Source organism: Drosophila serrata, unplaced genomic scaffold, assembly GCF_035046125.1.
Source record: "Drosophila serrata isolate PLE 108 unplaced genomic scaffold, ASM3504612v1 contig_63, whole genome shotgun sequence".
NCBI lineage: Eukaryota > Metazoa > Arthropoda > Insecta > Diptera > Drosophilidae > Drosophila > Drosophila serrata.
This window is the reverse complement of record NW_028256961.1, coordinates 64,149-136,237: the sequence shown is the minus strand read 5'-3', so window position 1 is coordinate 136,237 and position 72,089 is coordinate 64,149. Positions and strand designations below refer to the sequence as shown.

The 72,089-nt window shown below is 42.4% G+C and overlaps 4 protein-coding genes and 1 long non-coding RNA gene across 5 annotated transcripts; 3 read left to right on the top strand and 2 right to left on the bottom strand.

The window, feature by feature from the left end:
- Positions 1-13,583: 13,583 nt before the first annotated feature.
- LOC147644930 (uncharacterized) lies at positions 13,584-16,743 on the top strand. The gene is made up of 2 exons (XM_086837060.1): positions 13,584-14,057; positions 14,823-16,743. Exons 1-2 carry the CDS (start codon positions 13,584-13,586, stop codon positions 16,548-16,550), a joined length of 2,202 nt encoding a protein of 733 aa, XP_086693186.1. The 3' UTR covers positions 16,551-16,743.
- Positions 16,744-27,434: 10,691 nt separating this feature from the next.
- LOC147644929 (uncharacterized) lies at positions 27,435-27,935 on the bottom strand. Its single transcript, XM_086837055.1, has one exon. The coding sequence runs from the start codon at positions 27,933-27,935 to the stop codon at positions 27,435-27,437; it is 501 nt and encodes a 166-aa protein (XP_086693181.1).
- Positions 27,936-28,194: 259 nt separating this feature from the next.
- On the bottom strand, positions 28,195-30,249 carry LOC147644928 (uncharacterized). Its single transcript, XM_086837050.1, has one exon. It carries the CDS (start codon positions 30,247-30,249, stop codon positions 28,195-28,197), a length of 2,055 nt encoding a protein of 684 aa, XP_086693176.1.
- A 10,940-nt stretch (positions 30,250-41,189) lies between these two features.
- Positions 41,190-41,879, top strand: LOC147644927 (uncharacterized). The gene is made up of 2 exons (XR_015272633.1): positions 41,190-41,390; positions 41,652-41,879. It is a non-coding gene; the product is annotated as an uncharacterized LOC147644927 (long non-coding RNA).
- A 1,947-nt stretch (positions 41,880-43,826) lies between these two features.
- Positions 43,827-66,592, top strand: Alg-2 (Apoptosis-linked gene-2). The gene is made up of 4 exons (XM_020953083.2): positions 43,827-43,958; positions 44,015-44,202; positions 44,265-44,640; positions 66,439-66,592. Exons 2-4 carry the CDS (start codon positions 44,144-44,146, stop codon positions 66,538-66,540), a joined length of 537 nt encoding a protein of 178 aa, XP_020808742.1. The 5' UTR covers positions 43,827-43,958; positions 44,015-44,143; the 3' UTR covers positions 66,541-66,592.
- Positions 66,593-72,089: the final 5,497 nt, after the last annotated feature.

The following is a 72,089-nucleotide window of genomic DNA, read 5'->3' as shown; positions in this document are numbered from 1 at the left end:
TGGACCCAAAACTTGACTTTATTGATCATATTTCGTGTATGGCGAATAGAGCCAGGGGTGTGCTTGGATTTATTAAACGGTGGTCGAAGGAATTCAATGACCCCTATGTTACTAAATCCTTATATACTTCCTTAGTTCGTCCTATCCTAGAATATGGATGCTGCGTTTGGAGCCCTCAGTACGGCGTCCATAGTAAACGCATTGAGTCGGTTCAAAAGAACTTTTTACTTTTCGCTCTACGCGGTTTAAATTGGGATGCAAACCAAAGATTACCTTCCTACTCTAGTAGACTCCTATTAATAAACTTGCCGTCCTTAGCCAATCGTAGAACGATGCTAGGGATAACCTTTATTTTTAACCTTATCCATGGTGATGTGGAAAGTGCTGACTTGTTGAGTCAGCTTAATTTCCATGTATCATGTAGAACCACTAGATCCTATATCCCATTAGTGTTGCGCCACTGTAGGACCTCCTTTGAACTGCATGAACCTCTTAGAGTGTTATGTGCAAATTATAATGATTTGTACACACTTATCTCTAACGTAGATTCCCTTCCCAAATTAAAATCTCTAATACTAACACACTTAGTAAGCATGCAAATTGACAATCTGGCAGCACGCCGGTAGTCAATTTCCTCGTATTCTGTCCTATATTTTCCATCGCGCCTACTAACACCTAACCCAAACAGCCACGTGCCTGGTGTCATACGGGCCACTTGAATGTACTGACCTTAGTGCATCAACGTCGAAGTATTAGAATGTCTTTTGGGCTATAGAATGCTCCTGCTACCTTTCAAAGAGTAATGGCCAGCATTTTAGGCGATCTGGTGGGAAGAGTAAAGAGTATCTCCCAACGTTAAGAATTACAAATTTTAAAATCCAATTCACAAAATTTAACTTTCTTAGGAAAGATCCCGAATTTTTAGGTCTTACAGTGATCCAAGAGCCCAACCCTAACAAAATATCCGCCATAAAAAACTTCCCTTGCCCCACAAGCAAAAAAACAATTAAGTCCTACCTTGGCCTGCTCGGCTACTATAGGAAATTCATCAGAGATTTTGCCCGAATCACCCAACCTATGACTAGACAACTAAAGCGCAACAAAGTAATCATAATCGATGATGAATTTCTAAAAACTTTTGAATTTTGCAATATCCAGATTTTTCCTAACCCTTCACACTAACCACCGACGCAAGTAATTTCGCCTTAGGAGCTATGTTGTCGCAGGGGTCTGCTGCAAACGATAGACCAGTCTGTTTTGCCAGCAGAACCTTATCCAACGCAGAAATTAACTACTCTACTATTGAAAAAGAGATGTTGGCCATAGTATGGGAAATCCAATACTTCAGACCATATCCCTTCGGTAATAAATTCACAATAATTACAGATCATAAACCATTGACTTGGCTTATGAACTTTAAACAACCCAATTAAAAAATCATCCGCGACTTTGTTGTTCATAAAAAAGGCTCACAGAACGTAATTGCTGACGCCCTCAGTCGCTGGGTACACTACATTAACCCCATTTAAAAATAAGCTAAGAAAAGAATACCGTAGGCCTTTGTTCAAGTTCAATGATGTTGCAAACATACTCAAGCAATCATTAAAACAAAAAAAGACATACACAATTTTTGCCCCCGATCACATTTTCGAACTAATAGAAAAAGTTTATGAAACTTACTTTTCAAATAACAACACATTCCATTTAGTGAGATGCTTGTTTTTCCTCCCTGAAATTATTGACAAAGCAGAAAAGGAAAAAGTCATAACCGACTATCACATTAATAATAATCACAAAGGCATCGACGAAACACTTTTGCATATTAAACGCCAACATTTCCTTCCATACATGAAAGACAAAATTTCCCAAATAATCAAGAACTGCGAAACCTGACTAAAATTAAAATACGACTGACAACCGCAAAAAATTGCATTCCAAATTCCTAAAATACCCACAAAACCTTTGGATATAATACATATTGACATCTACACTATCAATGGTAATTATAATCTAACTATCATTGACAAGTTTTTGAAATTTGCTGATGCTTATCCTATTACCAATATAAACTCCATTAATGTCACCAAATCTCTAAAACACTTCTTCAGTATATTCGGTACACCTAAAAAATTTGTCTACGATAAGGGGGCAGAATTTCTAAGCAATACGTTCAACCAATTTTGTCTATAATTCAACATCGAATTACACACAACCTCATTTCAGCAATCTTCGAGCAATTCTCATGTAGAAAGACTTCTTTCCACTCTAACGGAAATCTACAGTATAATACTTGACACTCGACAGCAACATAAGTTGAATAGTGAACATGACGAACTAATGACGTAGACACTAATTACTTACAATACAACAATTACGCAATACACTCCGCAACAAAATTAACTCCTTTCGAATTATTTAGTGGTAGAACCCACATATTCGACCAAACTGTTAAATTCAATAATGAACCCTATTATTTAATCCAGCTAAACCAATTTCGGGAAATATATCCTAAAGTAAAAGATCAATTAGAAAACGACATAACTAAAAGGACTGTAAAGCTAAATGATACAAGAACATAACCGATAATGCTAAAGTATAACAATTCAATCCTAAATAGATGAAATAAATGAACACCCAGATTTTCCGTACACTGAGTTTTAAAAGATAGAGATACAACTCTCATTACAACTAGGATTCAAAAGTTGCATAAATTAAAAATAAGGAAAGCAATTCTTAAAAGAGAATAGATGAGGGTTATTCAATGGAATTGGCAGTCTCGTAAAATCAATGAACTTAAAATATATCTTAATATTGTCGCTAATGTATAAGACGTACAGGAGCTAAATAAAATTAAATCAATATCGTAAACAAACAGATTAAAATAAAACAAACAAAAATAAATAACCTGGAAAATTGTATTTTGAAGATTCTAAATATTATGTTACTACCATTATCACTTTTGTTCAAATCAATTATAAATATTATTTAAGCATTGCCTTGTTGCATAACCAATAACGAGAATTGTCAGTGTTCATCACAAGATCACTTGTACTTTGATGTTCCTGAATATTATGTTAGTACCATTATTACTATTGTTTAAATCAACTTACATAGAGCACCCTATCCTGCCTCTGTACCCCCGTCGCTACCTGCCACTGGACAAATATATGAAGTGTATGTTTCGTCCGAAAGCTCGCTCCGGCCAAATTGCTGACACAGCGTCTGGCCTGAAGCCCGTGCATAGCCCGTGCAAGCACTACCCATTGGAGTGGCCGCTATGAGTCCCTTTTTATGTTAGCTTTAAGTTCAGTTTAATTTTGATATTCATCGAATAAAGAGCACAAGCTCATTCAATATAACTCCGGCAACCGCCGTTAACCATCTTATTATTTCTATACTGTCTGAGTCTCTAGGCCAGCAGGTTAAGAAGGGCAGTCACCCTTCCATCCTAATCTTCGTAATTCACCATCGGAGAGAAATCACTAACTGGACTCCTGTACCGACACAGCGGCAAGGGAATCTCCACTGTGAACTTAAATACTTAGAGGGAAATAACTAACCGGACTTCTGCACGAAGACAGCAGCGAGGGAACCTCTACAGTAAAATTATCTAATTGGCGCCCACGTTAAATTACCCATCTAAGTCGGGGAAATCATGTAAGTGAGCACTTCTGTTCCAAAATTTTCCGGCATCTGCATTGGTAAAATATTTAAATACGCTATATTTTCTGCAGCTCTGTATTAGAGTTTCGTGTTAACATTTTTTTAAATAAACATACTCACTACTTGTTTGACAATTTGATTGGTGTAATCACAAGTGATATTATTTATGTTTTTCATTGTTTGCATTTAAAAAAAAAAAAAAGAAAATTCTTTCAATAAATATCTTGGTGCCGAATATTATCGCCAATATAACTACCAAGCTACATATTTAATACCCAGCCTAGACGCAAAGGCGCCGCCGGGAAATAAATTTATTAATTGTGCATTTATTGATATATTTTTATTGGCGACGGACACTGTCTCATTTAAATTTGTGCATTTAATTTACCCCTTATATGTACTCGTCTTTTTGCTTACACCTAAATTCTTTGTGTTAGCTTCATAACAATCTTGGGTTTGTTTTTGTTTTCATCGCTTACCTACTCCACTACGACACTCGAACTCGACACCGCGACGTTTGTATTCCGATTTTGCTTAGCTTCGCTTCATTGTCTTTCAAAACGGCAGCTTAGCCACCACGGATCTTTACTGTGTCAATTTTTGTTGTTTATATTTTTGTTTGCCATAGCGGAGACCCGGTCCCCGCGATCCCCTTCCCAAGCGACTCTGAATCCGAGACCGAAGGGCCGGCAAGAACTTCTACACCGAAGAGTGTAAACCCAGATCAAATAAAGGCGGTAGTAGGGGCTGCCGTCAACCATGCCCTACAGAAAGCGGCCATTGACAGCCAGCGCAGGAAGAATGAGTTGCGCCAGACTATTCAACAACTGGCCAACCAAGTGGCGGCGATACAGGTCGTACCCGCCCCAACAGTAACTCCTCAGATTAAAGTTTATACACCCATAGACTTTGATAACACCGTCATTTGTAATGAACCACTAGACGCTGTCAAATGCCTGCCCGAGTTTTCGGGTGCCCAAGAAACATACGTCTCTTGGCGGCAGGCGGCAGTAGGCGCATACCATATTTTTAAGGGTTTCGTGGGAAGTTCACGCCATTATCAGGCAGTTATTATATTTAGGAGCAAAATAAGGGGCCCGGCCATGCAGTGCTGTCCTCATTCGGCACAGTGCTTAATTTCGACGCGATTATAAATCGACTCGACTTATAGTGATAAGCATACAATGCATGTCATAGAGCAGGAGATGGGCACCCTTAGACAAGGGAATCTCTCACTTCTACAATATTATGATGAAGTTGAAAGGAAGCTCACCCTCCTCACCAACAAGGTGACCATGTCAAACGAAGCCTCGGCTGCACAGGTTTTATGCGAAAAATTCCGGGATGATGCCCTTCGCGTATTTATTTCTGGATTAAAACGCAACCTCACTGACGTCCTCTTCGCGGCGAAGCCCAAGGACATGCCATCAGCACTTGCCTTGGCTCAAGAGGTGGAGGCGAACCATGATAGGTATACCTTTGCATCATCATTTGCAAAAAGCCAGGAAGATAGGGAGAAGAAACAATTTCCTAAGGCGCAAGAGCGTCAGCAGGCCGCCCCTCATGCTAACTCCCAATATAGTGGCGGAAAAAATCCGCATTACGTAAAGCAGCACAAAGCCCAGTTGCATCCTGCACCGCGGAATGATGCCCAAGAACCAATGGAGATCGATCCATCTCTTTCTAAATTTAGACAACCGACCCAAAACGGGAGGCCAGCTGCATCCGGCCGCTCAGGCCCCGTTAAAAGACAAAGGGTTAACCACGTCACGCAGAGCGCAGACGAAACCGAAGAAAAATACACAACCACAGCCTCGAGCGCGGTTCAGGAAATCAATGACGACGCGATTCATGAATATGATTCGGACGTTATTAATTTTTTAGGGGAAAATCCCTGCTACCCGTCATCAGACGAAGAGTAGCGGGGATGAATATGAGGCTTTTAATAGATACGGGCGCGTCAAAAAATTTCATCCGTCCATACGAAGGATTGAAAGGCGTCCGCCCAGTAGAATCGCCATTTACGATACATTCTATCCATGGCGTCACCACCATCACCAAGAAGAGCTTCATTTCCCTTTTCAAATTGAAGGCCACGTTCTTCATTTTACCAGACTTGTCCTCCTTTGATGCCATCATCTGTCTCGACCTGTTAAAAGAGGCCGGGGTATCACTTTGTTTAGCTTCCGGCCACCTCAAATGGGGCTCCGAAGAAGAAAAACTAGAGTTCCAATCGTGCCCCGAAGTCAATTTTACTGACATTGACTGCTCGGACGCATCGCCTTTGGTTAGGAACGCCTTCATAAAAATGCTTGGCGAAAGGAAAAAAGCCTTCGCAAGCCCAAATGAGGCCCTCCCTTACAATACGTCGGTGGTGGCTACCATCAGAACGACTAGCGAGGAGCAAATTTATGCCAAGCTTTACCCATACCCAATGGGAGCAGCAGATTTTGTGAACAATGAAATCCAAGAGCTGCTAAAAAATGGCATAATCCAGAAGTCTAAGTCCCCCTACAATAACCTAATATGGGTAGTAGATAAGAAGGGCACTGACGAAGCGGGCAACCGCAAGATGCGACTAGTATTGGACTTTCGCAAGTTGAACGAGAGGACAATACCTGATCGCTATCCCATGCCAAATATCTCTATGATACTAGGGAATTGGGGTAAAGCCAAGTACTTCACAACGCTCGATTTGAAGTCTGGCTACCACCAGATCATACTGGCAGAGCGTGATCATGAAAAAACTTCCTTTTCCGTTAATGGAGGAAAGTACGAGTTTCGCAGACTGCCATTCGGATTGAAGAATGTTGCCAGCATCTTTCAAAGAACCATCGACGACATACTGCGAGAGCAGATTGGCAAATTTTGCTATGTCTATGTCGATGATGTAATTGTTTTCTCGGAAGACGAAAATGCCCACATACGGCACGTTGATTGGGTCCTTAAGAGCCTACTCGACGCCAACATGAGGGTATCAGCACAAAAATCGCGATTTTTCAAAAAAAGCGTTAGCTTTTTGGGCTTTATTGTCACCAACAACGGTGCAACCACCGACCCAGAAACAATTAAGGCCATTCAAGAATTCCCAGAACCCAAAAATGTTTTTGAGGTTAGATCATTCCTTGGCCTGGCCAGCTATTACCGATGCTTCATTAAGGATTTTGCGTCAATAGCTAGGCCCATCTCCGACATTCTTAAAGGGGAACATGGAAATGTCAGTAGGCACAGGTCCAAAAATATCCAGGTGCAATTTAGTGAACAGCAACAACTTGCTTTCCAAAAATTGCGTAACATTCTAGCTTCAGAGGATGTCATCCTCAGATACCCCGATTATAAAAAGGCATTCGATCTAACGACGGATGCCTCGGCATTTGGCATTGGCGCAGTCCTATCCCAAGAAGGGAGACCCATAACAATGATCTCTTGAACCTTAAAGGACAGGGAAGTTAACTACGCTACCAATGAAAGGGAGCTGTTAGCTATAGTTTGGGCACTGGCCAAATAACGCCACTATTTATATGCAGTCAAAGATATAAATATCTTTACTGACCACCAACCGTTGACCTTCGCAGTGTCGGAATCCAATCCGAATGCGAAAATCAAGAGGTGGAAAGCCCGCATCGACGAGTCCGGCGCTAAAATGTTTTACAAGCCCGGCAAAGATAACCTCGTTGCGGATGCCCTCTCAAGACGGCAACTTAACGTTGTGGAAGAGGAAGAAGTTTTTTCTAGCGCGGCCACAATTCACAGTGAGCTGTCACTAACCTATACCATTGAAACCACGGACAAGCCTTTGAATTGCTTCCAGAACCAGATAACTCTGGAGGCGGCACGCTTTCCGTTAAAACGCAGCTTCGTCCTCTTTGGAAACAAGAGGCGGCATGTGATTAAATTCTCCTGCAAAGAGTCATTACTTGATGAGCTTGCAGGCATAATCGTTCCTAAAGGAGTAAACGCCATTCATTGTGACTTGCACACGCTGGCAATGATACAGGACGAATTGGTTCGGCAGTTTCCAGCCACCAAATTTTGGCATTGCAAAAACCGTGTAACGGATATTTTTGCAGTTCCTGAGAGACGGGAAATCCTCACCGTCGAGCACAACAGGGCTCACAGATCGGCCCAAGAAAATGTTAAGGAGATACTCTCCGAGTACTACTTTCCAAAGATGGCCAAGCTAGCCACCGAGATTGTAGCAAACTGCAAAACATGTGCGAAAGCCAAGTACGATAGGCACCCAAAGAAGCATGAGCTAGGCGAGACTCCGATCCCCTCTCATGTGAGAGAACTGCTACATATCGACATCTTTTCCACAGACAAGAAATACTTCCTCACTTGCATCGACAAGTTTTCGAAGTTTGCAGTTGTGCAACATGTCCACTCTAGGACAATCGAGGATCTTAAACCGGCCATACTCCAAATAATGAACTTTTTCCCTAGGGCTCGAGTAGTCTATTGCGATAATGAACCTTCGTTAAACTCGCACATTATCTCAGCCATGCTTGACAACTGTTTTGGTGTTAGCATTGCAAATGCCCCACCACTTCATAGCGTCTAAAACGGGCAAGTAGAGCGCTTTCACAGCACCCTCTTGGAGCTTGCTCGTTGCCTAAAAATCGACAAGGGGATAACCGATACTGTGGAAATTATTTTATTGACAACCGCCAAATATAATAAATCAAAATGCAAAAGCACCCAGATGACCCACAGACGGACGTCCAGAATAAGATCGTTAGGGCACAAAACACGCTCAGGGCCAGGGAAAATGCCTCCCGACAATGCGGAACGTTCGAAGTCGGCGAGAAAGTCTTGGTTAAGTCAAACCGAAGGCTTGGCAATAAACTCACACCATTGTGTGAGGAAAAAGCTGTTGAAGCGGACCTGGGGACCACGGTCCTCATTAAGGGTGAGGGTGGTCCACAAGGACAACATTAGATAATAATTCATTTTTTCTAATGTTTACACCTAGCCACTTGGCGTAAGTTTTCTTTTCCACATTTTTTCATCCCTAGCCACTTGGCATAAGTTTTTTTTCCATATTTTCTCACCCCTATTCACTTGGTATAAGTTTTTGTTGTAATTGTGCTTTTTTCTTTATGCATTGGTAGTGGGCTAGAATATTTTAAACAAACACTACAATACATCCAATATTACAGGTTCGCATTCGTATCCCTGTTAGTCCTGCTTACCGTAACATCGGGGCACGTCACGGACTACTCGCAGGCCAAATATATTCCCATCATTGATGGTAGAATTTTAGTTTGGGAAGAATTCGCGTCCGTTACACACTCGGCGAATCTCTCAGAATATAGGCGCGTGGTGGAAGAAACGGATGGCATGACCAGCATGTTTCCCCAGTCACACATGCAGAAACTTTTGAGTGTCGATGTCGCTCATCTGCGTGAGCTGCTCGACTCGTTGAGCATCCACCACAGAGTAGCTAGGAGTTTGGATTTCCTAGGAGCGGCGTTAAAGTTAGTGGCGGGAACGCCAGATGCAGAGGATTTCGAGAAAATTAAACTTAATGAATTTCAGTTAATAAATGCAAACAATAGGCAGATAAACATCAATAGTAAAGTACAAGACCAAATTAATAATATTACTACCACCGTCAACCAACTTCTGAGGTCGGCCAAGGGAACCCAAGTTGAATAGAATGATTAGTATGGAGCTGCAAAACTTATTACTAGCGATAGCTCTAGCTAAGGCCAACATTGTGAGCCCTAGTATACTAGATCATGCAGATCTAGAAGATATATGGATAGAAGAGCCCACTGATACCCCCATCAAAGACTTATTGTCCGTTGCTTTCGTTAAAATATTACAGTCCGCTAACCTCTTGTATTTTGGCATAAAATTTCCAATAATCAAATCGTCGTGTATTAAAATCACTGTTTTCCCCATCATGACACGATGCTCAGGCTAGAGGACAAAATAATAGCTGATTGCAATGGAGCAATTCACACGGTCAACAATTGCTCCACAACATCTGGAGCCACATTTTGACAGCTGGCGTTAAGAAGGTCGTGCGCGCAAGAGCTCCACGCTGGAGGCATAGCGCACTGTGACATCCAGCACAGCGATCTACATCCAATTTGTTGGCTGAATTCACAATGTTTGAAGTCTAGTGTAGTTAGTTTAGGGCGAAGGCGAGAGCGCAATAAAGCTCTCTCGCGCTCTTCGCGAATTCGCCTCGCCTTCGCCAACCTTAGATAAGCTAGGCTAAGCATATGAAATATATGATTCGTATTTTAAACTCGAAGCGACGCACCACTCTTTTTCGTTCGCCAAAAGTCTGCCACCACAACTCGGTTTTTCGTAATTTAATTTTTTAATTTTTCTAATAAACTAATTAGAAAATTCATGGCGCCCCCGGGTGGACAAGACAACAAAAGGCAACATAATTAAATAATTAATAATAGTGACAGTGACACAATATATATATATATACATATAAATACATACATATATATATAAAATTCATGGTATAAAAATACATAAGTGTGTTGAACATGCCAGTGGTTAGTGCTTGTATAAATTGTTGCCCGCGACGCGCTGTGTGAAATAAATTTAATTTAAATAATTTAAATAAATTAACCGTGTCGGTCGGAAAAGAAAAAACTCTGCTGCGCCAACTACTGCCATCAACGAGGGAGCAAGAAGCACAGGAAAGTGGCAGCTGGAATATATTTTATATATATTTATCACCAAGCAGAGGTATTTGTGCAAAAAATTGAAAGCTGGAGTAAAATAAATTTATTGTTTATTGTCTTGTGCTGAAATATTGCACCTCGCTTTCAATTCTTGGCACATACGTAGTTATAGTAGAGCAACATTGCATGTATTTATTCAATTATATGTATATATTGTCTAAAATTAACATATACATACATACATAAAATTGAACCGCACTTGGACGCAACATTTATTTATGTTATTTATTGTATTATATTGCAATCACTGTCGCCCCCCCCTCTCTCGTTAGAACTCGCTTTAATAGTTGGGAAGTTAATGCAAGCTCGCGCACCAATACATAAAGCCTTATATACTAGCAGCTGCAGCGGTGAACTTTTTCGTTTTCGCTTTCGCTTGTGTGCCGGTGTAGTCGTTGTTGTTGTTGGGCTCTTTTAGTTTGGCGCGCTTAGATTAGCGGACCGCCAAGTGACGCGCTACCCTGTTTTTGTCGGGTATACACTTTTTCGAACATTTGATTGGCAGACCGCCAAGTGACGCGCTACCCTGTTTTTGTCGAGAATACTCTTTTTCGGTCATTTGATTGGCGGACCGCCAAGTGACGCGCTACCCTGTTTTTGTCGGGTATACTCTTTTTCGGTCATTTGATTGGCGGACCGCCAAGTGACGCTCTACCCTGTTTTTGTCGGGTATACACTTTTCGGCGTCACTTGCACCCACTATTATTATTGATACTGCGTGACTCGTTTCAATTAAATAAATTATTGTCATCAGAAAAAATATTTAATAGTCTTTTCGAACAAAATAAAAATATTAATTTGTAATATTAATTAATTATTTATTAATATTAAATATTTATTAAATTAAAAAGAATATTTATATATATATATATTTTTATTATTTTTAATTGAGTGTTTATTTGATATTATTTATATTAGATTCGAAAGCTATAATTAATACTTTCGTCGTCTTTCTGCTTTAAACAATAATTTTCGGCCATTATTATCATTCTTGGGAAAATTAATTTAATTAATTCGTAAGATGAGCCAGGATACAAAGAATAAATCTCTTCTGGAGGAGTTAAAAAGCAAGCTCCAAAATAGGGTCAGAACCATTCGCCGATTAAACGAGCGGCTGGAACAGGGTTCGATTCCGATTTTAGAAGAAGAATTTAAATTTCGACTCGAAAACTTAAATGCTTCAATTAGCAAGGCAAATCAAATCCAAGAACAGATAGAAGAAATAGATAGTGACGATGAATATGGCGACGAGTTGGAAGAACTTAGCATCGTAACCAAGGCAAAATTGATGTCATTATTATCTGCCATTAAGACAGCAGCCAGCAGCGAAACTCCGGGATCAGCTGCGGCAGCACCAACTCGTGTGCGACTTCCGAATTTGGCATTGCCAAAATTTAGTGGAAATTATTCGGAATTTAAAAATTTTATTAGCCTCTTCGAAACTTTGGTTCATAAAGATGCCAGCATTCCAGTTATCGAAAAATTTAACCACTTAATTTCATGTCTCTCTGGTGAAGCTTTAGGAACAATTAAAGCTTACCAAGTCACCGAGAGTAATTACGAAAAGGCGATGGCCAGTTTAAAAAAGGTTTACGATAACGAATGCCTCATCTTTATGAATAATATTTCAACATTGTTTAGTCTTCCAAAAATATCGCATCAATCCGCATCCTCCTTGAGAAATCTTATTGACACTGTTTCGTCGATTTACGGTTCTCTGCTATCGATAGGAGATGATACAAAAATTTCAAACGCAATGTTGATATATTTGGTATTAAATAGAGTCGACCCAGTGACCAAACACAAATGGGAGGAACAGCTCGATTATGAAACATTGCCACTTTGGTCCGATTGTGAGAAAATGTTAAATCGCCGATACCAGCATTTATCGGCTGAAGAATCAACAAAACCAAAGCTGGAAAAATTATCTTCAAGCAAACCACATAATCGAAGCTCATTTTCGTGTTCCTCCTCCAACAGCAAGCCTCAGCAAACTTGTAGCTATTGCAATGCAGAAGATCATTCACTACAGAATTGCAGCCCGTTTGGGCGTCTCTCTGTAATGCAAAGGTTCGAGTTTGTTAAGTCAGCCTCCTTATGCATCAATTGTCTGCGAAAAGGCCATACTGTGTCAAAATGCAAGGGAAAAAAGTGTAGAGCTTGTGACCGCTCACATCACATTCTGCTCCACAGATACACAGTGCCTGATAAAAGTTTAGCGTTGCCACCCCTTCAAGAGAATATTTCTCCTCCTTTTAACCAAGAGCAGCCTTCCACGTCACATGTTATGCATGCTACGTCATTGGACAGGGTAATCTTGGCTACGTCAATCGTAAGCGTGCGCACCAAAAGCGGCGAATACGTTTTAGCCCGAGCACTTCTGGACTCTGGGTCTCAAACGAATTTCATAACAGAAAAATTAGCGAACCGCTTACAGATTCGTAGAGAGGAGTCGTGTATCAACTTACTTGGTATTGGCGAATCCAATTCTCAAGTCAAGAAAAAGATACACACCGTGGTGAAGTCACGAATCAATGGGAGTGAGTTCTCGTTCGATTTCTGGATTTTAAAATCGATCACCGGTTATCATCCCGATCAATCGGTGAACGTCGGCGATTGGAAGATCCCAAAGAACCTCCCATTAGCAGACCCCTACTTTTACAAGTCTAAAAAAATTGATATGCTAATCGGAGCCGAATCATTTTTCGAATTGCTAGCTGTTGGTCAAATTAAACAAGGTCCTGACTATCCAACTCTTCAAAAGACCCTTCTTGGTTGGGTTGTCTCGGGGAGATATAAATCTGCAGCCCCGAAGCAAGTTGTGAATAGTTTCAGTTGTAGTGAAGAATCGTTAGTGTCGATCCACACGCTACAGAAATTTTGGTCACTGGAAGGAATGCCAAATCCAAAGAAAATTCTGTCGCCTGAGCACAAATTATGTGAAGAGTACTACAGGAAGACTACTCAGGTATTGCCATCAGGTCGGTTTGAAGTAAGGCTGCCGTTTAAATCTGACCCTAAGGGGTTAGGCAATTCTTTTGATGTTGCAAAACGGCGGTTTTTGTCGCTTGAGAGAAGGTTGTCTCGAGATCCTGACTTAAAGACCATGTATTTGGAATTTATGGAAGAATATCTCGCCTTAGGTCATATGTCGCCTACAGACAACAAAATTCCTTCCACTCCACATTATGTCATTCCCCATCAATGTGTGTTGAGGCCCCAGAGTACGTCAACAAAGTTGGCGTTGTTTTCGATGCATCGTGCAAAACATGGACTCAGGTGGCCTTAAATGACATCTTGATGGTGGGACCGACAATCCAAGAAGAGTTGTACTCCACTCTACTCCGCTTCCGGCTGCACAGGTATGCCCTGACTGCCGATGTAAAAAAGATGTATCGCCAAGTGATGGTTAACGAAGCGGATAGGCAGTTTCAACTCATAGTGTGGAGAAGAGACCCCTCTGAATCCTTGAGATTATACAAGCTCAACACCGTTACATATGGTACTGGACCAGCCCCTTTTCTTGCTATTCGGTGTTTAAAAAGGTTGAGTGAATCTGCGAAACTTTCATTCCCTAGAGCTGCCGACGTAATTGGATCCGATTTTTACGTCGATGACATGCTAACTGGTGCTGCATGCGTAGAGGAGCTACGGACAATCAAGTCTGAAGTGTCTCAGGTTCTTCAAACAGCAGGTTTTGAATTGACAAAGTGGTTTTCAAACTCACCTGAGGTCACTGCATCTGAGAGCACAGTTAAGTCGATACCTATCTCGGACTCAGAGTCAACTAAGGCGTTAGGAATATCTTGGTTGCCTAGCGAAGATGCCTTCAAATTTAAAATTGACGATTCTGTCATGGGTCTCCGAGCGACAAAACGGAACATTTTATCGGTGACATCCAAGCTGTTTGACCCCCTCGGCTTATTAAGTCCCATTGTAATAAAAGGAAAGATCCTACTGCAGGAACTGTGGCTTAAGAAGTTAGACTGGGATGAGTCAATTACGCTGAATTTAGAAACTACATGGAATATGCTAAAAAACACCTTGTCGCAATTGGATAAGATAGCTATTCCTCGGTTTGTGCATACTGATCCGATGTCACCGGTGCAATTACATGCCTTTGCCGACGCATCCATGAGAGCTTATGGAGCTTGCGTCTACGTTCGTAGCAAATCTGCTGAAGGTTACAAAATATCGTTGTTGACTTCAAAGTCGAAAGTAGCGCCGCTCAAGACAAAAACGCTCCCAAGGCTTGAGTTATGTGCCGCTCACCTTCTCGCAGATCTCTGTCAGAGAATCAAACCGCTAATAAATGTCCCTATCGAGCGAATCGTTTACTGGTCGGATTCGGAAGTCACTCTCCATTGGATCCGATCTCATCCATCGTCGTTGCCGACATTCGTTTCGAACAGGGTTTCAGGGTTTCAAGAATTGTAAGGACAGGCTACATGGCGGCATGTTCCAACGAAGCAGAACCCAGCAGATATAGTGTCTAGAGGTTGTGACGTCGACGAAATTGGACAGTCGATCTGGTTCACGGGGCCTCAATTTCTGAAGGACGAGGAGGAGAACTGGCCCAAAAATGTTCATTTCGAACCGGATGAGGAAGTCTTGCGGCAGGAATCAAGAAAGACTGTGGTCGGACTGACCGCTGCGGTGCAAACTTCCGATTTGCTGGACGTCATCGAGGGATTCTCGTCACACCTGAAACTGCTGAGAGTGTTCGCTTATATGTTCCGCTTTATAAGAAAATGTAAAGACAAGAGTATAGTTTTCGAAAAAACTCTGTCACAGACTGAATATACTGAAGCATTTAATAAGATCGTCAAAATAATTCAGAATCACGAGTATCAAGTAGAAATAGTAAAAATTCGTAAAGGTTCCAAGGTCGGCCCAAGTCTTCAGCGATTGAACCCATTCATCCATGAAGACACCGGCACTTGGTGCAATTTTTCGTTGTTGCGAGTTGGGGGGCGACTAGCAAACGCTCCTATATCCTACGATGCCAAGTTTCCCTTGCTGTTGACGAAACGCTCCCAATTTGTGCAGAGCTACGTCCGGCATCTGCACCACACAAATTTTCATGTCGGTCCTCGAGCACTTGTGAGCATCCTACGACAGCGTATTTGGACCATAAACGCTCAGGAACTCTGCAGTCAGACAGTTCGATCGTGTGTGCGCTGTTTTAAATACAAGCCCCGACTGATGACTCAAATTATGGGAAATCTTCCCGCAGAAAGACTCCGTGCTCTCCACCCATTTGCAATATGTGGCGTTGATTTTTGTGGCCCTGTTTATACGACATTGAAAATACGAGGAAGGCCCCCATATAAGTCCTACATTGCCTTATTTGTTTGTTTTGCGTCCAAGGCGGTTCATTTAGAAATTGTTTCAGACCTAAGTACTGACTCTTTTTTATTGGCTTTTCAAAGGTTTATTGGTCGCCGAGGATGTCCCCAGACCGTGCATTGCGACAACGCGACGAACTTCGTCGGAGCGAGTCGCCACTTCCAGGCTCTTCGCGAGAGGCTCGAGGAGCAGGCGGACGCGATTCGCGAATTCGCATCAAAAAGCGGATGCGAATTTGCGTTCACACCCCCTCGGGCTCCGCACATGGGCGGACTATGGGAGGCAGGTGTGAAAACTGCCAAGCACCTACTCCTACGAGCGGTGGGCGGCGCACTCCTCAACGCAGAAGAGCTGGGGACAGTCCTCGTCGGAATCGAGGCCATAATGAACTCGCGGCCCCTCGGAGCTCTCAGCCAGGACCCAAGCGACGGAGAGGCACTCACTCCAGGACACCTGCTGACAGGCGGGCCCCTCGTCGCAGCACCAGCACTGCGGACCCCGGACCAGGCGGGTCTCAGCTGCTTGCGGCGATGGCGGCTTGTCTCGTCAGCCAAGCAAATGTTTTGGCGGCGATGGTCCCGGGAGTATGTGCTGGGCCTTCAAATACGAGGCAAGTGGCACCACGACCAAGAAAACGTCAAGGAGGGACAGCTCGTCATCGTGGCAGAGGACAACCTGCCGCCTCAACAGTGGCTCCTCGGACGGATCGTCGCGACGCACGCAGGGGAGGACGGCATGGTCAGGGTCGTCGACCTTAGACGGAGCGATGGAGCCATCTTCCGAAGGGCGATCCACAAGCTGGCGCCGCTTCCAGAATGTTGAAGCCGTGGAGGCGTTCAACGGGGCCGGTGTTGGCTGAATTCACAATGTTTGAAGTCTAGTGTAGTTAGTTTAGGGCGAAGGCGAGAGCGCAATAAAGCTCTCTCGCGCTCTTCGCGAATTCGCCTCGCCTTCGCCAACCTTAGATAAGCTAGGCTAAGCATATGAAATATATGATTCGCATTTTAAACTCGAAGCGACGCACCACTCTTTTTCGTTCGCCAAAAGTCTGCCACCACAACTCGGTTTTTCGTAATTTAATTTTTTAATTTTTCTAATAAACTAATTAGAAAATTCACAATTACTCACGTAGATGAAGGCATCATACTTGTAAACGATCGTCCGGCACGTGTGAGTGTGGATAATGGCACTTACATTCATATACGAGGCACGCATCTTATTACCTTTACTGAGAGTGCCATGGTTAATGAAACCCAATAACAGGGCCCAGAAAAGGGTCCCAGGAGTAGCCAGCACGCCCTCCCTGAATATTACTATGGAGCACAACATCCTCAGTCTTCTATACCTTCACCGCTTGAGTGAACGTAACCTGGAACACATCAAGGAGTCGGGGAGAATATCAACGACTATCATTCACATCAGATAGTACTGGTGGCAGGAGCAATATGCTGCGCGTTGATCCGCGTCGGCTTCACCTATCGGCGAGTCATCCAGGCCAGGAGAACTACGGTCCAGATAGCAGATATGATCGCCCAAATAGGGTCGACCGAGGGCGGCCTTAATCCTGAGGGGGGAGTAGTTAACAAAGTTAACCGGGCGACGGCAATGACCGATCGTCCGAAAGCTCGCTCCGGCCAAATTGCTGACACAGCGTCTGGCCGGAAGCCCGTGCATAGCCCGTGCAAGCACTACCCATTGGAGTGGCCGCTATGAGTCCCTTTTTATGTTAGCTTTAAGTTCAGTTTAATTTTGATATTCATCGAATAAAGAGCACAAGCTCATCTTATTATTTCTATACTGACTGAGTCTCTAGGCCAGCAGGTTAAGAAGGGCAGTCACCCTTCCATCCTAATCTTCGTAATTCACCATCGGAGAGAAATCACTAACTGGACTCCTGTACCGACACAGCGGCAAGGGAATCTCCACTGTGAACTTAAATACTTAGAGGGAAATAACTAACCGGACTTCTGCACGAAGACAGCAGCGAGGGAACCTCTACAGTAAAATTATCTAATTTGTACAAGGATCATGCATCGCTTGGGGCCATGCTCTCGGATTCTCACTCTTTCGCTCTCAGCAACGGGATCCTAAGCACAATATGGAACGCACTCTAGCCCTCAGTAACGGGACCAAAAGCGCAACTCTTAGTTTTCGTGAAGCACATATAATTCTAGGGAATAAAGCTTTTGCACTTTTCGTCATACCACCAATTTGGAGATACGCATTTTCATGCTCTTGCTGAAACGCAGGGACACAGAGGAAAACCTTGAAGCAACTGAGGATTCGTTACTCCCACTCCTTTCAGGTAATTTATTTATAATACTAACTAGCTGTACCCTGCCACGTTTCTCTGTGGCATATTGTGGTTGCACGCATAAGAAATAAGTCAAACAAAAAAGAATAATTTTCAAATTCATTTAATTCTGTAATACTTGTTGGTATAGAATATTCTTCGATTCTCCATTCTCCGCAATTTCACTTTCCCGGAAGCGCAACACAATCCTTTTGGATCGTTTTTGAATTTGAGAGCCTGACAGTATGTGCACACCTGATGCATCCGGCCAATAACGTCATTGCGATTCGAGCTATATACACAACAGTTGGATTATATTGGAATGCAAGACGATTGTATTCCAGGTTTTGATCTGCCGCAGCTACCCTTGCCCTGTCGCGTTCATTATTTTGAGAGTGAATCAAATCGATAGCTGCAGAACGCGACTGCCTAACTCTCAATCGTTTTCTCTCAAGCCTATCTGCTCGTATTTCTGCTGATTCCGTGTTGTGCATCTGCATTGCTCTCAGCTGCTCAGTCTCTCGGATGGAGGACCGTTCTTCGTCAGTCATATTCGTAATCTTACGTCTTTTTGCTTCTGTATTGCGAGTACGACGACCCAAACTCGACTTCTTGGGTGGCATGACTTCGTTTCTTACTGAACCTGAACAAAAAAATAAAATTTGTATCTCCAATTCCTTATTTCAATATGTTTTGAATGTTTGACAGGAAATGCTTTGATTCAGCTGGCTGCCTGTAGAGGGCGGTAGATGTAAGGTAGTTTTTTTATTTTTTTTTTTAACACCTTGGATTACGTTATCGTAATTTTAGTAAGGATACCTATTTTTTTTGAAAATGAAATATAGCCTATGTCACTCAGGAATGATGTAGCTTTCCAACAGTGAAAGAATTTTTCAAATCTGCCAAGTACTTTCGGAGCCTATTCTATTCATACAAACAAAAAATCAAACCTTTCCTCTTTATATAATAGTATAAATATAGATTAAAACCTCCCTATGATGGTTATAATCTATACTTTATAGACTTCAGAAATTAGATATACTTTTGCATTTCTCAAATTGTTTGTACTTAGCTGTCCATTTAACGTAAACGCAATGACAGCAAAACGTGGCCTGTCGCTACTTGCAGAAAACTTAACATTCCAGATTTGATGTGATCCCTGTACCAATGTTTGATTAATATAACAATCCCAACTCCGGAATGCGAGTGGGAGAGTAGCTCCACTTTTCATTACATTAAACATTTTAATTTTAGCACTGTCACACGGAACGATGTGAGGGATCTTCCAACATATGTTATTATTGTGTGTTTTTCCATCAACTGTTTTAACATACATATCATCAGTGTTATTTGTAAGCAAGAGAACGTGCTCATGTTTACAATTTAACACTACTTTCTTGTAGTCTTCAGCAAATCCCATCAACATTTTTAAAGGTACAGAAAAGCTGAAATATCCTCTCGAAGGAATATTGTCTCCACCACTCCACCCACCATTACAACAAAGAACTCCTTCCTGTTGACCGACTGAGAGAAAGTTGCAATTCCAGTAAGCCGTGTCCTATACAATTCATACCCGTTCAACTCATATCTTATTTCATCAAGAAAATAGCCCATTTTTTAGCATCCCGGTAAGTCCATTTGTCGAAGTCGTTCCTGAATTTGTTTCAATAATTTTGCTAAGTGTTCCTTCAAAGTGGAGAAAACTTTCACATGGAAGGACATACAAATCTTGGTTCTGTATTGTGATGCGAACGTCATCATTTGGCTTGAAGTCTTGTTGATATGGATAATGAGAATGAAGTCCCAATAATTTTAAAATCAGTTTATTTTTTAATGTGAGAGTTGGACGTTGATTTGAAGAACCTCGGGTTGACGATGATGATTTTGAAGATGAATATGATGCTTTCACTTCAACTGTAGGTTTAATAATGTTATCAAAGGAGCTATGTAATGTCTTTTTATTATAAATAATCATTCTGTTGATCGTAAGTGAAGACGAATTGATACAGTTTCTCCACGCAAATTAATTAATTCTCCGTTTTGATCAGTTATCCGAATTTCGAGTGTTCCTATTTCTCTGGTGTTGACAGGTAAATAAATCAAGTTTCGTGGTGTAATGTTCATTTCATATCCAGGCGGAACATTGATTCCAAATTCATGAAGCACATGCTTTGGTTTATTCCCCACATATGATCCACTAACAATGTTACACTCCAATCTAACAGAATTTATTTTAAAAATATTTACAGGGTTAGATGTAAATTTCATTTTCATTTGGTCTTAATTTACGCTTATTAAATCCAAATAATCGTCCAATTGATCGTTCATGATTAAAATATACTGTATCTTCTTATGTAACAACTTGAACTTGTAAAGTATTGCTATTACATTCAATTGTTACACTATTGTGAAGTTCATATTCCGTGAGCTTCTTAAAAATATATTTTATTATATCCTTAAACTCATATGAGCCTATAGGTATTTCTATGACTTTGTTTCTAATATGAAATTGATTATTCCCCTTATCTACATTCGGCAAAGAATTAAATGTATAAAAGTCGATTAGAGCACATTCAAAAATAAGCTTTAACTCAATTTGAGGAAAAAAATGTTCGCTTAGTACAAATGTGTTTCCATTTAAAGCAATTGTTAGCGATGTACTCATTATGAAGCTTAATCGTGAACTGTATGTTTTTTTATTAACCTCATTATACTTATATTATTATTTATTCGAGAATAATAAACTGATCGAATCCTTTTCTGTATCGTCCAGTTTTCATATCATCATCCTTAGAGATTAGAAGAAATCCAAATTTATCTTCCCAACACCTTCTTGATATATTCATGAATGAATTCTAATCCATATCGCTGTTAACATGATTTCGATATATACGACGCATGTTTAAGGCATTCTGTTTAAGCATTATAATAAAAGTCGCGTTGTCTTGAATTAAATGTTTCGGAATATGTGTATACGTTTAAGATAAATAGAATGAATCAATTTTCCTATGTCGTCCCATACAAAAATAATCACGAATATTATCTTGGTTTTCGGATGCGACATCATCAAATGTCATAATGGAATTGTTTTTTGCTTCTTCTGGTGACAAAACACTTTCATTAGACGAAAATGTGTAATATCCCATTCCTCAAATTGGTTTCACAAGATTTTCCAAATACTCATATTTTGGTTGATATAAACTCTTTGAAAATACATAAATATTTTTAAATTTTAAGCCATTTGGACTTTCGATAAGACTTATCATCACATTGGTTTTTCCACAATTGGATGGTCCAACAATTAAATCTCTAGTTGTGTATGGCAACAATGAACTGTGTCGTGGATGAGTAATTTCACCATGTTCACCACCTTCAATGTTTCTTACTGTGATACTTTTATTTTGTCTTAATAAATGCATGTTTTAAAGATAAGTACTTCATTCGAGGACAATCATTCGTTAATTGAGGTTGATATAAAATGAGGAAACATTTTTATAATATAATCAGTCATAAATCAAATGTGAAACAGGGAACTGGTATCATAAATAATTTAACAAACACTTTACCCTTTGAGGCTCATATACCTGGTTACAATTACTGTGGACCTGGCACAAACGTTGATAAACGATTACTTCGTGGTGACCGAGGGATCAATGGTTTAGATGAGGCTTGTCGGGAACACGACATAGCATATTCAAATAGCAAGGACTTGAGTGAACGACATAAAGCTGATTCCATCTTAATCGATGGACTCCAGACTCCATCTTGGGATCGTGTAAAAGCATTGAATAGCAGTATTAGTGAAGGAGCTGCAGCATATTTTGTGACCAACGTGATGAAGCTAAAGAAAAAATTTGGGATGGGAACAAAGCAGCAGAAAAAGAAAGTTGTAAAAAAACTCTTGCCTCAATCATCAGAAAGGCAACAATCGAACTGCGAAAGAATAAACCTCTTGACTTATTGAGTGAAGTAAAAGTAAAAGGCTCGCTCTGAAGTACCTAACTCTATGGGGTATAGGAAAAATGTTGTAATTCCACGGGTTATAGCAGTCCCTAAAATTGGTAGTTTTTTACCATGTGTACCTTATTTTAACAGCCCTTAGCGCTGTGGGTAGTTTAACATCAGGTATCGCTGCAATTGTAAAGTCTATTAACAATGCAAAGATAGCAAAGACACAACTTGAGGAAAACCAGATAGCGTTAGGCGAGTGATTGTATTTACAACCATACAAGAAAGGTTACGGTATATCATTTACAAAAAATAATAAGAACAAAAAACAAAAACGCAATCAAAAAAACTAATAAATGAGCTACCTAGCAGAGCGTTATCGAATTTTGATATATTGAAGTTTGCCTTTATAAATATTCCTCATTTTTGAGGAGTTTATATGAAAGATGAGATACCGAAATTACCTCATCATATTGAATGTGGAATAATAAATTTAGCAGACTCGACATCAGAAGGAACGCATTTGTTTTACTTCGATAGTTTTGGGAATTTACAACCTCCATTAGAAGTAATAAGATATTTGCGTAAAAATATAAAATATAATTACCAACGTTTCCAAAAATTTGGTACATTTAACAGTGGGTATTTATGTATAAAATTTGTACTAGAGTGCAATTCAAGGCATATCCTTCCTAACCTTCACTTTACATGAAGTGCACAATATGACTCGATGGACGGTTCTTAGAATCCCCTCCCATTCCACACATGCTGTGTAGTCGGAGGAGGAGAAATGTTCTCCTCGGTGGGTATACAATCAGTTACCTCGTCTAGGAAAAATATCATTCAGCGAAGAACAACCGCTACGACCAACCACCAGCCACCAGTCACCACTAATAAACATCACCATCAACAGGAATATGTTTGCCAGCTCCACCGGCACCAACTCCACCGCCTCCACCGCCACCAACACCAACTCCGCCGCCTCCACCAACTACACCGCCTCCCCCCACCACACCAAATGCTACACCCTTATCAAAAGGGAGGAGGCAATGTTGATTAGCTTATAATAAAAAATAAATAAAAATAAAAATTTTAAACTAAAAAAATTAATTTTTATTATTGGAAAATAGGAATTGGGGATCTTTTTCAGAATATTTTTTCAGATTGCTTAAAATTAAAAAGTCAATAAAAATAACAAGTTTTAAGCAAAAAAACAAAATTTTATTTTTGGGAAATGCAAATTGGGTTTTTCAACATTTTATTTTTCAGATTGTTTAAAATTAAAAAATAAATTATTATAATAAATTAAATAAAAATAATAAAAAAAATATATTATTGGGAAATGTTAATTGTGGATATATTTAACCATTTTATTTTAAGCGTTGTTTATCCGATCAGATATGTTTATCAGATCAAATCAGATTATCAAATCAGCTCTCACAACCAGGTTTGTTTATCAGATCACATCAGATCTTACAATCAGGTCTGTTTATCAGATCAGGTCTCACAACCAGGTCTGTTTATCAGACCTGTTAATACCAGGTCTGTTTATCAGACCTGTTAATCCAGGTCTATTTATCAGATCAGGTCTTACAACCAGGTCTGTTTATCAGATTAGATCAGGTCTTACAACCAGGTCTGTTTATCAGGTCAAGTCTCACAACCTGCTCTGTTTGTCAGACCTGTTAATACAAGATCTGTTTATCAGACCTGATAATACCACATATATATGCATCCGATTAATAAATTATTTCTCAGTGCATTCACAACACCAAGACTGAAATCACCACTCCTAGTCTTCGAATTTAAATATTTTCAAATTCCATCACAATAAACCAAATTATTTTATCACAATTAAATAAAAAGGAAAGGAACGAGAGAATTAAAATATTCTCAAATTATCAAACCACTTTAAGCTAATTTACTCGTCACCAAGTCTACACCCAAACTCGATAAAGAAAACGTAACCGGGTCTGGTATCATGACACTTGAGAGGAATAAACCTAATGATGAATACTGGAACGATCCAAATGAGTTAGTGAAATGACTTCAACTTTTAACAGCTTCGGAAACAACTACACTAGTAATTTAAAATGATATGAGAAAACTGTGACGGGACTCTACCTAGATACTGATGAAAATTGTAATATACAAAAAAAAATGGTGGCTTCCAAACAGAGTACGCAGACATCGTCATCAATATGTATGAATATGTTGATAAAGCTATTCATGAGTTGAGAGTATCCATCACATCATTGATTACAAAATTTCAAGAAGAAATTGGACAAAGTTTTGATGGCTAATTTTAATATTAAACGTGTAAATAATTCTTGGACGTTGATGCACTAAGGTCAGTACATTCAAGTGGCCCGTATGACACCAGGCACGTGCCTTTTTGGGTTAGGTGTTAGTAGGCGCGATGGAAAATATAGGACAGAATACGAGGAAAATTGATTACCGGCGTGCTGCCAGATTCTTAGCTTGCATGCTTACTAAGTGTGTTAGTATTAAAGATTTTAATTTGGGAAGGGTATCTACGTTAGAGATTAGTGTGTACAAATCATTATAATTTGCACATAGCATTCTAAAAGGTTCATGCAGTTCAAAGGAGGTTCTACAGTGGCGCAACACTAATGGGATATAGGATCTAGTGGCTCTACATGGTACATGGAAATTAAGCTGACTCAACAAGTCAGCATTTTCCACATCACCATGTATAAGGTTAAAAATAAAGGTTATCCCTAGCATCGTTCTACGATTGGCTAAGGACGGCAAGTTTATTAATAGGAGTCTACTATAGTAGGAAGGTAATCTTTGGTTTGCATCCCAATTTAAACCGCGTAGAGCGAAAAGTAAAAAGTTCTTTTGAACCGACTCAATGCGTTTACTATGGACGCCGTACTGAGGGCTCCAAACGCAGCATCCATATCCTAGGATAGGACGAACTAAGGATGTATATAAGGATTTAGTAACATAGGGGTCATTGAATTCCTTCGACCACCGTTTAATAAATCCAAGCACACCCCTGGCTCTATTCACCATAGGCGAAATATGAACAATAAAGTCAAGTTTTGGGTCCAAGCGGACGCCCAAATCGTCAACTGTATTAATTCTTTCCAAAGAGCAGCAGTTCAGCGTGTAAGTAGCAAGCTTAGAAGCGACACGAGAGAATGTCATTACCTTGCATTTCGAGCCATTTAAGTTTAATAAGTTTACACGGCACCAAGTTTGAAAATTATTAAGATCTGTTTGTAAATCCGACTGGCAGGCAACGTCATTGTATTGCACGCAAAGCTTGACGTCATCCGCGTACATAAGTACTCTGGAGTTAGTCAAGACTTTGGGCAGGTCATTTATAAATAATGTAAACAATAAGGGTCCCAAATGGCTTCCTTGCGGGACGCCAGATGTAACCCGTAGAACATTGGATAAATTTTTCTTAAAGAGGACCTTTTGCGTCCTGCCATTCAAATAACTTGATATCCAATTAAGAAGATCACTTGGAAAACCCATTGAATCGAGTTTTCTAACGAGGAGAGAATGGTTAACAGAGTCAAATGCTTTACTGAAATCAGTATAGATTACATCTGTCTTACAATTATTATGGAAGCCCTTTATAATATAGGAAGAGAGCTCCAAAAGATTTGTTGTTGTTGATCTTCGGTATTCCTAAAGAAGCTATAGATATAGCCAACAAGGAATATGTCGACAAGTCTGTAAAGAGGCTGAAGGATTCGATAATTTCACTTCAACAAGATTTAATTGTTAGTATTCCTGATGAGAAAACTGCAGATATTGAAGATCGATTAGAGAGACTTAAGGTTGTTGTCTCATTTATTATTGAAAAAATAAGATTTTCGAAATAATTTGATAGTCTTTTATCTGATAATGTGTAGGTTTCTTACAACAGGACTATACACAGGACTATAAAAATGGCTCCTATCGATGTGAACGCTGAGAATGAGAAAGACATCTTGGGAACGGTATACAATAATATAAAATTGTATACAGGTAGCAAACTGAAAATTGGTGACAATGTTTGAATTTCAAAATAGAAGGGAGAATTTGAGAAATCGTACACTCCTAATTGGAATGTTGAAATTTTTAGGATATACAAAGTTCAAAATACATATCCAAGCACATATCTCTTAGAAGATTTAAATGGAAATCATATAATGGGTGGCTTCTATAAAGAAGAGTTGAAAAAAAAACTAGATTTCCCAATACCTACATAGTTCAGAAGGTACTTAAAAGACAAGGATAAAGATGTCTTGTACGTTGGTAGGATTTCTTGAAAACCGACGATAGCTGGATAAATGACTCTGAAATTTTATAATGAAATAAAGACACAAGCAGTTTTATGTTTTCCTTTGGATATTTATTTAAATATATATATATTTTTTTTATATTGATTCAATTTTAATCTCATCTTAATATTATATAAAAATTATATTTAATTTATTTGTAGTCTTAAAGTAAGTATTTTTAAATAAATTATTATACTAGAAATACAAAATAAAAAAAATTATGTTTTTATTTAAATACAATTTTTGGATCTCTCATTTTATCCATCGAAATATAAAGCCAAATTAAATTTTCTTCGAATTCGTCGAGCGCACTTTCAGTATCTTCTTATTTTCTTTTAAGAGTTCCTCTCTCACCCTCACCCTCCCAGAGCAGACATTCGGCTAAGCCAAACTCTTGAATCTGCTTCTAGAGCTGCAATACAACCTTCAATTTCCCTACGAACTATTTAATTATGACCTATTGATAGAGTGGATATTTCATCATCACCTATAACTCTTTTGTCATCCTATTATCTAAAGTAATTTTTGTAATTTTTAATGTACTAATTTCATGCCCTCTCGACCTAAACATGTACATGCTATCACTTTCTTGTTGTACTGTGAACAAACAATTTTTATAATTATTAAAAGTAATCTTCTCCAAACAACTTCGTTTCACTCCCTTATTTTTTTTAACACATGTTTCAGGCTCGCTACCTACACCCGCTGCTGTGTAGGCATACATTTTTGAGCGAAGACCCACAAACTCTGTCATTGACCTACCCTGCAGTTCGCCTTTGAAGAACCCTAAGCGCTTTTTATTACACTGCTGGAAATTATATAGCCTAGCCAATTGATCGGAATATTTAGATGTATTAAATTTGTAAAGCAACATCTTCACGAATGTCACCACCTATTAAGCGAATTGATTTAGCGAGGGGTTTGTTTTGTGTTGGCGTAAAATTAGTTATGTTTTAATTTGTGTGTGCTTGTGTGTGGTTTGGTTACAAAGTTTTTGTGTGTTTTTAGTTTCAACGTAAGTGAGCGAAATGAAACGAGAGAATAGATAAACCAAACAGAAGAGCTGCGGCGGAAGAGCTTTCATGCCGGCTTATGAGGTGGAAAGCTTCTGCCGCAGCTGATCGCTTGTTTACAAATAATGATTTAAAACATTTAATATTAAATCTGCTGCTTCTGCTCCCGACATGCTCCCCCCGCTGGATGCGGCACGCTGCCAGATGAGGTGGTTTCCAGGGGTAGAACAGCTATTTTGCCAACAGCCCTTTTTATTAGGCCAGTGGCTGTCCGAATGACAGCGACACGGGCCACACCGTCAGCTCCATGGATAATGCTCTCCACTCTGCCAAGACGCCATTGAAGCGGAGGGATGTTGTCCTCCTTGAGCACCACAATGCTATGCGGTAGGATGTTGGGCCTTGATGCACGCCATTTCCCACGCTCTTGTAAAAGCGAGAGGTAGCTGGTACTCCACTTCCGCCAGATGATTTGCTGAATTTGGCAAACTCGTTGCCAGCGGCTCAGCCGATCGATGCTGAGGTGCGTGATGTCGGGCTCCTCGATTGTGGCGAAAGAAGACCCAATCAAAAAGTGACCAGGTGTAAGGACATCCAAATCGTTAGGGTTTTCTGAAATTGGACAGAGCGGTCGAGAGTTAAGCATCGCTGAAATTTCATAAACTAAAGTGCGAAGCTCATTGAATGAGAGAATAGTGTTGCCAACGACCCGATGAAAATGATATTTTGCAGATTTGACGGCAGCCTCCCATAGGCCGCCGAAATGAGGCGAACGAGGGGGAATAAATTGCCATTTGATCCCGATGGAAACGAAAGCCTGCTGAAGATCGCTGTTTTGAGGGTCGGCGAGAAACAGTTGCCTCAGTTCCAGCAGCTCGTTTTTGGCTCCAACGAAGTTTGTAGCGTTATCGGACCATATTGTGCTTGCCCCTTAGGCTTATGAAGCGCTTGAGGGCAGCGATGAATGAAGCCGCAGACAAATCCTCCACCAGCTCCAAATGGCAGGCTTTAGTGGCGAAGCAAACAAATATTGCGATATAGCATTTGACGGGTGGCCGGTTTCTGACTTCAGACTTGGAGTAGAAAGGACCACAGAAATCGATTCCCACTGTGACAAATGGTCGACTTGGCTGAACGCGGTTGGATGGCAAGGGGGCCATGATGTGCTCAGCTAATTTGGGCTTTAATCGAAAGCAGCGAATGCATTTGTTGATAGTGGCGGCGACTATTTTTCGACCACCAATTGGCCAAAACCTTTGCCGTAAGGCCGCCAATAAGCTCTGCGGGCCTGAGTGAAGAAATTTCAAATGATAGTGAGCTATGATTGCTGACGTGACTGGATGATCCTTGGGAAGCAAAATTGGGTGTTTTGCATCATAATCCAATAATGAATTCTGCAGCCGACCGCCAACTCGAATAAGTCCCGATTCATCGCAGATTGGATGCAGCGAGTACAGCTTGCTTTTTGAGGAAATCTGCCTTTCGGATTGCAGGGCCTTATACTCCTCAGCAAAGTTGATGAGCTGGATTCCCTTGATGAGCAGATGCGTGCCTCCCTTGATGTCGTCTACTGTAAGAGGTCCTCGCCGTCGTGGCTCATCCTTGGCTTTTAGCATTAGGAACCGATGTATGTAGCCAAAGACTCGCTGCAGCTTTCCAAAACAATTTTGAAACTTACAGCCATACGAAATATCCTGGCTTTGCGTCAGCACCAGCGCGAGGCGGCGGCGTTCAGGCACATCTACTAGAGTAGGCGTATGAGGCGGCCAGCAAGCTTCGTCTGTCCGCAGGAATGGTGGGCCCTCACGCCACAGCGTCGAATCCAAAAGTTCGAGCGGAGTACATCCTCTGGATAATATGTCAGCCGGGTTGTAGTGGGTCGATATATGATGCCAAGCCATATCCTTGGTCCTTTCTTGAATCTGCGCGATTCTGTTGGAGACAAAAATGTTAAAGTCTGATGGGGCCTGGCGAATCCAAGAGAGCACAATTGTTGAGTCAGACCAACAATGATATGTGCAAGGCTGAGAAATGGCATTAGCGATGTTGTGGATGAGTTCGGATAGCAATAGAGCTGCGCATAATTCAAGTTTGGGTATGGTTATTGTTTTAAGCGGCGAGACTCTAGACTTGGAGCAAAGCAAATATGATGAGTAGGTGCCCCCTGCTTCGGAGCGCACATAAATACAGGCACCATATGCCGCCAAGCTTGCATCACAAAATCCATGAATTTCCAAAGATGAGTCAGATTGCATGATGAAGCGAGGAAATTTTAAATGGCTGACTGCCGAGATTTGCGCGGAGTGTTCCAACCATAAGGAATGCAAAGATTGTGGCAAAGTCTCATCCCAGTCGAGCTTATCTTTCCACAGGATTTGCAGGAATATTTTGAGCCTGGTTATAATGGGCGCTATAAGACCTAGGGGATCGTAGAATTTGGCTATGGCTGATAAAATAGAGCGCTTGGTAGCTGGCTTGTCTGCTACATTTCCAGAGAATCCAAAAAGCAAATTATCGGAACTTGTATCCCAGTATAGGCCAAGTGTTTTGGCGACGTCAGTCCCATCACTAAATTTGAGCATTTTCTCGCGATCAGCCTCAAGTTCTCCTTCAAGCGCTGCCGGCTCATTGGAGCACCATTTACGAATTGGAAATAGGCCTTTTGCAAGTAACGATTTAACCTGCTGCCGGATATAAACGACCTCTTCGATCGAGTCGCCTCCAGAAATAAGGTCGTCAACATAAAAGTCCCTACGCACGATCTTGGCTGCCACAGGAAAATCCTTCTCCTCATCATAAGAGAGCTGCTGCATAGCACGAATTGCTAGGAATGCAGCAGGCTTAGTGCCATAAGTGACGGTGTCCAGGGTGTATATTTTAATTTCTTCGCTTGGACTATCACGCCAGAGGATGCATTGGAGCAGATTATCAGGTTCGGAGACACGCACACAGCGATACATTTTGCAGATGTCGCCGCAAAGTGCTGAAGATTTTAGGCTGAATGGAGGGACCAGCAAAGAGCAACTCGTTTAAAGAGTATCCAGACGAAGACTTGGCAGAACCATCGAAGACTACCCTGAGCTTGGTAGTCGAGCTGTCCAATTTGTGAACGCAGTGGTGAGGCAAATAATATTGCGGCAAAGCTGACTGCTTGCAAGAGAGCGACATATGGCCTAAATCGATATACTCCTTTATAAAGGCAATATATTGAGCCTTGAGATTAGGATTTCTAGCCAATTTGGATTCCAATGATTTGAATCGCTGCGAAGCACGATGGTATGAATCTCCTAGCATATCGAGACTAGTCTTTGCGGGCAATCGAACTGAATATTGGCCTGACTCAAGCCGAGAATAAGATTGAGCAAATAAATTCTCGCACAAGCCATCCTCATCAGTTGGAGCAGATGACGATCCACAATAGCTGTCAATTTCCCAAAACCGTTTGACAAGGTCCGGCAACGATTCAGGCTCCAATTGTACATCGTGCTCAACTGACAATGCGGGAAGAGAAGAGTGTTTATGGGCCGGCGAAGATATGCCACCGGATACTACCCAACCCAATCTAGTTTTTTGCAAGGAGGGAAGGTGATCGGCCAGCCGTATCTGCCCAACGCAAAGCAGGTCGAAGAAGATTCCAGCTCCTATAAGAATGTCAATCCTTTGACTTTTATGAAAGAGCGGATCGGCGAGGAATAAATTGCTGGGGATGTTCCATTCTGAAGAGTTTAGGTCGAAATGCGGCTGATAATTTGTGATGGTGCTAGTCATTATTGCAGCGAATGATGTTCGGTAACCTTTGTTGCGAGATTGTACAATAATATCTACCGCCTTATCAGCCATGAGTGAAGACTCTCCTATACCTGAGATGCATGTATTTGAGCGACGAGTTGACAGTTGCAATTGATGAGCGAGTCGAGAAGTAATGAAATTAATTTGCGATGCAGAGTCGAGCAAGGCTCTGCAGGGCACCATTATGCCGGAACGATTTCGGACATATATGATGGCAGTGGCAAGAAGCACATAATCAGATTGATGATCTACCGAGGCTTTAGGTGGGGGTGAATTTGGCGAAGCAGAAATGAGCGAGGCACTATTTTGAGGAGCAGAAGTGGATGTGGGCTGCGAGGGTGATGAAGCAGGATTTGACTCCAAATGTAGCAATGTATGATGCTTAGAGCGACAATGCCTGCAGTTCCCAGCTTTGCACTGCTGCAGGCTGTGGCCTTTACGCAGGCAATTTAGGCAAAGATGTAGCCTTTTTGCTTCTTTGTAGCGTAATGTGGGACTCAAGGCAATAAATTGTGGACATTTCGAAATAAAGTGATCCTTAGAATCACACAAAATACATAATGAGGTGTAGGATGATGCGGTGCAAGCGTTTTGGACATTTTTATACTACGGGTTATCATACTTTCCGACTGCGTCGTGGAAGCTATTTTCCAATACAGGATCTTTAGCGACAGGATCGCCCTCCTCTTTTTCATGGTCCTTCGAGCCGGATACGGATATCCTTCCGTCCTTTCACCAGCAGTTCCCGGTGATTTTTCCCCTAGAGATAAGTATCTGCTTGCTTCCGTCTTGTTCTCGCTCTCGGTCTTCAACAGTGGGCCGAACATTTAATTTCGGTCGCACCGCTGCAAAATTTATTGTTTTGTTCGTGTCAACTCCCCGTCCGAGTTTTCCTGACACCACCGCCGCCATCCTACTCGCCGTCTCTTCGATTCCCCGTTGTTCATCCACTTGCCAACGGTCGAGGCCTATGTGCAGCCACATACACACACACGCATTATAAACTTGGGCTAATATTTCCGTACAAAATAATTATCAGTGAGCAGTGAACTTGTGTTACAAAAAGAAAGGCATAATTGATATCGGCCAGCCGGTGTGCGCTTGTTGCGGGAATTCACCCTGATCGCCGAACAGTTCGCCGCTTACACGATTTTTCGCTAATTTTTGTGCTGTATCCATACACATTTTTTCTGTTCGCACAATTCAATACAGTCCACTTCTCGACGCTCCACTGTGCCTCACACCCCGTTGGCCCACGTTTAGAGACCTTTTCACGGCGGTATATATACATAACCCTCGTCTCACCCCGATGAAGAAATTGTTCCACCTACTCTCCAAAACATCTGGCGAAGCGCACGCCATTGTTTCCAAGGCCCAAGGTCCCAAGGTTTCGTCTCGGCGTGGCGAAGCCTTACCGACCGCTTCGAAATTCAAAGATTATTGGTTAACAGCCAGTTGAAAATCCTCTTCAACATCCAGGCTGTCCCTCAAGAATCAGGAGTCGCGCTGAAAGAGCTGCAAAGCACCATCTAAAGCTGCCTGACCGCCCTAGAGATGTCCTCCATTCAAGTTGAGGCTTGGGATTGTCTTTTGGTGTATACGGTTTCCTCAAAGCTTCCCAAAGTAACCCTTTCTCTGTGGGAACAATCCATCCACAACAAAGACAAAGTTCCAACTTGGAATGAGCTAGACGCGTTTCTGACCGAACGCCATCGTACGCTGGAGGCCATCGACGACGTTACGCCTACCAGCTCACGGCATTTTCCGCCAAAGATGGCCACTCCGAGGGCCCCAGCGCCCCGGCTACATTCTTCCGACTACAGGGTGACTCCAACACTCAGAAGGTATGACCTGTGTTCCAGGGAAAGCCACCCCCTGCGAAGATGTCCCCGTTTCCTCAAAATGACCGTAGTCGAGCGATCAAATATCGTCCGAAGAAAGCAACTCTGCTTCAATTGTTTGGCACGAAGCCATCAGCAGCGGGATTGCCCCAGTGTCCACTCCTGCCTTACATGCCGCAGACGGCATCACACCCTGCTGCATCCCAGATACTGTTCCTCCAGTGTTTAGATTGCTCCTGAACCTTCCAGCCCAGTAACAGCATCGATCTAAAGGATATCCGCGTTCTTCACGCGAATCACTACTCCCAACGCCTTCAATTACTGGGTACCCTAAGACATCAAGAGCAGACGTGCCCGAGGTATTTTATCCTACCCATGCCGAGTCTGCAGCGGAATCCATCCGCTTCGAAAATGCCACAAGTTCCTCAGGCTTAGTGCTGAGAAGAGGCTCAGCGCGGTGTCCACCAACCGCTACTGTTCGAACTGTTTGGCCCACGAACATTCCCAGGGCAAGTGCCGCAGTGGTGACCGATGCAAGACGTGCAATCAGCTTCACCACACGCTCCTGCATATGCCTGGAAGTCCAGTTCCCGCACCCCGATCGCAGCATCGGATGACTTCGTGCTCCCCATTCGCGTTATTTACTGACCAGTCTTCTAAATGATATATTTTTTCCAGTCCGCTTCGAGAAGATGCCACCGCTTCGCACCACGCGAACGCTCTGATCAGAGGTCCAATCCAACCGATTCCGAGGTTGTCACCGAACTTCATCCGTTACCGACGCCGACGTCACCTCTAGGATCCTGCTCCTCTCCCCGGTCCTCCTCAGCCACTCCACGGCCTTCGTCCACCGCTCCTCAGCTGCACTCCGGTCCGCATAGGCAATTTCCGCCGCTAGCCAGGACACCCTGCAGAACGCGGCAGTGCTTATACAGGACGAATATAATGCAACCCGAGTGATTGCAAAGGGGGAGGGGGGGGAGAATGTTCACGTCAGGGGCCCTTTGCGGCGCCGCCTCTGTCCACCGAGATTCCAAAGTTTTGCCGCTCTTGCACTCCCGCAAGTCGGCTCTTCGCGCACTGCTCATCGGGCTAGTCTAAGCGCTCCCGCGCCCACTCTTCGATGTTCGCGAACTCCCGCTCCCGAATTCCCGATCTTCGCTTGATGCTAAGCGAGCTGAAGGACGACTAGTTCGCGCTCCACTTCGCGGGCCCGCTCTTGCACTGTTAAGCTTAGCTTATCGGTCGGGAGCGCAGACCTTATGATTAAGTTAGTTGGTACTACGTATGATGCGTAATAAAGCGGAAGCACTCATTCAAGCTCCACGACGCCCCCTACTTATCATTTTACTTTTTTTTTGGCGCCTTCCACCAGCTCTATGGAGTGTTTCTCCAGGCCAGTCGTTCCCAAACCATCCTTCTCGAAGGTGAGGAACCTCTGCTTGATTGCCTCTAGCTCTCGGTTCTCGGCTCCAGATAATGTCCAGGATTCGGGGTCCGTCTTTTCCTCGTCGTCCTCTTCCTGGTCGGCGTTGTGCTCCATCTCCCTGTCATGAACTTCTTCGGCCTTCTTTACCCCTTGAACCGGGATATCTCCAACTACGGCCGGAGCCAGGTCAAACGCCCGCCAAAAGACGACACCGAGGTATGCCGCCTGTTCCAGATAAGGGCACAGATAGAAATGAATGTTTTCTTCCCTTCCCTCATACTCCACGGGTACCTCTATCCGGCCGATGCTCGACCGATCCTCTCCAGCGGCAGTTCGCACCATCGAGAAGTACCTCTGCACCGGCACACCCATCGCGTCCACCAGCTCCCTGCAGCCTTTTCCCAGCAGACTGAGGCTCGCCCCGGTGTCTAACAAACCAGTCAGCTGCTGGCCTGAAATCATTACTCGGGCGAACGGTCTGGGATCCTAGGTGCCGCCCCGCTTGACGTCCGCGACGACTTCTCGGCGCTTCCGCTGGCGTTTCCGGAACCGATCTCGTGCCTTTTGAACCGTCCGGGAGACCTCACGCGTTCCGCTCAGCTGATTCTCCTCGATGATACGGTTCCTGACCTCTAAATACCGTCGCATGCGCTCTTCATAGGGTAAGTATCTGAAATTATTTTTAGAATTATCCTTAACGTCCGAGCCTCGCTCGCTGCCATGCTTGTAGGGGGGCGATCCTGCCGCTGAAGATCCTGTCTTGTCAAATGTAGCCCAATGGAAATTCCCACGTCGCAAGCGAAGGTGAAAAGTAAAAGACGGGGGCGTCGTGGGCAAATCAAATGGTCAGCTTTATTGCGCTGCATACATAAGACTAAATAGCTTAAATGTACTCGGGAGCGCGCGTTCGCGAACATCGAAGAGTGGGCGCGGGAGCGCTTATACTAGCTCGATGAGGCGTGCGCGAAGAGCCGACTTGCGGGAGTGCAAGAGCGGCCAAGGCTTTGGAGGCTCGGTGGACAGAGGCGGCGCCGCGGCCGCCGCGAAGGGCCTTCTGACGTGAACATTCTCCCCCCCTTGCAACTACTCGGGTTGCAACATATTCGTCCTGTATAACTGCCGCGTTCTGCAGGGTGTCCTGGCTAGCGGCGGAAATTGCCTATGCGCACCGGACTGGAGCGGTGGACGGAGGCCGTGGAGTGGCTGAGGAGGGGCGGGGAGAGGCGCATGATCCTAGAGGTGAACGTCGACGTCGGAAGCGGATGAAGCTCGGTGGCAACCTCGGAATCGGTTGGATTGGACCTCTGATCAGAGCGTTCGCGTGGTGCGAAGCGGTGGCATCTTCTCGAAGCGGACTGGAAAAAAAGTATCATTTAGAAGAGCGGTCAGTATGGTAAGCACGGAGTCATCCGATGCTGCGATCGGGGTGCGGGAACTGGACTTCCCGGCATATGCAGGAGCGTGTGGTGATGCTGATTGCACGTCTTGCATCGGTCACCACTGCGGCACTTGCCGTGGGAATGTTCGTGGGCCAAACAGTTCGAACAGTAGCGGTTGGTGGACACCGCGCGGAGCCTCTTCTCAGCACTAAGCCTGAGGAACTTGTGGCATTTTCGAAGCGGATGGACTCCGCTGCAGACTCGGCATGGGTAGGATAAATTACCTCGGGAACGTCTGCTCTTGATGTCGTAGGGTACCCAGTAATTGAAGGCGTTGGGAGTAGTGATTCGCGTGGAGAACGCGGATATCCTTTGGATCGGTGCGGTTACTGGGCTGGAAGGTTCAGGAGCATTTTGAACACTGGAGGAACAGCTTCTGGGATGCAGCAGGGTGTGATGTCGTCTGCGGCATGTACGGCAGGAGTGGGCACTGGGGCAATCCCTCTGCTGATGGCCTCGTGCCAAACAATTCAAGCAGAGTTGCTTTCTTCGGATGATATTTGACCTCTCGACTACGGCATTTGAAGGAAACGGGGACATCTTCGCAGGGGATGGTTTTCCCTGGAACATAGGTCACACCTTCTGGGTCTGGGTGTTGGAGTCACTCTGAAGTCGGAAGAATGGAGCCGGGCGCTGGGGCCCTCGGAGTCGACAACTCTGGCGGAAAATGCCTTGAGTTGGTAGGCGAAACGTCGTCGATGGCCTCCAGCGTACGATGGCGCTCGGTCAGAAACGCGTCTAGCTCGTTCCAAGTTGGAATTTTGTCCTTATTGTGAATAGATTGCTCCCACTGGGAGAGCGTGAGCTTGGGGAGCTTCGAGGAAACCATGTACACTAGGAGGCAGTCCCAGGCTTCGACTTGAATGGCGGTCATCTCTAATGCCGCTAGACAACTCTGGATAGTGCTTTGCAGCTCCCTTAGCGCGCTGCCGGACTCTTGGGGGATAGCCTGAATGTTGAAAAGGATTTTCAACTGGCTGTTGACCAACAACCGCCGGTTCTCGAAGCGGTCGGTGAGGCTTTGCCAAGCTGCGACGAACCCCTCATTGGTGAGCGGGGCTTTGGAAACAATGGCGTGCGCTTCGCCAGTTGTCTTGGATAGTAGGTGGAACAATTTCTCCACCGGGGTGAGACTAGGGTTGTGGATATATACCGCCGTGAAAAGGTCTCTGAATGTGGGCCACCGAAGACAGTCACCAGCGAAAGTTTCGGTGTCCACCGGTGGCAGGCGACAACCAGCGGACTCTGGGACGGACGAGTTTGGGGAAATCGGCACGGACTGAGAAGATCCCTTTTCCATCAACTGTTGGAGGTCGGCACTACATCTTTCGTAGACCGAGAAACAATGCTCATATCTGGACTGGAGCATTAGCCTGCTGGTGTTACTCTCACCGGATGCCGAAATAAGATCCGAACAAATATCGTAATCCTTTTCGACCTTTTCCCACAGTGCGCGAATCTGATCGCGACGCACTTTACACGTGGAAGGAGAGGGCTGGGCGGTTTCTGGGGCGTCTAGAGGTTGGATCTTTGCCTCGAATTGACTCACACGGTCTGTCGTGGCAATAAACTTCCTCAGTGCTATGTCGATGGCGGTTTGAGCCATTTTTGTAGTCGAGCAGTGGATTTTAAGTTAATCGGAGAGGGTCGCGGAAATGCGGACTGGGATCTTCCCAAACGGATTGACGGAATCGGCCGTAATTAAAATACAGGAATAATTTTAATTCGAAATTAAAAAGCCTTGTGTATTATAGAATATATAATATATTTCGGACGTGGAGGTTTGCTTATATTTTGCTCAGGAAATTGGGCACGAATTGTGGATGGATCCCGTAATAAATTAAATACGAATTTAGGAACGTATTGGTCGGAAGTAATTAATTGTTGCCAAATTTATTGATCACGGATGAAATGGTCGAAATAAACCCTTGGCTTTAGTTCGAGAGAAAAACCTCAGTGGGTCATGCCGTGCGGAACTCAAAAGAACCCAGAGGAAAAAACAACACGACCGTTGCGGCGACTCAGTTGAAAGGATTGAATTAAAAATTAATTAACTTAAATTAATTAATTAAATTCAAATTCTGGATCTATTAATGAATGTATAACTATGAGCCGTAGATGTTTAATTATTTAAACGCTAGGAAGGTAGAATTTAAAAAACAAACATCCGTTTCTGGTCGCGGCGAAGAGCTCACTGGGATAAGCCGTTGGCAAAGCAGTGATGAGTGAGGGACCCAAAGAACTTAAGGGGTTGCAACAACACAGCCGTTGCGGCGGTTAAATCGAAGACAATTAAAAACACTCGTTTGTGTTTGGGTTTCGATGCTCAGCGCAGAATAGCGCGAAGCTTGTATGTATGGAGGTATGTGTGTAAATTTGTATTTCTTTCACCTAAATGAAAATAGGCAAAATAAAATTCGGATAATTTTAAATTCTTGGCTCACGAAATTTCCTTAAAATTGTAGGTGGCGGATTTTATCTCGTCGGCACTGTTCGGCTGTGGAAAGTATGAGTGCAGGTGCTTGTACACGCTCTAGGCACAAAGAGAAGACGAAAAAAAATTACAAATAATTACTTGCCCTTATGCGGGCGTGGGTATATATGTATGTAATAGCTTGGATCGGTCAGCGCAGAATAGCGCGAAGCTTGCCCAATATATACGTATGCATGTAAAAAAAATTTAAATAAATAATAACAGGATTTATAAACTTCGGATAATGTTAAATCCTTGGATCACGAAAGTTGTGGACAGTTGTAGATGGCGGATTTTGTCTCGTAGGCACTGTGCGGCTGTGAAATGTATGAGTACAAGTGCTTGTACACGCTCTAGGCACAAAGAGGAGACGAAAAAGAAATGACCAATAATAACTTGATATGCCCTTATGCGGGCGTGTGTATATATGTATGTATGTAATTGGAGATCGATGCTCAGCGCAGAATAGCGCGAAGCTTGCCCAATATATATGTATGTATGTATGTAAATAATTATAGAGATCAATGCTCAGCGCAGAATAGCGCGAAGCTTTCCCAATATATGTATCGTAAATTGAAATAAATAAAAAATAGGATTTATAAAATTCGGATTATTTTAAATCCATGGTTGACGAAATCTGTTTCTTGAACAACTGTAGGGTTTGTATTGGCACAGTGGAGCGTCGAGAAGTGGACTGTATTGAATTGTGCGAACAGAAAAATGTGTATGGATACAGCATACAAAAAATATCGTGACAGCGGCAGACTGTTCGGCGATCAGGGTGAATTCCCGAAACAAGCGCACACCGGCTGGCCAATATTAATTATGCCTTTCTTTTTGAAACACAATTTCACTGTTCACGGAGAACTTTTTTTGCACGGAAATATTAGCACAAGTTTAGAATGCGTGTGTGTGTATGTGGCTGCACATAGGCCTCGACCGTTGGCAAGTGGATGAACAACGGGGAATCGAAGAGACGGCGAGGAGGATGGCGGCGCACACAAAACGGACACGGATGGAAAATTACGAAGTTCGGAGGCGAATAGAAAAGTGGAATTTCTCACTACCGTGGTGTCAGGAAAACTCGGACGGGGAGTTGACACGAACGAAAAACAATAAATTTTGCAGCGGTGCGACCGAAATTAAATGTTCGGCCCACTGTCTAAGACCGGCATATACTTATCTCAGCGGAAAAATCACCGGGAACTGCTGGTGAAGGGACGGAAGGATATCCTCATCCGGCTGGAAGGACCATGCTTGTAGGGGGGCGATCCTGCCGCTGAAGATCCTGTCTTGTCAAATGTAGCCCAATGGAAATTCCCACGTCACAAGCGAAGGTGAAAAGTAAAAGACGGGGGCGTCGTGGGCAAATCAAATGGTCAGCTTTATTGCGCTGCATACATAAGACTAAATAGCTTAAATGTAAGGGCCGCGCTCCCGACCGATAAGCTACGCTTAACAGTGCGAGAGCGGGCCAGAGAAGTGGAGCGCGAACTAGCCGTCCCTCAGCTCGCTTAGCAGCGAGCGAAGCTCGGGAACTCGGGAGCGGGCGTTCGCGAACATCGAAGAGTGGGCGCGGGAGCGCTTATACTAGCTCGATGAGGCGTGCGCGAAGAGCCGACTTGCGGGAGTGCAAGAGCGGCCAAGGCTTTGGAGGCTCGGTGGACAGAGGCGGCGCCGCGGCCGCCGCGAAGGGCCTTCTGACGTGAACATTAGGGTCTCCTACTGCACGGAATTCCGCGTTGGGCGAGCCCCTTCCGCTCTGGGATCGCCCCGCCGTTCGTTTTCCATACAATTCGCGCACTTCGGAGCGACGGTGTCGACCTTTCCGCAACGGAAACAAAAAACCTTTTTCAGCTCCTGCCCACAATCCCGAAAACCGTGGTCCATGGATCCACAATTCCAGCAGCCAGCCCGGAAAAGATTTCGAGGCCGCTCACGGACTTCCTGCACTTGCAGTGGTTGCTCGTCTTAATCCTCTTCTGGCTCTGGAGCAAACGCCTCACTGACTTGGTTCCGTTCCGCTCCTTGGTAGTGCATTGGTGGTGGGAATTGGGCCCGAGCTCTGCGTCCGAAGGTACGCTCCACCTCGAGGCTCTCCTGCCGCAGCTCATCCACAGTGAGTAGCTCCCTCGCATACATGAAGCGAGCGATCCCTTCTCTTAACCCCTTTTTCATCACCTTGACCAGGTGTCGCTCTGGCATCGGCTTCCTCAGGCGAGAAGCAAGGGTTTGCATTGCATGCAGGTAATCATCTACGCTCTCCCCTGGTTGCTGCTCCCGCTGCAGTAGCTGATGCATCCGCTGATGCTCCGTCTCGTGACTCTGGAACCAATCTAGCAGCGCTCGGCGTAGCTGATACCAGCTGTCCAGTCGGTGCTGCTGCACGTGGATCGAAAACCACTCCAGGGCCCTACCCGTTAGCAGCGTGTGGAAGTTTCTCATCACCTCGGCCCACGAGCAACGCGATTGCCTCTGGAGGTACTCCAAGCGAAACAGGAAGCCTTCGATGTGGTTCCGCTCGCCCTCACCGCTGAACGAGACGTTCCACCTATCCACCCTTGTGATCTGGGAACTGACTCCTGCATCCCAGTTGACGTACGTCCGTTCGTCACGGAATTCGCCGGCGCAGCGGTCCTCGACACGCCAGTTCCGACCCACGCTGTCATCCCGACGCGTCTCCTCAGCCTCGGTGGAACCGTCGGGGCTGAATGAGTAGATTTCGGCTGGATCTGGAGCCCTCTTAGGCGGCTTCGGGGCGTAGGACTCGTTGCATAACGGGCGGACGTCTGCCCATGCCTGGGTACCGCTCCGCGGGCGTCGTGCACGGACTCCATCGCTCGTCCAAACGGAGGTGGTGGCTGCTGTGGGCGCTGTTGTTTTCCTGTACTGCCCGCTGAGCGGCAACCATTTCCATCAGATGGTCAGCTGTGGCCCCGATCGCCTCGAAGTCTAGCAATTTAGTCTTTGTTTGCTCTTCCGTCTCCTCCAGCTGTTGGTCTTGCCGCCGTGAAGGGGGTGTCCTCGGCAACCCCATGGAGGTCCGCGGCGGGGCGTGCCCGACAGCACCCTCCCCATCTGCGGACCACAACTCCTCTTCCTGGGCAGAAGGACCCTTCGACCTGAGCTGGTAATTATTTCCCCTATCCCTGTCCATAATCCAATTCTTTAATTCCTAACTGCTAACGACTTTATTCACAAAATAAATAAATATGTAAGCATATGCGACATAAATAAATGCACATGAAACAAATATGTAAATAAATAACTCAATAAATAAATAAATAAATGGAGAAATAAATATACGAATAAATAGATAAATAAATCTTCTTCTACCTGCATATGCTACCAAAAAAATGCACTAACTTTTCTTTTCGTTTCTAAATTTCAGGGGAGATGGAGCCGATCAACCGCCGGTGGCTCCGTGCCAGATTCCCGCGTCATCAATTCGTCCCAGTGGTTTTGACTCCGGCCGCTCGTCAACTGGGCTAACTTTCAGCGGTGCTGAAAGTCGCCAGTTAAGGACATAGGCTTTCAGCAGTATCCCGTAGGATTTTCCTTGATGCCTGGGACTTCAAGGCTCAGATTACGGTGGTCGCGCAGCGCGCAGTGAGACCTGCGGGTCGCGACTTCACCAACAAACTGATCCCAGGAAGACTCATCCACCAGGAAAACACAAGGATCTGCACAACATTTACTCTAACATTAACATTTACATTGAAAACAACCAAACTTTACGTTAATATAAATAAACACTTGTTTCCCTATCTACTATATATCACAGTGGTTCTTGACTCGTACTTTATGCACGGTCTGTGGCTAAGGGATGCGAATCCGTCGTTCCCACACCCGAAAGCCACCACCCTGCCACCGCAGCACCCCTGCGGACCAAGCCTCCCGTCCTGACTGGGAAAACTAATTAAAAATAAAAGCAACAAATATCCTACGCCTTGGTTACCAGTCCCCGGTCCTCGGTGCAGTTGCAGACCGTAACATAGGCCTCGCAAGCCACCGAATGCGAGGGCTGGATAACCCAGGACGTGGCCTTTCGAGACGTCGTCATCCCGCTATTCTTTTATTTGTTTTTTAGTTTGGGCGCCATATTGTAACGGAAGTGCCTTTCCTTGGGCAACTCCGGGCTAGCTCAGGGTGTCCAGGGCACCGCCGGGGTATGGGTGTTTGCAACAAAAAAGCAAAGAAAGAAAAACGACCGGCTTCTACTCCGTTCCCCTTTGATTACAGCGCTCGTGTTGCACCAATACCGGACCCAGGATACGGTCAAGCGGAGGACACGGGTAACGAACGAATGTATCCGCCAGATTAGCTGGCGGCGCTCTAGTCTTCTGCGACGGCTCTGGTCACGGCCTCGGCGAATGCAATGCGTCTCTGGCTACTGCGCTACGGCTTAGGTGGTGTTGAGGCGGCTCTGGCGGCGCTTCGGCGGCTAGGGGCGGCGGCAAGGCGCCATACGGTGGCTCTGGTTACGGCTGAGGTTGCTCTAGTTATGGCTCCGGCTACGGCTCAAGTGGCGCTGCGCGAGGCGGTGGCACTGAGGCGAAGGAAATGAAGCGGCGGCACTGAAGCGACGGCTCTTGGCTATGTAATGGAGGTGGCTCTGAGGCGGCGGCACTGGGCGGCTATCGGTCACGTCGTCCACCTTAATTCCTCGTGGTCACGTTCGTTCTTCCCGACTTTTTTCACCAAAATCCATTCGCACACGTTTTCATCTAGAATTTCACTCCCCAGTTTTATTTCATTAGCACCTCCATTTATAGACCAGGTTCCTGCCCTCTGTTCCAGAGCTCCAGCCGTTACTTTTTCATTCCCTCATTGCCTGTGCCGAGAGAAAGGGCAAGAACCCTTTCTCTTAGGCCGCTTTTGAACTTCCCGGTTCGCTCATTTTACTCGCCTCCTCCTGGTCATAACAATTCTACCTGCCCCTATCGATACATCGATAGTCCTTCAGTCCGTTCCCACCCGAAATGCAACAATTTAGTTTGTAATTTCAGAGACATCAGATACGCTAAATGCCTAATAACATAGGATGAGCATTTTTTTTTTAGGTTGCCGATATTTTCAGTAATTCATTCAATTAATATGGATATTTCAATGTATCTATATATTTTCTTATAATAATATATACTTATATCGTAATTTTTTGTTTGCTCAAGTGGGGGTGTTTTTGGAATTTTTAATGTCTGTATGTAAGAAATGTAAAGTAGGTGAGAAATGATGTATATAAATATTGAAATTTTAACATATTTTATTGTTATTTAACTATTAGAAACTTATTGTATTCATATATTGGAGGAACAAAATAAATTGAATTAAAACTATTCAATATATCTATATATTTTTTTTTATTGATGTTATATATATTGTCATAAAAATAATATCGATACATTTTTTAAATATTTGACAGCCCTATCGGAGAAGGTATCCCCATAATAATATATATAAAATAAATACAAAAAAAAATAAAGTTATATATATAATTGTTAAAAAATAAAGAATTATTAAAAACTTTTTCTACATTAACCTATGCGTTTTATTACATTTCTTTACAGTTTTACAGTTACAGTTATACTTTTACCCATCGTTTCCATGACATCCTTATAATATACTCATTCGATTTGCATAATACAGTTCCCGAAATTCTACAAAGCGAGGCAGTGTTAATAGACTGTTTAGTGACAAGGTAAAGTTTTAATTACGCAAATAATAATAATAATTTTCACTTGATGCTGTCCGCAGTGGAAATTCGCTATTACTTTCCAAATTCGTATATTTTTTTTATCGAAAAAAAATAATAATAAATAATAATGAGTCAGAAGTTTTCAATCTGTATTGGAGACACCACTAGCAAGTTTATGTCCGTTATAAATGTCATACGATAGAGACGGGGTGCCAAATCAACAATTTCTTTGGGATGTGTTTCAAAGGTAAGCGCTTATTTGTTAGTTTTTTTTTTCTAAGACATATGATATATTTTTGTTTTAATTAGAGTTGACAAAGACAGGAGTGGCCATATCTCTGCCGATGAGCTACAAGTGGCTCTTTCTAATGGTACTTGGTCTGCTTTTAATCCAGAAACTATCAGGTTGATGATTGGAATGTTTGATCGAGAAAACGCCGGAACTGTGTCCTTTCAAGATTTTGGAGCGTTGTGGAAATACGTGACAGATTGGCAAAATTGTTTTCGATCTTTCGACCGTGACAATTCTGGAAACATAGACAAAAATGAGCTGAAAACAGCTTTGACTTCATTTGGTTATCGCCTAACCGACAACCTTATAGATGTTTTACTCCGAAAATTTGATCGTTTTGGTCGTGGAACAATTCTTTTTGACGATTTTATTCAATGCTGCATTGTACTATATGTAAGTATTCACAAACACTCACCTCAGCGTACAACCACTAAGCAAGAAACACATAGAGATGTCAAACAGTACCAAAAAGTACTATCACAATAACGGCTGAGCCTGGAACCCCAGAGCACCCGAACGATATGTCTAGAACCCCAGAAAGCCTTCGGCTTTTTCGAGTTCGAAGCAGTCGTTCGAAACCGAGCACAACAAGAATTCACTTTTCAGTGGCAGATCGACCGTGGAAGGATGAGCAGGGGTGCGTTTCTTTGCGCTGTGCTCTCGTTTCTGTGTATATGTGTATATGTGTACAAGCGCTCACACGTTTGTATGCGTGTTCAAATTTCAGCATGCAGAGTCTTTTTCAAAGATTTTGGACGACCACAGCTAGCGCTTGCATTGGGGGACAAATTATTTAAGTTATTTTACTATAATTACTACTTATTTTAATTTAAGTTTCTTTTCTGACTATATTTCCCAAAAGGCATTTTGTTAATGAATCATCGATGAATTGTTCATGAATTTGTTAATGAATTGTTGATGAATCATCGATGAATTGTTGATGAATGATCGATGAATTGTTGATGAATGATCGATGAATTGTTGATGAATCATCGATGAATTGGTAATGCATTTTTATTGATGACAGCCTATGACATGCCCATGTTAAATTCATCAACAGTTTGTATGGCCTGTCATCGATGAATCATCAACAGCACACTTGACTGTTGATGAATTACTGATGACAGGTACTGCAGGGTATGTTATTGTTGTCTATGCAAGTGATTTGCGCGTGTCACTTTTTGTTTTGTTTTGATTTTTTAAGATTCTTTGATTTGTTTTGATTATGCTTACATACATATGTCAATATCTATGTATGTATGTATGTACAGATGTATGCATATTTGGGCGCGCTTTTTTTTTGTTGTTGCTTAGCAAATGAAAAAAAATTAAATTAAATAAATAAATACTTAAATAAAAATGCATTAACAATTCATCGATGATTCATCAACAAATTCATGAACAATTCATCGATGATTCATCAACAAAATGCCTTTTGGAAAATATAGTCAGAAAAGAAACTTAAATTAAAATAAGTAGTAATTATAGTAAAATAACTTAAATAATTTGTCCCCCAATGCAAGCGCTAGCCGCTAAGTATTGCTGTGACGTCAAAAGCAAGTGAGCCGCCGCTTCGGCCTACTGGCTGTGGTCGTCCAAAATCTTTGAAAAAGACTGCATGCTGAAATTTGAACACGCATACAAACGTGTGAGCGCTTGTACACATATACACATATACAAAGAAACGAGAGCACAGCGCAAAGAAACGCACCCTTGCTCATCCTTCCACGGTCGATCTGCCACTGAAAAGTGAATTCTTGTTGTGCTCGGTTTCGAACGACTGCTTCGAACTCGAAAAAGCCGAAGGCTTTCTGGGGTTCTAGACATATCGTTCGGGTGCTCTGGGGTTCCAGGCTCAGCCGTTTTTGTGATAGTACTTTTTGGTACTGTTTGACATCTCTATGTGTTTCTTGCTTAGTGGTACAACACAATGAAATATCAAACACTTATTTTTTCGTCAAATACGGTTGATGTTATACACTGTGAAGCAACATACATACATGTTTCATTTTTCTTAATCAATAAATTGACTTTCATGTATTCTTATAAAAAAATTGTACTTAAATTTCCCCCAAAAAATAGTTTTAAAAGTTCTAAGTTACATTGTTACGCTTGTCACAACAGTTTTCGTTATACCCTTTCAGGGTATTATACTTTCAGTCAGAAGTTTGCAAAGCAGTGAATGACCACATAGAGTTTATACATACATATGTATGTATATTATTAAGCCGAGTCGATTTAGCCCGTTTGGCTGTGTGATTCTATGCAAATTAGTCTCTCAGTTTTAAAGCTATCTGAGTGAAGATTTACAGTTGTTCTTCTATATATCAGATATAGAAAAGAAAAGTTTCACTTTTCCATAGCCATTTAGTATTATTTTAGTATTTCGTATTTAATTTTATAAGACTTGTATATGATAATATACATAGCTGCCATACAAAGGGTAGTTAGATATAAAAATGCCAAACTGTGAATGTTAAACTGTAATTGTAAGATTGTTAATATAATATGTATAGGTGAATGTAACGAGTGTTTTTTACATAAATGTATCTAATTTATATTATGATAGGTCCTAGTAATGGAATTGCAATCTGCAAGGGTATAAAGAAAAAGGTGGATAAGAGGATCAAGATAAGAGATTCAGCGGCACAGCAAGAGCGAGAGCGTGGCCAATAGAAACGAAGAAGGCGCTAAAGGAAGCTAAATTCGGCACGCCGAAGTTTATATACCGTTGCATATAGAGCTTCAAGGACTAGGAATCCAAACAATATAAATAATATATATGTATTTATGTTTACATACCTGCTTTCATATCATTCACCTATACAAATTATATTAACAGTTTTACATTCACAGAGTTGCTTTTTTCCTCTACATCTAACGATCGTTTGTATGGCACCTGTATGATATAATCGTCATAATCATTAAAGTAGACACAAAATTGAAGAATAATATAAAATGGCTATATCTCTAATTTGATAAAAACCTGTTGAAAACTTAAAAAATTATGATTTTTAATTGAATTAATTTCTCGATCGTTCCTATGGGAGCTATATGATATAGTAGTCCGATGTTCATAACACGCAAAATTGTAGAGTATAATAAAATGGCTATATCTCAAATTTGATCGAATTCTGTTGAAAACTGAAAATGTTATAATTTTTTTTGTAAAAATTGTCCGATCATTCCTATGGCAGCTATATGAAGCAGTCGTCCAATCTGGCCCGTTCGAACATATATACGAGTGAGAGTATATATAGGGCGTATTGCATTTTTGTTTATGGTTTATTTTCTGAGGCCAGCTAAATCTTAAACAGTGGTTCAGGTATGTTATCCCTGTTTACTATGTTTGCCAGTCTTCTATATAGAATACTAACTACAAAGTTTCATTCAGATTGCTTCAAAACTGACACACTAGTTTGCGTAGAAACGGACAGACGGACAGACTGACAGAAGGACAGACGGACATGGCTAGATCGACTCGGCTGTTGATCCTGATCAAGAATATACACTGCGCGTCATCAGGTTAGCGCCCCCTGAACATTCTCGGGTAATGTCCAATATTATCCAAACTATCGAGGCTAAAGCCATACAACTTTTTTTGACGATACTTTTAATAATATTCTTCAAAATAAGATAAGGTACATAATGAAAAGTATAACAATAATATTTTATGTATTTGAAAAGAAAATGTATATCAAAAATTAGCTCCCCCTGCTTAAATTTAATGAATTTTCACTTAATGCTTGACAACTCCAGGACATCAACGTTTTGGCCCTGTATCCACAATTTTACAGATCGGGCAGTGTGGATTGGAGCGTTGTCGTGTTGAAAACGCCATTTAAGATTTCCAAAACAATTTTGGAAATGTGGGAAAGCCGTTTTTTAAAGATTATTATACGCCACGGCGTTCATTTTTGGGGTGAGAAATTGTAACTCATAGGTGCCATAATAGGATATGGCTCCCCATACCATTACGCCATGTAAACGATCTAAAATATGCTCTTCTTTACGCATGTCATGGAAATAATAATTATAGCCTTCCAAATTAAATTTTTTTCATCGGAAAAGACTACAAAGCGCCACTCCTTCGACCATGTCATATATGAGCAAGCAAAATTTAGGCGCATTTCCTTTCGAAACTTATTTATTTGTGGTTTTTTTTTTAGTTTGAGTCTTTTCAAGTGTTCTGCTTTTTTTATGACTCGTAATACCGTGGACTTGCTAGCTTCCACACCGCTTTTTTCTTTAATTTTGGTAGAAGAGTCGTGTGAATTAGACGCATGTCTAACTATAGACCGAATGTCTGCTTCGGAAAGAACTCTGTTGTTACCGCCTTTCATATTTTTACCATAGCCTTGTTTATTTTAAAGAAAACTGGCTATAGTTTTTCGATGCCTTCCCATTTTTTCAGCAATTTTATGTAAAGATAAGCCACTTTCACTAAAGGCCTCATTCTTAGATTTTTCTTCTAAAGATAGGACAGTTCCTTTACCCATTTTGATTCTTAGTTTATAAACAATTATTCAATTAATCAGCACAAAAAATTTCACAACTGTACGCCAAAAATTACGCGAGATAACTAAATTTCAATTTACATGCGCTAATCTGATGACGCTAAATTAAATTCATATTTTTGGTATACATTTTCTTTTCAAATAAATAAAATATTATTGTTATACTTATCATTATGTATCTTATCTTATTAAAAGTATCGCCAAAAAAAGTTTTATGGCTTTAGCCTTTATAGTTTGGATAATATTGGACATTACCCGAGAATGTTCAGGGGGCGCTAATCTGATGACGCGCAGTGTATATTCTTGATCAGGATCAACAGCCGAGTCGATCTAGCCATATCCGTCTGTGCTTCTGCCAGTCTGTCCGTCTGTCCGTTTCTACGCAAACTAGTCTCTCAGTTTTGAAGCAATCTGAATGAAACTTTGTAGTTAGTCTTCTATATAGAAGACTGGTGAACATAGTAAACAGGGATAACATACCTGAACCACTGTTTGAGATTTAGCTGGCCTCAGAAACTAAACCTTAAACAAAACTGCAATACGCCCTATATATAAAGATACCTTCTTTACCGAAGAACCACCGAAGAAGAGTCGCACAAAAAAACGTGCGTCTACAGTGTTTAATGGAGTACGTGGGAATGAATTTCTCGTCTGGCTGCGGTGAGATCAATCGCTGCAGTCCCAGTGCGTAGGAGCCAGGTGGCTGGTGTTACGTCACAAGGTTGTTGATAATGATGGGCCAGTTGGCCGAAATTTTCCCATGCTGAGATAGGATGGTTAGAACGGAAGGGGAAAGGCCCTTCATATTCTGCTGGCCTGGGGACTCAGTCAGTATGATTTAAATTAGGAAGAGTTAACCACCGTTTGTCGGAGTTGCATTAAGCGAGCTTGTGCTCTTTATTCTTTGAATGTCAAAAACGAACTGAACTTAAGGGGTTACATACAGTTAGAGGGCCAAAAAAAGGGAATTTTTTAAAGTGTTTCCTGAAGAAACTTTTTAACTTATTGATCCCAAAATGTATACACATCTTAAAGTATCTTTTAACTATATTTAAGAGTTAGAACTAGTAAAAATATTTATTTGGAAAAGAGTTATACCTGATCTCCGGGCGCTCCTCTTAAAAAAGACGTTTTGCGGTGACCACTATATGTCGGAACTGAATTATCCGAAATTAAACAACCAAACACATTTCGTTAGAGTAATTTCAAATCTAATAATTAATCGAAGGAATAAGCAAAATATTTTTTTTTGACAAATGGCAGTTTCTCAAAAAAAAAAGATTTTTCGCCGAAATTTCCGCCTTTAATTGTTTATAAAAAATAAGATATTTATTGGAAAGAATTTGTTGTTGTTGCATTAAGCGAGCTTGTGCTTTTTATTCTTTGAATGTCAAAAACAAACTGAACTTAAGGGGTTACATACAGTTAGAGGGCCAAAAAAAGGGAATTTTTCAAAGTGTTTCCTGAAGAAACTTTTTAACTTATTGATCCCAATATTTCATATCTTATTAAAGTATCTTTTAACTATATTTTACATTATATATCACTTCCCTTAGCTGGACCGCGGATCTTCTGGCCCTCATAACTCGTTGGCAGGTTAGGCCGATGGAGACTAAAGAACTACAAATTTCTCCCGCAATTAGTGCTATCTGGCTCACTCGATAGTTGTCAATGTCCTCTCCGAACACTGAAGATATGGGAGGCTTAGGACTTCGTGTTTATTGGAGATGTTCAGGACAGGCGAGCTGGCCACCCCTGGGGTCCTCTTCTGGACTACGTCATAATTCACGAAAAGGGTGTCGTTGACCATTACACGCTCTGCGAAAGTGATCAGGTGTGTGCCTCTTAGCTGGATGGTTGTGTCTGCGTATCGCAATGCGTTATTCCACCAGCGTGTGCTCTTGAGCGCATAAGCTTATTGAAGACGGTGGGCAAAATGTTGCTCCCGGTGCTATGGAGCAGTTTTTGACGGTACGGATTTCTCCGTTACACTCTGGCTGTACGTTATCTGTCAACCTCAAAATCGTAAAATGGTGGGCCACGGGAAGGATAGTAACCTTATTGCAAGGTATCCTAACTAAAGGAAATTCGATGGTAAAATGTAGAACGTTAGGGGATTGTACAACTTTTACGGATGCCACGGACAGAACATCTTTAATAGGGGTATCAGTGGGCTACTCGATCCAAACATTCTCCAGGTCTGCATGGTCCAAGATACTTGGACTAACTAAATTTTAGCGAGAGTTATGGCAAGTATTAGGTTTTGCAATTCCATGATTATGACTCTGTTGCGAGTTAACAACACCTCGTATAAGTGACCTGAATCTATTTGTTTACCTTTGGATGCTTTTAATATCTAAATGACTTTTTTTGTGACTTCATTAATTTGATTCTGAATTTTCGTGTTGATGTTTATTTGCCTATTGTTTGAATTGATGAGTTGTGATTCTGTGAACTTAATCCTGTCTAAATCCTCCGCGTCAGGTGTCCCTGCGGCAACCTTCAGCGCGGTCTCTAAGAAATCGAGGCTCCTACTTGGTGATGAATGCCTAAAGAGTCGAGCATGTAACGACTCTGTCATTCTGCTTTCTCATGTGGGACAGGGAAAACATGTCGGCCATGTTGTTGGTTTCCTCCACTACCCGTCTGTATTCAGAAAGATTCGCTGAATGTCTGATATGAGCGTATTCTTCCCAGATTAAGACCCTACCATCGATGACGGGGATGTATTTAGCCTGGGAGTAGTCGCTGATGTAAGCCGACGTTACGGTCAGGAGAGAAAACGGAATTAAGGAACCTGCAATGTGCGTTTTAAATAAAAATTTGTTTGGAATAAAATTGCCTACCATCAAGTATATTAGAGTATGAGTAACATATAATCGATAAGGCTTATAATTGATAAAAACTTATGCCAAATGACTATGAATAAAAAGTTAAGAAAATTAAAAGGGAACTGAAACCGGTATCTGTTCGGTCTATTTCATATTGTCTTTGTGGACCACCCTCCCCTTAATTAGGACTGTCATTTTGAGGGTTGTCCTGCTTGACCCGCATGACTTCAGAAGGTTTCTTGTCTATGACCGAATGGATAGATCTGTTAAATGTGGCCAGCAATGAAAGCTCTATTAGCTCTATTAGTGTGCTATGAAATTTTTTTTATGATTGAATTTTCCCCATGAGCGTAAAGGGAAAATTTGATCATTAGTCGAGCAGCTACGTCGGCATCATTAATTACCCCGCTAACGCATAAATAAAAGCGAATGAGAACTTTACAAAAACGGTGGGTCCTACCCACCGAACGGGTAAGCATGAAAGTCGGCAGGAATTTGGCAGAGAAGTTCGACAGGGTTGTTGCCGCTGCCTGCAATTTTGGGCAATTGTTTGCTCTTTCTCTTCTTGGTTTCTAGCAAACGAAGTTGCAAAGGTGTGTCTCTTGTGATTGGATTCCACATCTTGCCCCAAGGCGAGCGCTGATGGCATCATGTCTTTTGGCTTTGCCGAGAATAGCACGTCTGTGAGGCTGCGTTTGAGTCCTGAGATGAAAACGCGTAGGGCGTCATCCCAGAATTTGTCGCACAAGACTTTCACTGTCGACGCTTCGTACGACATGGTGGCCTTGTTGGTGAGCAAGCTTCTTCTCGACCTTGTCATGGAATTGGAGGAGCATGAGGCTTCATTGCTTGACAGTGCCCAGCTCCTCCGCGATGTCGTGTATCGGTTGTTTGTCACTGTATGTAAAATCGATCCGATTTATGATCGCACCGAAATTTAATATTGTGCCGAACGAGCACAACACGGCATTGGCAAAGCCTCTTATCTTACTCCTAATAATATTGACCGCCTTATAATGGCGGGAGCTATCTACAATATGTAGTATGTCTTGGGAACCGGCAAATTCGGCTAGGCACTTGACGACGTCTAGCGGCTCATCACAAGCAACGTCATCTTTCACGTCTATTGGTCTATAGACCTTAATTTGAGGGACCCGTCTGAGTAGGTGCGGCTTGTATTGCCGCCACTTGGTTATCCAGTTGCTGTATAACTTGGCATAGATGGATGACAGTCTTTATTTGGTCTGCATTAAATGCCATACTTGTAGTCATGAATGTGCGATCAAGTGTCGTTTGGTCACCTCACTGGCCTTCGTGATTTTTTTTTTCATTAAGTTTCGACTTCAAGGGCGGGCCTTCTTCCTTGGGCACGCGTTACCGCTTGCTCCCCGGAGTGTCTTTTATGGCACTCTCGGCGGAGCGTTGCCTTTTGGTGGCAAGCATCTCCTCCAGCTCGTTAGCGAAACCGCCCGTTGATGCCATATTGGGAAGATTGGCGAAGTGCAGTCTGCTCTCTTCGATCCTTTGCTCGGCCCAGGGGAGCTTTACCTTCTCCTCTTCGGCTAGGGCAGCTTTTGTCTAAAGCCGGCTCTGGAGGCGAAAGGCAGCTTTATACTGCGCCTTCGCCTTCTTTTCTCACTTAAGCGCTTCGGCCCGTCCATGGTTCCGACGAGAGAAGAAGGCTTTCTTCCTCTTCTTTTGAAAGCTGCACGCTCTCCAGGTCCGAGTCTGTATAGACTACGGCACCCGTGCGGCTTAGCCTTCTTTGCGTCGTTTTTGTCATTTAAAATAAGTATAAGAAAAAATCGATTAGGACAAGCTATCTACAAAATGAATTGTTAGTAAATAATTAGAATATACGACAAACACACAAATTAAAAAATTAACAAATCTTATCGAATACCCAAATTCGATATGAAAACTGAAAAAGGATGATAAAAGAAAAAATAAAATAAAAAAAAGGATACATTTTAGGACACATGATGTTTTAATATTTTTGCGGACAGATTTGTCCTAAAAAAGAACAACTTAGGAACTCTGACTAAATGGTCCCTATTTAAAAGTCTATTGGAAATTAAGCTATCGTTTATTTATAAAGTCACATAAATAATTTTAACACCGTTGCACTCCTCGAAATTTAATTAATAAATTTTGAGTGTGGAGTAAACCGCTATGAGGACACCACCCCACGATTAATAGGCCCCTCTTGATTATATATTGTGAATATATACCTACCTACCTTAATTAAAAAGTACTGCCTCCTACAAATTTTTACTAACAACTACTATAAACTAACAAAGTCAGCGAAAGTCTATCAGACTTCGTTGCGTGGGTAAATTGCCGATTAGAGTAGGAAGGTAATCTTTGCTTTACCTCTCAATTTAAACCGCGTCGAGCAAAAAGTACAAAGTTCATTTGAACCGATTCGGTGCGTATACTATGAAAGCCTTACTGAGGGGTCCAAACGCAGCATCTGTATTCTGTATTCTGTAGGACGAACAAAAGAAATATATAAAGATCTAGTTACATAAGGGTCATTGAATTTCTTAGACCACCGTTTAATAAATCCAAGCACACCCCTGGCACTATTCACCATCGACGAAATATGATCGATAAAGCCAAGTTTAGGATCAAAGTGGACGCCGAAATCATCAACTGAATTAATTCTTTCGAAAGAGCAGCAGTTTAGCTTGTAAGTTGCAAAGCTTGGGAACGACACGGGAGAATGTCAGCTTTCCTTTAGACCCGTTTAAGTTTCATAAGTTTACGCGGGACCTTGTTTAAAAATTAATAAGATCTGTATGTCATTTATAAATAATGTAAAAAATAAGACACTGAAAAACCCATTAAATCGAGTTTCTTAACAAGGAGAGAATGGTTAACGAAGTCAAATGCTTTACTGAAACCGATATAGATTACACCTGTAATTCTGTATGAAAATTATTATGAAAACCCTTTATAATATGGGAAGGGAACTAAAAAAAATTTGTGGTTGTTGATCTTCGCTTAATAAAACCATTTGGGCATGGAGAAATAACTGATCTTCAAAGGTGCTGCAAATGGGGACTTTATATGGTTTCGAAAAGTTTTGTAATGGTCGACAACTTAGAGATTCCTCTATAATTGTTGGCATCCCATTTTCTACCATTTTTGTGAAGAGGAATAATAAAAAATTGCTTCGAAATAAGGGGAGGGGGATAGCACAGGGCGTCGGCACAATACCTGGGCACACAGCCAGCAATACCGTCGGGACCTGCCAACTAAACTGGCTTGACAATATGAAGATATTAAAATAAAATTAAAATAATTCACGAAAAGGGTGTCGTTGACCATTACACGCTCTGCGAAAGTGATCAGGTGTGTGCCTCTTAGCTGGATGGTTGTGTCTGCGTATCGCAATGCGTTATTCCACCAGCGTGTGCTCTTGAGCGCATAAGCTTATTGAAGACGGTGGGCAAAATGTTGCTCCCGGTGCTATGGAGCAGTTTTTGACGGTACGGATTTCTCCGTTACACTCTGGCTGTACGTTATCTGTCAACCTCAAAATCGTAAAATGGTGGGCCACGGGAAGGATAGTAACCTTATTGCAAGGTATCCTAACTAAAGGAAATTCGATGGTAAAATGTAGAACGTTAGGGGATTGTACAACTTTTACGGATGCCACGGACAGAACATCTTTAATAGGGGTATCAGTGGGCTACTCGATCCAAACATTCTCCAGGTCTGCATGGTCCAAGATACTTGGACTAACTAAATTTTAGCGAGAGTTATGGCAAGTATTAGGTTTTGCAATTCCATGATTATGACTCTGTTGCGAGTTAACAACACCTCGTATAAGTGACCTGAATCTATTTGTTTACCTTTGGATGCTTTTAATATCTAAATGACTTTTTTTGTGACTTCATTAATTTGATTCTGAATTTTCGTGTTGATGTTTATTTGCCTATTGTTTGAATTGATGAGTTGTGATTCTGTGAACTTAATCCTGTCTAAATCCTCCGCGTCAGGTGTCCCTGCGGCAACCTTCAGCGCGGTCTCTAAGAAATCGAGGCTCCTACTTGGTGATGAATGCCTAAAGAGTCGAGCATGTAACGACTCTGTCATTCTGCTTTCTCATGTGGGACAGGGAAAACATGTCGGCCATGTTGTTGGTTTCCTCCACTACCCGTCTGTATTCAGAAAGATTCGCTGAATGTCTGATATGAGCGTATTCTTCCCAGATTAAGACCCTACCATCGATGACGGGGATGTATTCAGCCTGGGAGTAGTCGCTGATGTAAGCCGACGTTACGGTCAGGAGAGAAAACGGAATTAAGGAACCTGCAATGTGCGTTTTAAATAAAAATTTGTTTGGAATAAAATTGCCTACCATCAAGTATATTAGAGTATGAGTAACATATAATCGATAAGGCTTATAATTGATAAAAACTTATGCCAAATGACTATGAATAAAAAGTTAAGAAAATTAAAAGGGAACTGAAACCGGTATCTGTTCGGTCTATTTCATATTGTCTTTGTGGACCACCCTCCCCTTAATTAGGACTGTCATTTTGAGGGTTGTCCTGCTTGACCCGCATGACTTCAGAAGGTTTCTTGTCTATGACCGAATGGATAGATCTGTTAAATGTGGCCAGCAATGAAAGCTCTATTAGCTCTATTAGTGTGCTATGAAATTTTTTTTATGATTGAATTTTCCCCATGAGCGTAAAGGGAAAATTTGATCATTAGTCGAGCAGCTACGTCGGCATCATTAATTACCCCGCTAACGCATAAATAAAAGCGAATGAGAACTTTACAAAAACGGTGGGTCCTACCCACCGAACGGGTAAGCATGAAAGTCGGCAGGAATTTGGCAGAGAAGTTCGACAGGGTTGTTGCCGCTGCCTGCAATTTTGGGCAATTGTTTGCTCTTTCTCTTCTTGGTTTCTAGCAAACGAAGTTGCAAAGGTGTGTCTCTTGTGATTGGATTCCACATCTTGCCCCAAGGCGAGCGCTGATGGCATCATGTCTTTCGGCTTTGCCGAGAATAGCACGTCTGTGAGGCTGCGTTTGAGTCCTGAGATGAAAACGCGTAGGGCGTCATCCCAGAATTTGTCGCACAAGACTTTCACTGTCGACGCTTCGTACGACATGGTGGCCTTGTTGGTGAGCAAGCTTCTTCTCGACCTTGTCATGGAATTGGAGGAGCATGAGGCTTCATTGCTTGACAGTGCCCAGCTCCTCCGCGATGTCGTGTATCGGTTGTTTGTCACTGTATGTAAAATCGATCCGATTTATGATCGCACCGAAATTTAATATTGTGCCGAACGAGCACAACACGGCATTGGCAAAGCCTCTTATCTTACTCCTAATAATATTGACCGCCTTATAATGGCGGGAGCTATCTACAATATGTAGTATGTCTTGGGAACCGGCAAATTCGGCTAGGCACTTGACGACGTCTAGCGGCTCATCACAAGCAACGTCATCTTTCACGTCTATTGGTCTATAGACCTTAATTTGAGGGACCCGTCTGAGTAGGTGCGGCTTGTATTGCCGCCACTTGGTTATCCAGTTGCTGTATAACTTGGCATAGATGGATGACAGTCTTTATTTGGTCTGCATTAAATGCCATACTTGTAGTCATGAATGTGCGATCAAGTGTCGTTTGGTCACCTCACTGGCCTTCGTGATTTTTTTTTTCATTAAGTTTCGACTTCAAGGGCGGGCCTTCTTCCTTGGGCACGCGTTACCGCTTGCTCCCCGGAGTGTCTTTTATGGCACTCTCGGCGGAGCGTTGCCTTTTGGTGGCAAGCATCTCCTCCAGCTCGTTAGCGAAACCGCCCGTTGATGCCATATTGGGAAGATTGGCGAAGTGCAGTCTGCTCTCTTCGATCCTTTGCTCGGCCCAGGGGAGCTTTACCTTCTCCTCTTCGGCTAGGGCAGCTTTTGTCTAAAGCCGGCTCTGGAGGCGAAAGGCAGCTTTATACTGCGCCTTCGCCTTCTTTTCTCACTTAAGCGCTTCGGCCCGTCCATGGTTCCGACGAGAGAAGAAGGCTTTCTTCCTCTTCTTTTGAAAGCTGCACGCTCTCCAGGTCCGAGTCTGTATAGACTACGGCACCCGTGCGGCTTAGCCTTCTTTGCGTCGTTTTTGTCATTTAAAATAAGTATAAGAAAAAATCGATTAGGACAAGCTATCTACAAAATGAATTGTTAGTAAATAATTAGAATATACGACAAACACACAAATTAAAAAATTAACAAATCTTATCGAATACCCAAATTCGATATGAAAACTGGAAAAGGATGATAAAAGAAAAAATAAAATAAAAAAAAGGATACATTTTAGGACACATGATGTTTTAATATTTTTGCGGACAGATTTGTCCTAAAAAAGAACAACTTAGGAACTCTGACTAAATGGTCCCTATTTAAAAGTCTATTGGAAATTAAGCTATCGTTTATTTATAAAGTCACATAAATAATTTTAACACCGTTGCACTCCTCGAAATTTAATTAATAAATTTTGAGTGTGGAGTAAACCGCTATGAGGACACCACCCCACGATTAATAGGCCCCTCTTGATTATATATTGTGAATATATACCTACCTTAATTAAAAAGTACTGCCTCCTACAAATTTTTACTAACAACTACTATAAACTAACAAAGTCAGCGAAAGTCTATCAGACTTCGTTGCGTGGGTAAATTGCCGATTAGAGTAGGAAGGTAATCTTTGCTTTACCTCTCAATTTAAACCGCGTCGAGCAAAAAGTACAAAGTTCATTTGAACCGATTCGGTGCGTATACTATGAAAGCCGTACTGAGGGGTCCAAACGCAGCATCTGTATTCTGTATTCTGTAGGACGAACAAAAGAAATATATAAAGATCTAGTTACATAAGGGTCATTGAATTTCTTAGACCACCGTTTAATAAATCCAAGCACACCCCTGGCACTATTCACCATCGACGAAATATGATCGATAAAGCCAAGTTTAGGATCAAAGTGGACGCCGAAATCATCAACTGAATTAATTCTTTCGAAAGAGCAGCAGTTTAGCTTGTAAGTTGCAAAGCTTGGGAACGACACGGGAGAATGTCAGCTTTCCTTTAGACCCGTTTAAGTTTCATAAGTTTACGCGGGACCTTGTTTAAAAATTAATAAGATCTGTATGTCATTTATAAATAATGTAAAAAATAAGACACTGAAAAACCCATTAAATCGAGTTTCTTAACAAGGAGAGAATGGTTAACGAAGTCAAATGCTTTACTGAAACCGATATAGATTACACCTGTAATTCTGTATGAAAATTATTATGAAAACCCTTTATAATATGGGAAGTTAACTAAAAAAAATTTGTGGTTGTTGATCTTCGCTTAATAAAACCATTTGGGCATGGAGAAATAACTGATCTTCAAAGGTGCTGCAAATGGGGACTTTATATGGTTTCGAAAAGTTTTGTAATGGTCGACAACTTAGAGATTCCTCTATAATTGTTGGCATCCCATTTTCTACCATTTTTGTGAAGAGGAATAATAAAAAATTGCTTCGAAATAAGGGGAGGGGGATAGCACAGGGCGTCGGCACAATACCTGGGCACACAGCCAGCAATACCGTCGGGACCTGCCAACTAAACTGGCTTGACAATATGAAGATATTAAAATAAAATTAAAATAATTCACGAAAAGGGTGTCGTTGACCATTACACGCTCTGCGAAAGTGATCAGGTGTGTGCCTCTTAGCTGGATGGTTGTGTCTGCGTATCGCAATGCGTTATTCCACCAGCGTGTGCTCTTGAGCGCATAAGCTTATTGAAGACGGTGGGCAAAATGTTGCTCCCGGTGCTATGGAGCAGTTTTTGACGGTACGGATTTCTCCGTTACACTCTGGCTGTACGTTATCTGTCAACCTCAAAATCGTAAAATGGTGGGCCACGGGAAGGATAGTAACCTTATTGCAAGGTATCCTAACTAAAGGAAATTCGATGGTAAAATGTAGAACGTTAGGGGATTGTACAACTTTTACGGATGCCACGGACAGAACATCTTTAATAGGGGTATCAGTGGGCTACTCGATCCAAACATTCTCCAGGTCTGCATGGTCCAAGATACTTGGACTAACTAAATTTTAGCGAGAGTTATGGCAAGTATTAGGTTTTGCAATTCCATGATTATGACTCTGTTGCGAGTTAACAACACCTCGTATAAGTGACCTGAATCTATTTGTTTACCTTTGGATGCTTTTAATATCTAAATGACTTTTTTTGTGACTTCATTAATTTGATTCTGAATTTTCGTGTTGATGTTTATTTGCCTATTGTTTGAATTGATGAGTTGTGATTCTGTGAACTTAATCCTGTCTAAATCCTCCGCGTCAGGTGTCCCTGCGGCAACCTTCAGCGCGGTCTCTAAGAAATCGAGGCTCCTACTTGGTGATGAATGCCTAAAGAGTCGAGCATGTAACGACTCTGTCATTCTGCTTTCTCATGTGGGACAGGGAAAACATGTCGGCCATGTTGTTGGTTTCCTCCACTACCCGTCTGTATTCAGAAAGATTCGCTGAATGTCTGATATGAGCGTATTCTTCCCAGATTAAGACCCTACCATCGATGACGGGGATGTATTTAGCCTGGGAGTAGTCGCTGATGTAAGCCGACGTTACGGTCAGGAGAGAAAACGGAATTAAGGAACCTGCAATGTGCGTTTTAAATAAAAATTTGTTTGGAATAAAATTGCCTACCATCAAGTATATTAGAGTATGAGTAACATATAATCGATAAGGCTTATAATTGATAAAAACTTATGCCAAATGACTATGAATAAAAAGTTAAGAAAATTAAAAGGGAACTGAAACCGGTATCTGTTCGGTCTATTTCATATTGTCTTTGTGGACCACCCTCCCCTTAATTAGGACTGTCATTTTGAGGGTTGTCCTGCTTGACCCGCATGACTTCAGAAGGTTTCTTGTCTATGACCGAATGGATAGATCTGTTAAATGTGGCCAGCAATGAAAGCTCTATTAGCTCTATTAGTGTGCTATGAAATTTTTTTTATGATTGAATTTTCCCCATGAGCGTAAAGGGAAAATTTGATCATTAGTCGAGCAGCTACGTCGGCATCATTAATTACCCCGCTAACGCATAAATAAAAGCGAATGAGAACTTTACAAAAACGGTGGGTCCTACCCACCGAACGGGTAAGCATGAAAGTCGGCAGGAATTTGGCAGAGAAGTTCGACAGGGTTGTTGCCGCTGCCTGCAATTTTGGGCAATTGTTTGCTCTTTCTCTTCTTGGTTTCTAGCAAACGAAGTTGCAAAGGTGTGTCTCTTGTGATTGGATTCCACATCTTGCCCCAAGGCGAGCGCTGATGGCATCATGTCTTTCGGCTTTGCCGAGAATAGCACGTCTGTGAGGCTGCGTTTGAGTCCTGAGATGAAAACGCGTAGGGCGTCATCCCAGAATTTGTCGCACAAGACTTTCACTGTCGACGCTTCGTACGACATGGTGGCCTTGTTGGTGAGCAAGCTTCTTCTCGACCTTGTCATGGAATTGGAGGAGCATGAGGCTTCATTGCTTGACAGTGCCCAGCTCCTCCGCGATGTCGTGTATCGGTTGTTTGTCACTGTATGTAAAATCGATCCGATTTATGATCGCACCGAAATTTAATATTGTGCCGAACGAGCACAACACGGCATTGGCAAAGCCTCTTATCTTACTCCTAATAATATTGACCGCCTTATAATGGCGGGAGCTATCTACAATATGTAGTATGTCTTGGGAACCGGCAAATTCGGCTAGGCACTTGACGACGTCTAGCGGCTCATCACAAGCAACGTCATCTTTCACGTCTATTGGTCTATAGACCTTAATTTGAGGGACCCGTCTGAGTAGGTGCGGCTTGTATTGCCGCCACTTGGTTATCCAGTTGCTGTATAACTTGGCATAGATGGATGACAGTCTTTATTTGGTCTGCATTAAATGCCATACTTGTAGTCATGAATGTGCGATCAAGTGTCGTTTGGTCACCTCACTGGCCTTCGTGATTTTTTTTTTCATTAAGTTTCGACTTCAAGGGCGGGCCTTCTTCCTTGGGCACGCGTTACCGCTTGCTCCCCGGAGTGTCTTTTATGGCACTCTCGGCGGAGCGTTGCCTTTTGGTGGCAAGCATCTCCTCCAGCTCGTTAGCGAAACCGCCCGTTGATGCCATATTGGGAAGATTGGCGAAGTGCAGTCTGCTCTCTTCGATCCTTTGCTCGGCCCAGGGGAGCTTTACCTTCTCCTCTTCGGCTAGGGCAGCTTTTGTCTAAAGCCGGCTCTGGAGGCGAAAGGCAGCTTTATACTGCGCCTTCGCCTTCTTTTCTCACTTAAGCGCTTCGGCCCGTCCATGGTTCCGACGAGAGAAGAAGGCTTTCTTCCTCTTCTTTTGAAAGCTGCACGCTCTCCAGGTCCGAGTCTGTATAGACTACGGCACCCGTGCGGCTTAGCCTTCTTTGCGTCGTTTTTGTCATTTAAAATAAGTATAAGAAAAAATCGATTAGGACAAGCTATCTACAAAATGAATTGTTAGTAAATAATTAGAATATACGACAAACACACAAATTAAAAAATTAACAAATCTTATCAAATACCCAAATTCGATATGAAAACTGAAAAAGGATGATAAAAGAAAAAATAAAATAAAAAAAAGGATACATTTTAGGACACATGATGTTTTAATATTTTTGCGGACAGATTTGTCCTAAAAAAGAACAACTTAGGAACTCTGACTAAATGGTCCCTATTTAAAAGTCTATTGGAAATTAAGCTATCGTTTATTTATAAAGTCACATAAATAATTTTAACACCGTTGCACTCCTCGAAATTTAATTAATAAATTTTGAGTGTGGAGTAAACCGCTATGAGGACACCACCCCACGATTAATAGGCCCCTCTTGATTATATATTGTGAATATATACCTACCTTAATTAAAAAGTACTGCCTCCTACAAATTTTTACTAACAACTACTATAAACTAACAAAGTCAGCGAAAGTCTATCAGACTTCGTTGCGTGGGTAAATTGCCGATTAGAGTAGGAAGGTAATCTTTGCTTTACCTCTCAATTTAAACCGCGTCGAGCAAAAAGTACAAAGTTCATTTGAACCGATTCGGTGCGTATACTATGAAAGCCGTACTGAGGGGTCCAAACGCAGCATCTGTATTCTGTATTCTGTAGGACGAACAAAAGAAATATATAAAGATCTAGTTACATAAGGGTCATTGAATTTCTTAGACCACCGTTTAATAAATCCAAGCACACCCCTGGCACTATTCACCATCGACGAAATATGATCGATAAAGCCAAGTTTAGGATCAAAGTGGACGCCGAAATCATCAACTGAATTAATTCTTTCGAAAGAGCAGCAGTTTAGCTTGTAAGTTGCAAAGCTTGGGAACGACACGGGAGAATGTCAGCTTTCCTTTAGACCCGTTTAAGTTTCATAAGTTTACGCGGGACCTTGTTTAAAAATTAATAAGATCTGTATGTCATTTATAAATAATGTAAAAAATAAGACACTGAAAAACCCATTAAATCGAGTTTCTTAACAAGGAGAGAATGGTTAACGAAGTCAAATGCTTTACTGAAACCGATATAGATTACACCTGTAATTCTGTATGAAAATTATTATGAAAACCCTTTATAATATGGGAAGGGAACTAAAAAAAATTTGTGGTTGTTGATCTTCGCTTAATAAAACCATTTGGGCATGGAGAAATAACTGATCTTCAAAGGTGCTGCAAATGGGGACTTTATATGGTTTCGAAAAGTTTTGTAATGGTCGACAACTTAGAGATTCCTCTATAATTGTTGGCATCCCATTTTCTACCATTTTTGTGAAGAGGAATAATAAAAAATTGCTTCGAAATAAGGGGAGGGGGATAGCACAGGGCGTCGGCACAATACCTGGGCACACAGCCAGCAATACCGTCGGGACCTGCCAACTAAACTGGCTTGACAATATGAAGATATTAAAATAAAATTAAAATAATTCACGAAAAGGGTGTCGTTGACCATTACACGCTCTGCGAAAGTGATCAGGTGTGTGCCTCTTAGCTGGATGGTTGTGTCTGCGTATCGCAATGCGTTATTCCACCAGCGTGTGCTCTTGAGCGCATAAGCTTATTGAAGACGGTAGGCAAAATGTTGCTCCCGGTGCTATGGAGCAGTTTTTGACGGTACGGATTTCTCCGTTACACTCTGGCTGTACGTTATCTGTCAACCTCAAAATCGTAAAATGGTGGGCCACGGGAAGGATAGTAACCTTATTGCAAGGTATCCTAACTAAAGGAAATTCGATGGTAAAATGTAGAACGTTAGGGGATTGTACAACTTTTACGGATGCCACGGACAGAACATCTTTAATAGGGGTATCAGTGGGCTACTCGATCCAAACATTCTCCAGGTCTGCATGGTCCAAGATACTTGGACTAACTAAATTTTAGCGAGAGTTATGGCAAGTATTAGGTTTTGCAATTCCATGATTATGACTCTGTTGCGAGTTAACAACACCTCGTATAAGTGACCTGAATCTATTTGTTTACCTTTGGATGCTTTTAATATCTAAATGACTTTTTTTGTGACTTCATTAATTTGATTCTGAATTTTCGTGTTGATGTTTATTTGCCTATTGTTTGAATTGATGAGTTGTGATTCTGTGAACTTAATCCTGTCTAAATCCTCCGCGTCAGGTGTCCCTGCGGCAACCTTCAGCGCGGTCTCTAAGAAATCGAGGCTCCTACTTGGTGATGAATGCCTAAAGAGTCGAGCATGTAACGACTCTGTTATTCTGCTTTCTCATGTGGGACAGGGAAAACATGTCGGCCATGTTGTTGGTTTCCTCCACTACCCGTCTGTATTCAGAAAGATTCGCTGAATGTCTGATATGAGCGTATTCTTCCCAGATTAAGACCCTACCATCGATGACGGGGATGTATTTAGCCTGGGAGTAGTCGCTGATGTAAGCCGACGTTACGGTCAGGAGAGAAAACGGAATTAAGGAACCTGCAATGTGCGTTTTAAATAAAAATTTGTTTGGAATAAAATTGCCTACCATCAAGTATATTAGAGTATGAGTAACATATAATCGATAAGGCTTATAATTGATAAAAACTTATGCCAAATGACTATGAATAAAAAGTTAAGAAAATTAAAAGGGAACTGAAACCGGTATCTGTTCGGTCTATTTCATATTGTCTTTGTGGACCACCCTCCCCTTAATTAGGACTGTCATTTTGAGGGTTGTCCTGCTTGACCCGCATGACTTCAGAAGGTTTCTTGTCTATGACCGAATGGATAGATCTGTTAAATGTGGCCAGCAATGAAAGCTCTATTAGCTCTATTAGTGTGCTATGAAATTTTTTTTATGATTGAATTTTCCCCATGAGCGTAAAGGGAAAATTTGATCATTAGTCGAGCAGCTACGTCGGCATCATTAATTACCCCGCTAACGCATAAATAAAAGCGAATGAGAACTTTACAAAAACGGTGGGTCCTACCCACCGAACGGGTAAGCATGAAAGTCGGCAGGAATTTGGCAGAGAAGTTCGACAGGGTTGTTGCCGCTGCCTGCAATTTTGGGCAATTGTTTGCTCTTTCTCTTCTTGGTTTCTAGCAAACGAAGTTGCAAAGGTGTGTCTCTTGTGATTGGATTCCACATCTTGCCCCAAGGCGAGCGCTGATGGCATCATGTCTTTCGGCTTTGCCGAGAATAGCACGTCTGTGAGGCTGCGTTTGAGTCCTGAGATGAAAACGCGTAGGGCGTCATCCCAGAATTTGTCGCACAAGACTTTCACTGTTAAAAAGTTTCGAACATGCTTGACCATGATACAATTATAAAACAAAGTTCCATCGGAAAAATCTGGTACCTCTTCAATCATAGCAATGAGTGCGAGTGAGAGAGGCTCAACCTAGTAAGTGCAAGCGGGACAACAATATAATGTGTTGATTAAACCTTAGATGATGTATGGGGCCCTAAGTTCCCTTTAGTAATAAAACGAGTACAACATATTTTTTTATAATTTAATTTTTAACAATTTTGAGTTGGAAATGAGCAGTGGTTTTTGTTTTTGTGTCGCAAGCCATTTATAAGGTCATGTTGTGAAGAAGTAAAACGGGTATTGGTAGAATTGTTTGAGGACCAAATAGGTCATTTTCCGAAAGTTTATTGGAAACCATCTGAATAGCGGAAAGATGGTTCCAATAAATATGTAGTTTTGATAATAGAGGTATGTAGGAACTGGTAGGTAAAATGGAGCTAGCATTAGCAGATGCTTTACGTAGATTAATTCAACATCGCTGCATTCCGCGAAAGTTAATAATTCTGACGTGAGTGAGAAGTCAAGCGATATAAGGACTCCATCACCACTTCTGATAGGCCGATGTAGCCGATATACTGTGAACAGAGTTGGAGAAACTTCAGAGTTCAGAATATCCGGATTTAATTTATGTGATCACAATAACCTGAGAAGCAAACGAAAGACTATCAGAATACAAGTAAGGAAGCTTATTACGTAAGACTGCAGAAGTAGGTTATGTTGATCAATATTTTGTAGATGAGAGAGCTTGAGTTACTCTAAGTTGTGAAGTAAGTGCTCCAAGCGACTATCGTGCCAAATGTATGAAAACAGCACCAATTGTATTTATTTGGGTCTTCCGCCATATTATCTGTTTCTGTATTAGTCAACATTTTTTCTGCCTAATTACCTTTTTACGTTTTTTTTTTTTAATTTTAACATAATATGTTTAGACAAACTACAGTATTCTTAGAAAATATATAATTTTGATTAAATAGTCTGTTGTATTGAGTAATTAATTTTCTTTTACAGACTTTAACTACAGCATTCCGGCAGCACGACACTGACATGGATGGGATCATCACAATACATTATGAACAGTTTTTAAGCATGGTTTTTGCTTTAAAAATATAAATAAAATATGTTATAATAAAAATAATAATGAAAGATTATTAAAAATAATAAACGATTTTATGTTACGGACTACATTAAGAAGATTGCTTAGACTGACCAGAACTCCGCTCAGTATTTTATTTTTCTTAGATGTGATTACTAAAATAAAGTTAAGTTATTTTAAAATTTTAGCATAAGACATAGATTGGGCTCGGTGACGCCGATGTAGCAGCTGAGGAAGATTGCAATTTTGTTAAATAATATAATAGATAATGGGGACGTACGTGACCTTATAAACTATATCTTCTTGATCAGTATCAACAAGGGAGTCGATCTAGCCATGTCTGCCTGCCGTTTCTACGGAAATGTCTGCACATATTGAGAATATACAGTGGTGCGCGAAGGGGCGTCGGCTGTCCGACATTAATCACGTTTGGTCCGGGAACCTCGAACTGCAATTCGCCGTTCCTAATTGTTCAAACGGTGTCCATCTCTGCAAAGGTATGGATGGGTGGAGGCGTCTCCCTCCGGGGAGCGCTTTCCACACTATCTCTTTTCACCGAGGCAAAATCTCTTAAAAAGTTGGCGGCCGTCATGAAGTTGCATATCATGCCAGCTTATAGACAGAGCAGCTGCTGTGTTTCAGTGTTGGAAAGCGCGAAGGCGGCTAAGCCTTCAAATTGATCAACACTGCGTTTGCAAGTCAAAATCGCACACAGGGCGCTTTTGGGCGGCAATGGGGCGCTGATAATTAAAACAGTGTTTACTGTCTATAGCTACCTGCTACGACACGCACTAATAGAGAGCCTGCAGAATCCGTAGCTGTTTCGGGCGGATGGCTCGAGCTTATGGCAAGGAGTAAGACTAGAGTCGTGAAAACTCCCTGCTAGCATACAGAAGGCCTAAGGGGTGGTAAAGGTCATGTAGCAGACCAATAACCATCCCCTCCGCGAAGCGGCACACCTTTAAACGGGGCTCTGTGGGAATCCCTGGCCACCGATGAAAGCCCTATTATGTGCTCCTCCACACTCCATGTGCGCTACGAGCAGCGTCTGTCCCAGAATGTGCGGCTGCGCAGCCTGCGTCTGTGCCTCAGAGGCCGGCTGTTACAATGCCACCTGGCAGCAAGTACATACAGCTCAAGTCCACATCGCGTCTTCATTATACTTGCTGGCGATCTGGTCTGTGTCTCCACCAAATCAGTCGGCAGCGAATGATGATGACCTGTTTACAAGGATCAATGTGCACAAAGACCGCAGCATAAACTAGGGGATTAACTGATACTGCAGACCAGGGGTGTCAGACGGCCCAGGCCCAGACCGGAAAAAAGAGCGGAAAAATCGAATCAGACCTCACCAAGCGTCAAAATTCAGCCGGTAAAATTAGTTGCCAATTGGGCAACTACTGCTGCCAGCGGCAGAAAGGTAGCCGATGAGAAGGTACGGTAAGACCAGCCCGGAGCGAGTCGGCAAGAGGGTAAGAAAGGATGCGCTGATCATAAGCACTCCACCTGAGCTGGCCTACAGCGAGGTGCTTAGCTTGCTTGCTTAGCTTACACTACGCTAATAGCGGGCGATTTGAACGTCTGGGCAGATGACTGGAGCAGCGCAACCACCAACACTATAGGCACTATGGCGTTACTCAATGTAGGGCAGCCAAGCGGGAGCTGGCTTGCGTCAGCTGCTTCATTTTGATGGAACCGCTAGAATCAGGGCCAGGCGAATGTACGATTTGTGTGATCAATCGAGCAATCACCTGGGCAAGCGAGATGAATACCATCATTGTCGAAATGCACTCATTGTGCAACAAACAGAAGCAAAAGGAAATGCTTCCTTGACCCCTGTGGTACTTCGGTTTGGGACCTGGGGGGAAACGCCTACAAGATGATAGTAAACAAGGTCTATAGATCTAAGCATTGCGCCCCAATGGACGCAGAAAGGACAAACGGAGTTGTCTTCCTATTCCCCAGGATGGTTAATCCTGAGCTCACCCACCAGGATAGCATCGACACCCGGCACGATCCGAAACCCGTCATTAAAGAGGAGGTACGTAAGGCCAGGACAAGGTCACGATAGCCCCGGGCACGGAGTGCTTTCCGAATAGGGCGGGACGCTCTGTCTAATTTCGGCATGCCCTGCTACTTGCTAAAGTGCACGCGGGGTCTTCCAAGGGTTCGTACTGGCGCCACAACTGTGGAACGAAATATCCGACGGAGTTCTCCGGCTTTTGCTTACAGAGTACAGTTACAGAGTATCTCCATTAACAGCTCGTTTCTTTCGAGCGTCGGGCTACAGCTCGCGCCACAGAAGATTGAGGCCGTACTGGTGAGTGACAAGAAGAAGGAAGAAGTGTGGGGGTCCGGGTTAACGACACCGTAGTAGTATCGGCTAGAATGATTATTAACCTAGGTGTAATGATCGACACGACGATCTCGTTCAGAGAGCACCTAGCGTACGCAAGTTCCAATGCTGCACCGTCAATACGCTCGATTGCCAGGATTATGCTAAACCACCGTGGTCCGAAGTAGACTAGCAAACTACTGCTGTCGAGTGCAGCCAAAGCTGCCATGCTGTGCCCTGCCCCAGTTTAGAGGTATGTCATGGGGACGCTATCTTACAGACGTGGCTTGACGGCTTCCAACCAACTTGCTGCTCTACGCAGCTGCAGTGCGTTCAGGAAGGTCTTTCTCTATGCGACGCTGGTCCTAGCGGGACCCCCTTCCCTTGACCTAATGGCCAAAGAGTAGGCTGCCATATTTAAGAATATCCTAGGTAGAGACTGTGGTCCTTTAAGGAAAAGGTGGCACGATCTGCGACAAAGGAAGACACGCTAACAGCTTGCCAATCCCGCCGGGCTGCCTCAGCGAAGGGTCGGTGGCAAACAGTGTCTGATCCTGAAGTTTGGAAGTTTGGACTAATAGGAAGCTCGGTCAGATCAACTTCTACCTTGCCCAAGTGCAGGCATAGGTGCTACAGGAGTTACCTGTGTAGAGTCGGAGTCCACGAGGAGAATGCAGTTGGTGTCGATTCGAGGAAATAAAATCGCCGAGCAAGAGAGAAACTAGCTATCGAGCGGCAAAAGCTGGAGGCCCCGTTTTAGGGATAAATATCGGGGTGGATAACTTTGTGCCGAAAATGCAGGCGAATTAGGATTACTGACAAGCTCCGCAGTCAATATTATGAACAAGTTCAAGATCGAGGAGAGACGAAGGAACCAGGGGGAGTCTTAGTCTGGGGAGCATTGCTTCGCGCCCGTACAACGCAAGGTATCTGCCCCCTAAAGTTAATCTTGACCCATTTCCCGCATTTACATGTAACATATTCTCCCCCCTCTTAACTTAATAAACACATTTTAGGGTTGGGTTAGGTTGAACCGAACGGCCTTTGGAGGGCCACGCAAAGGCCAATATGGTTCTTATTTAGTTTTTTTAAGGATCATGGGAAGTAGTTCGTCTGGCGTCCTTTTGTATACATCTTCTAGTGATACCATTACTGGGGCGCCTACGTATCTTAATTTTGCCTGCGTAATGGCCAAACACATGCAAATGAAATGCCTCGGACTTATCACATTTCCTGCAGTTGCCGAGGCACACACACACACGCATCGCCGGTTTGACGGAGAGAGGGACGCACTGGAGGCGGTAGCTGGGCCGGCGATGACGCTGATGCTGGCAGACTCACGGACATGCGAGACTGACAGATCTAGAGGAAATACAAGGCACGCGACAAAGTCCTAAGGAGCGTCTGTGCCGCCACGAGAGTGAGGGAGAGAAAAAAAGCCCATAGCCAAGCCGCAACAACGAGGGTAAAACATTTCTTTGAGAAATTCGAAAATCGGGCGCGTTCGTCAGCAACACCAAGCAAACACCTGCTACTTCGAGGATCAGCGCCAGCGCGACTTAGTCAAAACCACAGGACCCGAGTCCTACTTCAGTCATCGAGGATCATCAGCGGTGGAGGCATTTCAGGGTGAGCTGGCTGAGGGCCGCATTATGTGAAACCAAGGGACACCTAGACACTTGTATTTTCACTAGACGTTGATGCATTACGGGTAGTACACTCAAGTGGCCCGTATGAAACCAAGCACTGTTGGTTTAGGAGTTATACGAGAAAATTAAATACCGGCGTGCTGCAGACTGTTTGCTTACGTGTGTAATAAGTGCGCTAGTACTAAAGTTTTGAATTTAAAAAGGCTATATTTGTTGAAAATTAGGTGGTACAAATCATTATAACTTGCACATACAAATTATGCAATTCAAAGAATGTTCTACAATGGCGCCACACTAAGGGTATATAGTATCTAGTATTTTTACTCGGTACGTGGAAATTGAGTTAAACCAGCATACACTTTTAACATTTTCCACGTCACCACGGATAATAATGGTAATGCCTAGCATAATTCTCTGGATGGCTAAGGAAGGCAAGTCTATTAGAATAGGATGGCTTGCATCCCAATTTAAGCCGCGTAAAGCCAAAAGTAAAAGGTTGTATTGTACCGATTCGTTTACAATGAACGCCGTACAGAGGGTTCTAAGCGCAAGACCCGTATTCAAGGATAGGACGAACTAAAGTATATGTATATATAGTATTTGGGCATTTCTCCAGAAAGGTCCACCGCGGCCAAAAAAAAAAGTTCTTTAAAACGAGTATTTTTAACACGTTTACGGTTAAATAATCGATGGTAAACACGTGTAAACGAATTTATGTTGTTTTTATAAAAAATTCATGTTTTGTTTTGATACCAATATCTTAAAAAAACATTTTGCTTTGACTGTTGCTTTTTAAAATTATACAGAGAAGGCAGAGTCAATATAAAATGGAAGAGGACGTACGCGATTTCCAATATTTGTACATTTTTAATTCGAATTATTGCTTTCTAATATGTCGCGTGCGAACGGGACTAAAATTCAATTTAAACAAGAAAGGAAGCTAACTTTGGCAAGCCAAAGTTTATATACCCTTGCAGATAGAACTTCTATGACTAGGAAGTCATACAAAATACAATATAAATTTGTGTTAAAAAACAATGAAGTAATTCCTGCTTTTATTTCATTCACCTAAACATATTATATTTGCAGTTTTACATTCACAGATTTGTATTTTTCCTATACATCAAACGATCGTTTGTATGACACCTATGTATATGATATAGTCGTCCAATTTTGATGAAATTTGACACAAAACCTAAGACTAATATAAAATGGCTATACCTCAAATTTGATGAAAATCTGTTGAAAACTGAAAAAGTTATAATTTTTAATTGTATTGTATTATGAAAGCTTTTGCCTACAAGTCGGACGTGTTTTCCTTCGCTCTACCTTCGCTTAAAGTTTTCACCGTGAATATTAATTCTAAAAAGCCCAAATTTTTGGCAAGTGATCAGTGTTTTGGCGATCTTTATTTACCCACAACATCTGGATCATCTCATATAAAGACAGTGACTTTAATTTCCGAAAACAAAATCGCCGAAAAATTTTCTTTTGCCCTTGTTTTCTTGCGCTGTGTGTTTCTGCTGCACCGGTTTCAGTGTTGTTGTTGATGTAAGTGATTTGCAAGCCACGAACAATCACA

Excerpts from the sequence above, each read along its gene's own strand:
- LOC147644930 (XM_086837060.1), top strand. The coding sequence starts at position 13,584 with ATGTGTGTTGAGGCCCCAGAGTACGTCAACAAAGTTGGCGTTGTTTTC. Across the intron at positions 14,058-14,822 it reads TCAAGTCTGAAGTGTCTCAG|GCTACATGGCGGCATGTTCC; the intron begins GTTCTTCAAACA and ends TTGTAAGGACAG.
- LOC147644929 (XM_086837055.1), bottom strand. The coding sequence starts at position 27,935 with ATGCTTAACTCTCGACCGCTCTGTCCAATTTCAGAAAACCCTAACGAT.
- LOC147644928 (XM_086837050.1), bottom strand. The coding sequence starts at position 30,249 with ATGTATCGCTGTGTGCGTGTCTCCGAACCTGATAATCTGCTCCAATGC.
- Alg-2 (XM_020953083.2), top strand. The coding sequence starts at position 44,144 with ATGTCATACGATAGAGACGGGGTGCCAAATCAACAATTTCTTTGGGAT. Across the intron at positions 44,203-44,264 it reads CTTTGGGATGTGTTTCAAAG|AGTTGACAAAGACAGGAGTG; the intron begins GTAAGCGCTTAT and ends TGTTTTAATTAG. Across the intron at positions 44,641-66,438 it reads AATGCTGCATTGTACTATAT|ACTTTAACTACAGCATTCCG; the intron begins GTAAGTATTCAC and ends TTTCTTTTACAG.